This window comes from Camellia sinensis, chromosome 3 (genome assembly GCF_055761805.1).
Source record: "Camellia sinensis isolate YWXY chromosome 3, ASM5576180v1, whole genome shotgun sequence".
Taxonomy (NCBI): domain Eukaryota; kingdom Viridiplantae; phylum Streptophyta; class Magnoliopsida; order Ericales; family Theaceae; genus Camellia; species Camellia sinensis.
The window spans coordinates 170,286,837-170,358,925 of NC_138963.1; the positions used below are offsets into that span (position 1 = coordinate 170,286,837).

General features: G+C 34.9%; 3 protein-coding genes, 1 long non-coding RNA gene and 1 pseudogene across 12 annotated transcripts; 4 read left to right on the plus strand and 1 right to left on the minus strand.

The window, feature by feature from the left end:
- The first annotated feature begins 21,714 nt into the window (after positions 1-21,714).
- Positions 21,715-25,785, plus strand: LOC114259169 (uncharacterized). 7 transcript variants are annotated; one of them, XM_082921386.1, is made up of 5 exons: positions 21,715-22,035; positions 22,081-22,224; positions 24,234-24,279; positions 24,363-24,402; positions 24,904-25,785. In XM_082921386.1, the coding sequence occupies exons 1-5, from the start codon at positions 21,861-21,863 to the stop codon at positions 25,375-25,377; spliced, it is 879 nt and encodes a 292-aa protein (XP_082777512.1). In that variant the 5' UTR covers positions 21,715-21,860; the 3' UTR covers positions 25,378-25,785. The 7 variants fall into 7 exon arrangements, 2 of the variants coding, with proteins under 2 accessions (XP_082777512.1, XP_028054969.2); XR_014364755.1 differs by lacking the exon at positions 24,363-24,402 and adding an exon at positions 22,325-22,419 and having other exon boundaries at positions 21,715-22,224; positions 24,080-24,279; positions 24,904-25,066; XR_014364756.1 differs by lacking the exons at positions 24,234-24,279; positions 24,363-24,402 and adding exons at positions 22,325-22,419; positions 24,080-24,233 and having other exon boundaries at positions 21,715-22,224; positions 24,904-25,066.
- Positions 25,786-26,030: 245 nt separating this feature from the next.
- On the plus strand, positions 26,031-36,886 carry LOC114323592 (putative disease resistance RPP13-like protein 1 pseudogene; annotated as a pseudogene). Of its 2 annotated transcripts, XR_014364753.1 has the most exons (4): positions 26,031-26,273; positions 29,910-33,914; positions 34,782-34,853; positions 36,478-36,886. The product of XR_014364753.1 is annotated as a putative disease resistance RPP13-like protein 1 pseudogene, transcript variant X2 (transcript). The 2 variants fall into 2 exon arrangements; XR_014364752.1 differs by lacking the exon at positions 26,031-26,273 and having other exon boundaries at positions 29,125-33,914.
- A 17,609-nt stretch (positions 36,887-54,495) lies between these two features.
- On the plus strand, positions 54,496-57,213 carry LOC145822016 (protein FAR1-RELATED SEQUENCE 5-like). Its single transcript, XM_082918588.1, has 3 exons — positions 54,496-56,814; positions 56,901-57,032; positions 57,139-57,213. Exons 1-3 carry the CDS (start codon positions 54,496-54,498, stop codon positions 57,211-57,213), a joined length of 2,526 nt encoding a protein of 841 aa, XP_082774714.1.
- A 1,091-nt stretch (positions 57,214-58,304) lies between these two features.
- LOC114309236 (uncharacterized) lies at positions 58,305-59,012 on the minus strand. The gene is made up of 2 exons (XR_014363220.1): positions 58,781-59,012; positions 58,305-58,694 (listed from the first exon to the last, which is right to left on the minus strand). It is a non-coding gene; the product is annotated as an uncharacterized LOC114309236 (long non-coding RNA).
- Positions 59,013-63,141: 4,129 nt separating this feature from the next.
- Positions 63,142-64,444, plus strand: LOC114323579 (uncharacterized). The gene is made up of 2 exons (XM_028271209.2): positions 63,142-63,576; positions 64,010-64,444. Exons 1-2 carry the CDS (start codon positions 63,439-63,441, stop codon positions 64,190-64,192), a joined length of 321 nt encoding a protein of 106 aa, XP_028127010.2. The 5' UTR covers positions 63,142-63,438; the 3' UTR covers positions 64,193-64,444.
- The last annotated feature ends 7,645 nt before the right edge of the window (positions 64,445-72,089 follow it).

Below are 72,089 nucleotides of genomic sequence, written 5' to 3' on the forward strand. Positions count from 1 at the left end.
CCTCAAATTATTAATCCAAACAAATCTTAAATAAATCAACAACTTACAATAAAAATCCACGCCATTTAGAATAAACTTAGTAGTGATGTTTTAGGGGGTCTTAAACATTTTCTTTATTTATTTTGTCTACATTTGTTATAATGATGGTTAGATCTTGAAAGTTATGTTGCATACACTGTTCTAAATTGGTAAAATACTACTTAGGATGGCGTATGAATGTGTCCTTGGACAAGCATACAATAATTAAGGTTTCGTTTGTGTCAACATAAAATATTTTACATCCAAATATATTTTTCTTGTAAATTCATTTTGCACAACTATATATATTTATATTTCTTTTTATTTTCTGTGAAACAAAAAAATGTCCTACGATAATATTAACAAAACAAACACCCCCAGTGCATATCAGCCCAAAATAAACAAGAAATAGCTCCTCTAGACATTCAACAACTACAAAGCTGTTGGAAGAAAATTACTGTTTGTGTGCTACTGTAATGTGTAAAACAGAATTAAAACAAATCAGAACACAACTGTGTTTTTATAAACCATAAACCAAAACACAGAAACTGTTTGAAGCAGAAAACTGAAACCAAAATCTACATTAGAAAGAAAAACACAGACACTATTTTGTGATTCTATGACAATGTTGAAACAGAATAGAAACAAACATCCAAAAAGCAATTCTGTATAAATTAAACAGAAACAGGAAAATCTTACAGTTTGTATGAATGCAGAAAATCAGGTTGATCAAAGCTTAGTGTTTGACAATATGTACAGAATTTCGTCCCCCGCATTGGTTCTTATGAACTTCTTGGACGCATCAACATGGCATGCAATATGTTACTGGCCGTAACTGAAGATTTCTATTGCAAGTAGAAGAAAGGATGTTCTGTTGCAGTATAAGTTTCCTTTTTGTGACATATAGTTTGATTGCAAGCAGACTTTCCTAGTAATAAAAAAGATTGTGAGTGGTTTCTGATCACTATAATAAGCTTGCATGAAAAATTCATGGAGGGTACTGTAAAATTTTCCCTAGTATTATATTTTTTAGATGAGCACAATGGCATATGTAAATTCTAAGTTGTGCAACTTTGTGGATTGTGTTCTTGTTTTATCAAATTGCTATTTAGATTTTCCTCATGACTATATATATCTTGATGTTTCCTACCAGTAATTGTTTCGATTACAGGAAAATTAGATATTATATTATAAGCTTTTCCCTTTTCTCTCTTTTAAATTTGAGCAGTTTATTATTGAAGTTGGTGATAATTGTGTTGTTTGCCTCTAAAAATGTTCATGCAATATTGAAATACTCTCTTTTTTGTTTTTCATTTTTTGGAACTCGTGGCTTGTCTAGATTTTTGCTAATTGAAATTCTATTATAGTTTCCTATTACAAGTTAGATTTTTTCTTCATTGTTGTACCAAAACAAATTTATTTATTTATTTTCACTTAGCAATATTGCTTTCATCAATCTAAAACTTGTTATGCTCAAGAAAATATGATTAAGTATTCAACTTCTAATGGTTTGTATAGTGCTTGTTTATGCCTGTAAGTTGAATTCTTCATCAAAGTCATGTGGTTGAATGCATTTATTTTTTTAAAAAAAAAAAAATTTGTGTGTTTTATGTATTAGTGCATTTCTGAAAGAGTTTAACAAAGAGATAATGTATTGCTCAATTAATCAATATACAACTGTTTTAATTAGCTATGGTTTAGAGTGATACCTCTAGTTATCCTAACTACTTAACCAAATCAGTTACAACAGATGAGGCCACTTATGGCTTGATTGAGTGTGACTGAGGCCATGGTTGTGGCTGCGACTGCAGCTCATGTATCTCATTATACTTTGTGCTGTGATGAGTTACATGGAGTTCTGGGTTTGTTATAGAATTCTCTCAAATTTGGCAGCAACCAACACTGTTTTTGGTTGAGTTTTTAGAATCTATTTATGAAATTTTTTAAAGAATTACAAATTAATTTGACAAAAATAAACACACAAAAAAAATTAATGAGTTTTGATTTTTTAATTTTTTAATTTTTTGATTTTGAAAAGTTTTCAAAAATAGATTCTGAAAATTTATCTAACATAACATAATCTGCTTTCTACAGAAAGAAAAACAAAATTAAAAGGTATTGTCTTGTATAAAGGTGTTGACAGCATTGTAAAAGTTAGTGTTCTAAAACAGCATAATAAAAACATTGCATGTGAAAATTTTGCAAGGCCTTTGGCTTCTTCGATGATCCTGAAGTGAAAAAAAAAAAAACTATTTTTGAAAAAGGTAGGTTTGAAGTTAGAAAATGCAACTGTTGATAAAATCTTTTAATCAAAGTTGATTTAACAAATTGTTTAATGATTAGAAGGTTAGGATTAGGTTGCCTTTAACCTAAACGAACCGAGTTGAATTGAGTTTTGAAAAACTCAAACTTGACTCCTTTGTTTATCAAGCTCAAAAATAGTTCTAACTCGAAACTTGATAATAAATTTTTTTATTTATATAATCTATACACATGGTTACATTATTTAATATATAAATAATTTATTTAATTATTAAAATAAATTATAAACAACAAGCCAAAACTTTTTCGAGCTCAAATTTGACTTATTTATTAAATCAACTTAAAAAAAAAAAAAAAAAAACTAGAACTCATTTATTGAACCGGGCTAAAACTTGGAAACAACTTGATTTATTTGTAATCCTACTCTAACCTAAGAGGTTGAGTTAGGACCTTGTTTGTACGTTGGAGCAGAGAGGTTCATAATCATTCATTGGGTCTCCAAATGTGTCACCCATTCACTTCCTATATAGGGGTGTAAAATCCACCAACCCATGGCCTACTTGAAGCTTTCTCGTGCCCAGAGTGGCTACGCTCGCCCAGGCCCCAAGCCCAACCCCAATCCATGACCTTGAGTCTAGACTTGGGATGTGTGTTTTGAGGTCTAACCCAGCCTAAAGCCTAGCCTATTAACCCACTCATGGCCTGGTGTCAAGGTGCGCCTATCCAAGGGTCAACACCTTGATGTCATACTCATTTGTGCCTTTTGGAGAGCTAAAAACATGTCCAAGAAGTTGTTGGTGCAAGTGAAAGCCAAGGCCCAAGCCATGCCACGAAGCAACCCAGCCACAACAAGCCATAAACTTGCCTGCCATCAACTTTAGGGTAACTTTTGGAGGGTCAAATGTGGTCTTTTTGCCTTGCAAATTTTTATATAAATACCTTAGTATTAAAGGTGTTTTGGGACCAAGTATTGTAGTTTTTCTCTTTTTGTAGAATTTTTAAAAATCCATTATGACTCCTCAGACATAGTGGATGTTTCCTCTTGCCAACTAGGAAATGGCTTAACAAGCTATATTAAGGAAGGGGTACCCTAATGTTGAACTAGACCACTTGTGCCTTTAAAGTACCCCAACCTAACTTATGGTAAGGCAACTTTTGTAGCACTTTTGGTGCGTTGTTTAACTATTGTAATGCCTTCTTTTGATCAATGAAAAGTTCATTTTGCCTTTAAATTATGCAAAGCTTTTCTAGTGTTGCTTGCTTTGATTTTAGCTTGTTGCTTGTTGTCATGTGGCTTGTCTCCAAACTTATTGGTTCATCAACTAATTAGTATTATGTTTGCTTGTCTTTGCAACCCTTTTGAGCATTAGTCTATTTGGCCTTCTTTATCATTGGCTCTCTAAATAGATGCTATTGGCAACCGTCAACCAACACAAATGGTGAGGATTGAGCTCTTGGAGCAGCGTATGGACAATATGGATGCCTTGGCAGCTTCATTAGCCAATCTTGAGCAACAGGTTCATGAGCTTGAGCAAGCTCATGGCCTTACTCAAGGGCCAGATTAGGAGAATGTTGTCATTGAACTCGAGCTAGAAATTGAAAATCTTAGTGGCCGGGTTGGTGTTCTTGCCCGTGCCTTTGGCAACGCACCTAGTGGTGGCATGGAATTCCCTAGGGTGCATGTGCCTGAGCCCCGTGCCTATGGTGGCGCCCGAGATGCCAAGGAGTTAGACAATTTTCTCTTCGATATGGCGCAATATTTCAAAGCTGTGAAAGCCGAAGCTGAGGAGCTGAGGATTTCTATGGCCACAATGTATTTGTTAGGTGATGCCAAGTTGTGATGGCAGACTAAACATGATGAGATGCAACGCGGCTTATGCACAATTGAGATTTGGGAGCAACTTAAGCATGAGCTTAAGCTCCAATTCTTCCCTGAAAAATGTTGAGTATAATACTCGGCGTGCTTTGCGAGATCTCAAGCACACCGGCACTATAATAGATTATGTGAAACAATTCATTGGGCTTATGCTAGATGTCAAAGACATGGAGAAAGACAAGCTTTTTTTCTTTCTTGAGGGATTGAAGCCATGCGCCAGAGTTGAACGTCAAAGGCAAAGAGTGCAAGATTTAGCCCATGCACAAGCTGCAGCTGAGTGCCTCACGAACTACGCCGAATCTAAGCAACGGGACAGTGGTTCCCCGCGCAAGAATAGGGGAGGTGGAAAGTCCCAAGGCTATGGCAAACCTAAGAGTAGGGGAGCTAGCACTTCTACATCCAAAACCCATTCGGGTAGAGGGCAATGGCAACCTAAGAGCTATGATGACAAGGCAAAAGCCCCTCAACAATTCCCTACAAGTATAGCAAAAGGCCATATCTCTTGTTTCTTATGTAGTGGGTCACACAAGTTATATGAATGTCCAAAAAAGCATGCCTTGAATGCTCTAGCAACTATGTCTAACCATGTCTCTTAACCAAGTGATGATGATAGTGAGGAAGAAGATGTACAGTCTAGGTGAAGTGGCAAGGGTTCTAAGACAGCTGGCTTTAGAGTGGGAGCCTTTCATATAATGAATGCCATAGAGAAGAAGGCTTCTACAAGGAGGCCTAAAAAGAATGCCAAGAGTGGCAAAGTGGGCAAGCATTCGGATCCTAAACAACTTGTGGAGTCTAAAGATAAAGGCAAAGGAAAGAAACCCATGTATAGTGGGGAATCATCAAGCAAGTTGAACAATAGCAAGTCATACAACAAAGGTTTGATGTTTGTGGATGTAAAACTCAATGGGAAGCCCCTTCGTGCTTTGATTGACACAGGGGCTACCCACAACTTTGTTGTTAGAACTGAAGTTGAAAGACTTGGGCTATCTTTAGAGAAGGATGACAGCTGCATCAAGGAGGTTAACTCGGCAGTGTAGCCCATCTATGTAGTTGCAAAATCTATTCATTTGAAGGTCAGCACTTGGGAATGAAGAGTAAATTTCACCGCAGTACCCATGGATGACTTCCAAGCCATCCTTGGGTTGGATTTCTTGAGAAGCACAAAGACGGCAATCAGGCTTTATTCTAATAGTATGTGTGTTATGGGGGATAAGCCATGTCTTATTCCTGCTATGGCCACCAACAACAGTGACCAGTTTGTCTCGGCTATACAACTCAAAAAGGGTGTTAGGCATGGTAAACAAACTTGGGTTTCCGTACTGAAGTTGAATAAAGCTCTTGAATCTACTCTTGTCCCAACAGCAGTCAAGAAGGTCTTAAGGCAATTTGCAGATGTCATGCCTGAACAGTTGCCTAAGGAGTTGCCTTCATGTCGAGGTGTGGATCATGCTATTGAGTTGGTGCTAAGGGCAAAGCCACCAGCTCGTGCACCGTATAGAATGGCTATTCTTGAGTTGAATGAATTAAGAAAGCAACTTACAGAGTTATTAGAAGCAGGCTTCATTAGGCCATCCAAGGCCTCATTTGGTGCACCCGTCTTATTCCAAAAGAAGCATGATGGTAGTCTTCGTTTATGTGTGGACTATCGAGCGCTTAACGAGCTAACCATCAAGAACAAATATCCCATTCCCCTAATTGCAGATTCATTTGATCAATTGAGCAAAGCGAGGTACTTCACAAAGCTAGATCTTCGATCGAGATACTATCAAGTAAGAATTGCCAAGGGAGATGAGCCTAAGACCACATGCGTTACTCGCTATGGTTCCTATGAGTTCCTAGTCATGCCATTTGGCTTGACCAATGCCCCAGCAACATTTTGCACCATGATGAATGAATTTTTTCAAAAGTACTTAGACCAATTTGTGGTAGTATACTTGGACGACATTGTCATTTATAGCTCCACTTTAGAAAAGCACGTGGAACATCTCAGAAAAGCATTGTCCAAGTTAAGGGAGCATAAGCTTTATGTCAAGCTAGAGAAGTGTTCTTTTGCCCAAGAGAGGATTAAGTTCCTAGGGAACATTGTTGAGCATGGATCATCAAAATGGACCAAAAGAAGGTCAAGGTTATTCAAGAGTGGCAGCCACCCACTAATGTCTCGAAGTTGCGGTCATTTCTTGGGTTAGCTAATTATTATCGCAAGTTTGTTGAAGGCTACTCAAGACTAGCTTCCCCATTGACAAAGTTGGTAAAGAAGGGCAAGCCATACATTTAGGCAGAAGAGTGCCAACAAGCCTTTCAAGCCTTGAAAAAAGTTATGTTAAAAGACCCTGTTCTTGTTCTACCAGACTTAGGTAAAGCTTTTGAGATACAAACTGATGCAACTAATTTTGCTTTGGGTGGTGTTCTTTTGTATGATGGTCACTCAATTGCATATGAGAGTAGGAAGCTCAATGATGCCGAGCGAAGATATCCAGCTCATGAGAAAGAGTTGCTTACAGTAGTGCATTGTTTGAGGACTTTGAGACATTATATCTTGGGCTCACAGTTTGTTGTAAAGCCTGATAACACGGCAGCTAGCCATTTCTTAACATAGCTCAAGCTAAGCGCACGACAAGCACAGTGGCAAGAGAAGTTGGCAGAGTTTGATTTTGCCTTAGAATACATGGCTGGTGCCATCAACCATGTTGTTGATGCACTAAGTAGGAAGGTGGAGCTTGCCGTGTGCCATCAAATATGTTCACTTACATCCATTTCAACCAGCATCAAGGAGAAAATCAAGGCTCATCTAGACAAGGATGCTATGGCAGAGAATCTTATGAACCTTGTCAAAATGGGCAAGACTCGCCAATTCTAGGTGCAAGATGGACTTCTAATGACAACAGTCAACTGCATCTTTGTACCCAGAGCTGGTGATTTGAGAAAGACACTTCTTAGGGAGTGCCATGATACGCTTTGGACAGGATATCTGGGTTGAGAGCGAACATTGGCCTTAGTGAGGCAAGAATATTATTGGCCCCAGACGCGTGATGATGTGGAAGAATATGTCCGTACTTGTCTCACTTGCCAGTAAGACAAGGTTAAACATAAGAAGAAAACAGGCTTGCTTGAACCTTTGCCCATGCCTAAACGTCCGTGGGAAAGTGTATCACTTGACTTCATCACTGGATTGCCTAAAGTGGGAGACATCGGGATTATCTTGACTATTGTGGACCGGTTCTCCAAATATACCACCTTTGTAGCTGCCCCAAAGTATGTTTCAGCAGAGGAGACCGCCTAACTCTTCTTCAAGCACATTGTTAAATATTGGGGTGTGCCTAAAAGTATTATTAGTGACCGAGATTTGTTTTTCGTTGGCAACTTCTGGACAGAGTTATTCAAACTTCTTGGGTCACAACTTAATACTTCATCAAGCTACCATCCGGAGACAAATAGGCAAACTGAACACTTCAATTGTATGCTCGAGGAGTATCTGCGCCACTTTGTCAATGCTAACCAACGAAATTGGGTACAACTTCTTGATGTAGCATAGTTATGCATCAACTCTAAAAGAGTAACTCTACGGGCAAGAGTGCTTTTGAGATAGTGAATTGACAGTTGCCACTGTTGCTCCACACAGTGGATGGACCTTATGAAGGAAAGTCACCCAGGGCTTACCAATTTGCTAAGGAATGGAAGAGAAACCATGACATTACTTATGCCTATCTTAAAAAAAGCAACAAGTAAAATGAAGAAATGGGCAAATGAAAAAAGGAGGCCACTTGAGTTTAGAGTTAGGGATCAAGTTCTTGTCAAGCTCAACCCTGAGCAACACAAGTTCATGAAGGGAAGAGACAAAAGGCTAGTGCGCAAGTATGAGGGACCGGTAACCATTCTGAAGAGAATTGGCAAGTGTGCGTATAAGATAGATGCTCCATCTTGGCTGAAAGTGCACTCGATTTTTTATGTGAGTTATCTGAAGCCTTACTATCCAGACAAGGAAGATCCAACACGAAATGAGCTGAAGCGCCAAACTATCACAGCCAAAGTAGGAAAAAAAGTCTATTAAATCTATCTTTGCCGATTGGGTGAAAATGGTTTCTAAGAAGAAACAAAGGCAATACTTGGTGAAATGAAGAGGCCTTGGCGATGAAGAAATCAATTGGGAACGGGAGGCAGGCTTGTCGGCTTTTCAAGACGAGATTGATGTTTATTAGGCAAAGTCATCGAGGGCGTCGACCGTTCAAGTGGGAGAGACTGTCAAGGTGCGCCCATCCAAAGGTCAACACCGTGATGCCACACTCATTTGTGCCCTTTAGAGAGCCAAAAACATGTCCAAGAAGTTGTTGGTGCAAGTGCAAGCCAAGGCCCAAGGCATGCTACGAAGCAGCCCAGCCACAGGAGGCCACAAACTTGCCTGCCCAAGCAGCAACTTTAGGCTAACTTTTGGAGGGTCAAATGTAGTCTTTTTGCCTTGTAAATTTTTATGTAAATACTTTAGTATTAAATGTGTTTTGGGTCCAAGTATTGGAATTTTATCTTTTTGTAGAATTTTTAAAAATCCATTATGACTCCTCAAACATAGTGGATGTTTCCTCTTACCAACTAGGAAATGGCTTAACAAGTTATATTAAGGAAGGGGTACCCAAGTGTTGAACAAGACCACTTGTGCCTTTAAAGTACCTCAACCTAGCTTATGGTAAGGCAACTTTTGTAGCACTTTTGGTGCATTGTTCAACTATTGTAATGCCTTATTTTGATCAATGAAAAGTTCATTTTGCCTTTAAATTGTGCAAAACTTTTCTAGTGTTGCTTGCTTTGATTTGAGCTTGTTGCTTGCTGTCTTGTGGCTTGTCTCCAAACTTATTGGCTCATCAACTAATTAGTATTGTGTTTGCATGTCTTTGCAAACCTTTTGAGCATTATTGGTGGGCTAGTGAAACGAGTTAACTAGCGCCACACATACTTGCATATTTATTGGTAAGGCTTCCGCACAGCCGATGTGTGACACCCAGCCTGCCCAAAGCCTAATGTCATTTTGTGGAGGCCGAATAACATTAGCCAAATAAAGTCAATAATTTTAATAAATTCGGCGGTGACACGGGAGCTCATAAAGCCGAATATATGAATGTACGAGATTATGAGTAAACCAATATGGTCGTAACCAGGGACCAACACACAACTGGAAGGCCGAGTAAGCAACCATGTGCGAGATTAAGTGGGCCCGATCCTTGAGCCTAGAGGTAGTATAAAAAGAGGAACGTCAACCAAAAAGAGGTATATGAGAATAGATAACATAACTTGAAATAGAAGTTAACTAGAGAGAATATTGGCTTGTCCGTCGGAGTGCTAATTTCGGCCACCCCGACCAGAGTGTTCATTCCTTTTTCAGGTAATAACAAAAGGATTAGGGATGTTTGACTGAACTCAAGAGTATTTCCAAACCACTATCTCCACAATTGGCACCGTCTGTGAGAATACTCAAGTACGTTCATGGTAGACGTAACAGATGATCATTCGCTCGTTGTTAACGATGTTACACCAAGAGATAATGTTACTCCAAGAAACATGCTTGGACCAGAGAATATCGCTGTGAGAAGGGCCCTGAATTTCGACTCTGTAGCTCAAACCTTACCCTTAACCTCAATGTAAGAGATTATGCAAACGATCATGAATTAAGCGAAACAAAATGAGCAACGCCTAGAAGATATGGCGGCTGATAACAAGTGTTTATGTAAAGAATTGGCCTTTAAGGTAGCCAAATCCTAACAAGCTGCATGCCTTGATCGGGGTTGATCCCCTGGAAAAAAAGACGATCGACGACGTCAACTTCGAAAACATGGTAATGGTAGCGACTTCAACTCACCATCCCAGGAGCCCAGAAAGAAAGGACGAGTCGATGTATCCAGCTCATCCAAAGGGAGCCCGTACGTAAGGCACAGGCAAGGGAAAGAAAGTGATGATTCGGATGAGGAAGACAGGCATAACCCTTTCGTACGACGTATCATAAGAGCCGTGCTGCTTAAAAAGTTAAAAGCACTGCCATTCACCCTGTATGATGGAAAATTGGATCCCACTGACCATATTCGTCATTATGAACAAGCGATGACGTTGCATGCTGATGACGAAGTCCTCATGTGTCGAATGTTTCCAAGTAGCCTGGGACCATTGGCCATCAGATGGTACTACAAACTGGAGTCGGCGTCAATAAAAAGCTTTCACCAACTCCAAAATCCTCCAGGGCAAGATTCATTACCAACGAAGTTCAGCCAAAGCAAGCCGACTCTCTCTGGGCAATGCAAATTAAACTAGAAGAAACCCTCCGTGAGTATTCAACGCAATATTGGGAATGTTTCAACCTGGTGGATGGTGCCTGTAATGACTCCATGGCCATTACCGCCTTTAAGATGGGTTTACATCCTGATAGTCCTCTATGTAGTTCATTAACCAAACGGCCCCCCAAAACAGTTTGGGCGTTAATGAAGAAAGTCAAAGAATATTGTAAGGTGGAAGACGATGCCCTGCGGGTCAAAGCCATACAGAAAGCCATTAAGACCCCTCTATCTGGCCTCGTTCAACCGATAAACGTTGTGCCATCAAGGAGCCCTGAACCGCGGAGTCAGGCTAAACAAGACAAAAGGCGTGATTCGTGCCGATCAAGTGATCAGTGTTCACACTGATCAAATGAATAATATCAAGTGGATAACAAGTGCGCAAGAGACTCGGACAAGAAGTACACGGAATTGGCAGAGCCAATCAGCAAGATTTTGTTAAAAGTCCAACACCTTCCGTTCTTTAAATAGCCGTCCAAAATGATGGGACCTCCCGACACAAGGAGAAGGGATAAGCAGTGCGAATATCACAAAGACCATGGCCATGACAACGACAGTTGTTATACACTAAAGGACCACCTGGAAGAGTTGGTACAAGACGACCGGTTGGCACAATACGTCCAAAAGAACAATCCATCAAACACGGTAGCCCTACGACCGGATTTACCTCCACTTGGTATAATTCATATGATATACAGCCTGCCATCGTCAGCTGAGGTACATACAATTCAGTTACAACCTAGCCTGCATAAGCCAATCACACCAACCAAACGGCCCCATGAAACTAGGAGGATTAGTTTTGATGACACCGACTTAGTAGGAGTAACTTTCTCCTACGCCGATCCCCTCGTCGTCGATCTATGGGTGAACAGATTCCCCATTGAATGTGTTCTCATCGATCAGGGAAGCACTTCGAAAATAATGTATTACAAGGCGTTTGTTAAACTCGGCCTCACTAACTCGGATTTGTTGCCGGTCGATTACCTATTATTTGGTTTCAATGCTAACCCTGAGTATCCTTTGGGTAAGATCACACTAGCAATTCGAGCGGGCACCAAATCAGTAGATGTAGAATTTCTAGTTGTCAAACTTTTGTCACCATACAATCTCATCATGGGAAGAACTTGATTGCATATTATGCAAGCTGTGCCAAGCACCTACCATCAATTACTCCGCTTTCTGATTGAGTATGACATTGAACAAATTCGGGGTTCTCAGAAATCGGCACAGACATGCTATCTTATTGCTACTACAAAGAGGCCAAAGAAACTGGAAGTGAATTCGAGTGAAATACAGGATTGGGAGAGCCTCGAGGACATTGGGAAAATCCCCAGTGAAAAGGCAACTGAAGACCTGGATCGGATCCAAAATCAATGGGAGTCTCGACAAGTTCTTCATGATCTGCACTTCCCTAAACGAAGTTGATAAACACGAGCTTGTATCCTTCTTACTCGAAAACCTCGATGTGTTTGTGTGGACATCATACGAGATGCCGGGGGTGGATCCATTTGTGGCCCAGCACCGCTTAAACATTGATCCAAAATGTGAGCCAATCATTTAGAAAAGTCAGCGGTCAGCCACGGAGCATGCTTCGGCCGTTGTTGAAAAAGTTGACCGATTGCTTGATGCCGGGGCAATTCGCGAAGTAACATATCCTACATGGTTGTCCAATACCGTGGTTGTAAAGAAGAAGAATGGATCTTGGCGCGTTTGTGTAGACTTCACGGACTTGAATAAAGCTTGTCCCAAGGATTATTTTCCCCTCTCCAGAATCAACCAACTCGTAGATGCAACGGCACATCATCAACACATGAGCTTCTTGGACGCCTACAGAGGATATCACCAAATTGCCATGAATCCGGAGGATCAAGAAAAGACCGCATTCCTCACCCTAAGAGGAACCTATTGCTACAAGTTCATGCCTTTCGGGCTGAAGAATGCGGGGGCAACTTAGCAGAGACTGGTTACTGCCATGTTCAAGGAACAGCTCGGCCGCACCATGGAAGTATACATCGACGGCATGGTGGTCAAATCCAAGGAAAAGCACACCCATCTAGCCGATTTGGCAGAGACATTCGGCATTCTACGAAAGTACAATATGAAACTGAACGCCTCGAAGTGTGCATTTGGCATTAGATCCGACAAATTCCTCGGCTACATTGTTAACCACCACGGAATAGAGGCCAACCCAAGGCAAATCACAACAATTCTAGAACTTGGCTCTCCTCAATCGGTCAAAGAAGTTCAGAAGCTGATGGAAATGGCCGCCGCACTCAACAAGTTTATCAACCGTTCCATAGATTGCTGCCGACAATTCTTTTACACACTTCGGCAGGGTAAAGCTTTTGAATGGACCCCCAAGTTCCAGGCCATTCTGGACAGCTTGAAAACTTATCTCCGATTAATACCACTCTTGGCAACCCCCTCGGCAAGGGATCCGCTCATTTTGTATCTGGTGGTATCCAACCGGGCGGTCAGCGCCGTACTTTTAAGGAAAGAACTTGGGGAGCAACGACCAGTTTACTATGTAAGCAAGGCAATGGTTGACGCCAAAACACGTTATCTACCACTGGAAAAGCTCATCATTGTTTTCGTCATGGCTGCAAGAAAACTAATGCATTACTTTCAGGGGCATACCATAGGGGTACTAACAAACTATCTCCTCCGGTCAGTGCTCCGTAGCACGGAAGCATCAGGGTGCGTTTCGAAATAGGCTTTGGAGCTTGGCCAGTATGATATCCAGTTTTTGCCTAGAATTGCTATCAAGGGGCAAGTGCTCGCCGACTTTGTAGCCGAATTCATGGAATGCCATGCCGACTTCAAGTCTAATCAAGTGCAACCTAAACCCAACTGGAGAATATATATTAGAGGCATTTGGAAGATATACTGTGACGGGTCATCCAACCAACATGGCAGTAGGGCAGGCGTAGTAATCATGACCCTCGAAGGGGCAATAATTGAGCAGGCGGCCAAACTGGGCTTTGATGCATCAAATAATGAGGCCGAATACGAAACACTACTAACCGGCCTTCGTAACGCACTTCACCTTGGTGTGAGGCGATTGCTTATTTTCTGTGACTCAAAATTAGTCATCAACCAGTTGAAAGGGAGAATGCAGCTAAAAATGATCGCGTGACAGCCTACATGAAAACTGCGAATTCCTTGCTCACCAAATTTGACCACCACGAATTGAATCAAATAACCCGGGATCAAAACACGCATGAGGATGCCCTTGCTTGCCTAGCCTTTGCCATCAACTCAGAAGTCAAACGAACAATCGAAGTAGGATTCATTCTTGAGTCGAGCATTACCTCTTCTGAACCAGTTCAGATTAGCATCATTGAACCAGGACCAAGTTGGATGGACCCTATCGCTGCATTCCTTTCCTCAGAACAACTCCCAATGGACAAGAAAGAAGCCCATAAACTGTGAAATAAAACCCTGCGATACTACTTAGATCTGTAAGGAAAGCTTTACAAGAAATCTCTTTTTTGGGCCGTACTTGGAATGCGTTCACCCAGATAAAGTTGAGGAACTCTTGGCCGAAATACATGAAGGTAGCTGTGGTGCCCATTCTAAAGGACGCTCATTGGCCCACTGAGTCGTAACACAGGGGTATTATTGGTTGACCATGCGAACAGATGCCGAGAATTACGTCAAGAAATGCGAACAAATACCAAAAGTTTTCCCTTTTAACTCATCTGTCCGTCAAGGAGTTAAACTCTATCACTAGTCCTTGGTTGTTCGCCTAATAGAGACTTGATATCGTCGAACCATTACCATGAGCTCCAAGGAACAAACGATTCTTGATTATCGCAACAGATTATTTTACAAAATGGGTCGAAGCAGAGGCATTAACACATATTCGAGATGTCGATGTTAAACATTTTGTATGGAAAAACATCATAACACGATTCGGCATACCATGAGCACTTGTCTCAGACAATAGCACCCAATTCGATTGTGGCATCTATCAGGAATTATGTAACACGTATGGTATCCGGCCCTACTTTTCCTCGCCGGCATATCCATAAAGCAATGGTTAGGTGTAGGCCTCCAATAAAGTGATCCTGGACGGCATCGAGAAAATGTTGGAAAAAGCTAGAGGCAGATGGGTCGAAGAATTGCCCAGTGTGTTATGGGCTCATCGCACTACTCTAAGGTAATCCATTAGGGAAACGCCATTCGCTTTGTTCTTTGGAACCCAGGCAATTATCTCCCTGGAATCCACACTGAAATCCAAGGTTTTTGACATGGGCCGTAATGACATGATGTTGGCCTTAGACAGGACTCTGATTAAAGAACGTCGAGATCATGCCCTTGCATGCATAGCGCGGTATCAGCAATAGCTTGCTAAATTATATAACCAGCACGTACAGTTGTGTCGTTATACACCTGGAGAATTGGTCCTCAAGAAAATGTTTCCTGCTACTAAGAATTCGGTAGACGGAAAATTAGGCCCCAACTGGGACAACCCTTATCAGATTGATTTAATTGCCGGACCAGAGGCGTATCGACTCAAAGACATGGCTGGGAGAAGTTTGCCACGCCCCTGGAATTCCACACATTTGCACAAATTTTATCACTAAGCCAACTTGTACAGCATGCTAGTTTGTTTCGAATTTTTACTGATATGTTATGTATATATCTTTCAATTCCCCAATGTAATGCCCTTTCTTATTGCAGTTTCGTTAATAATGGTTTAATAACAAATAAAAGAATATGAATTCAGAGCCCCATTCATGGATGTCACGTTTGGGCCGAATAGGCCTCCGAATTTGGAGCCCCATTTTATGGATGTCAAGTTTGGTCCGAATAAGTCTCCGAATTTGGAGTGCCTTTCGTGGATATCATGATTGGCCAACACAAAATGACTCCGAATTCGGAGCCCTATTCGTGGATATCACGTTTGGGCCGAATAAGCCTCCGAATTCGGAGCCCCATCCGTGGATGTCATGTTTTAGCCAAATAAGCCTCCGAATTCGGAGCGCCCTTCGTGGATATCACAATTGGCCAACACAAAAAGACTCCGAATTTGGAGCCCTATCCGTGGATGTCACGTTTGGGCCGAATAAGCCTTCACATTCGGAGTGCCCTTTGTGGATATCACGATTGACCAATACAAAAAGACTCCAAATTCAGAGCGCCCTTCGTGGATATCACGATTGGCCAACACAAAAAGACTTCGAATTCGGAGCCCCATTCGTGGATCTCACGTTTGGACCAAATAAGCTTCTGAATTCACAGCGCCCTTCGTGGATATCACGATTGGCCAACATAAAAAGATTCTGAATTTGGAGCCCCATTCGTGGATCTCATGCTTGGGCCGAATAAGCCTCCGAATTTGGAGCGCCATTCGTGGATCTCATGTTTGGGCCAAATAAGCCTTCGAATTTGGAGCACCCTTTGGATCTCACATTTGGGCCGAATAAGCCTCCGAATTCGGAGCGCCCTTCATGGATATCACAATTGGCTAACACAAAAAGACTCTAAATTCAGAGCCCTATTCGTGGATGTCATGTTTGGGCCGAAAGATACTACAAATTCAAAGCGCCCTTCGTTTATAACCATGAACAGCCGAGTAATCCTCCGAATTCGGAAGGACCATATTTTGCAATAGAATGGCATGGACCAAGATACGATTGTCACAAGTAGATACAAACATTAAATGAAACAATATAACAAATATTTATTTCACTAAAGAAGTACAAATACATGGTTTTTGATGAATTCAAAAGTACAATAATATGTATTGATATCTAAATCTGCCTCGGCTCGGCACCCTTTTTATCGTCGGTTTTCTCGGCGTCGTAAGCTTCGAAGAGAAACTTGTAATTCTGATATAAAGGTAACGTCGAATTGATACCCGCGGCCTGCAAAGCCTTAATCCATTTATGCTTAAATCTATGATTTTCGCACCGACAGACATCTTCAGCTAACCTTTTCTTCGTCTTTTCAATACCAATTTTTTGACCGTCAAAAAACCTTGTTCGTAGGCCTTCGTTCTTATTGCTTCTCTTCCGAACACGCTTGCCGTATCTCGGTTGGCAATCGCATGATCCAGAAGACGTTGGTTTACTATTTCCGCCACAATCAGGTTCGTTTGACTCGCCGACTGCGTTTCGGAAGCCTTAGCTTTTTTCAGTTCGTTCTCGGCTTTCTCTGCGCGTTGTTCCAAACTCTGAATGCGGCCTTCTTTCTTCTCTATCTCTCTTCACGCGGCACAAAGGCGCATGCCGATTTCGTAAGAGGTGCATAGTCCCTTCACCGCTCTATGGACTCCCTTCCGAAAAATTTCGTAATCAAGCCGACTGACCATTGATTGCTGGACTTCGGGCAGAAAAATCTGTCGAGCAAACTCGGCTGCAACGTTTTGATCGCGGATAATTAAATCTGCTTCAATCATTGGTTTATTCCCAATGAAAATTGAAAAACTCAACGGGTATGGTGGCCTGCTGGTTTCATTTCACGAATGGGAGAAGCTCCCTCGTTACTGCCTTTCCTTTATGGGTGACATCTCTACCCCGCTCCCTATTGGAGACCTACTTCGACGATGGGGGGAGCGACGCCTCTCACGCTCCTCCGACGTCCTGTTACCCGTTCACGCAGGTTCGCCACCTCCTTGATTCATTTCTAAGTCCAGTTCAACTATTGCCCTGTCCTCCCCTCTGTTGTTAAAGAATATTCTTCTTAACATACAAATTTCCTCAGTTTGACACAACGCTTTTTTCCCTCTCGACCTTTGTTGAATTTGAGTAACATCTATTTATTGATAGCACAGAACCCGCACGTGCCTAGCCCCCACTCCGCTTATTAATTACGAGTACAGCGTTCCCAAAGCGATCGCTTCAATGCATTTCACCGAATAATTACTGTGTCCCACCCACTCCATGAACTATACATATTCGGCGGTTATGTTCATTGATTAGCTGGGGCAAGGACAGATTTATTAATCTATTCGGCCTACATTTAATGCATTTCGCCGACAAGTTACTGTGCCCCACCGAATCCATGAACTACACATACATATTCGGCGGTTATGTTCATTGATCAGCTGGGGCAATGGCAGATTTATTAATATATTCGACATCTATTTATAAATATAGTTACAAACTACAATTCCCTATCTGATTGGCAAATTTTATTCAACAGAATGTGAAGTTGCAAGCCGTATGTTTTATTCGGCTCATAAATGACATTCAAATTGGCACAAGCCATATGTTTATTCCGCTTTCGAACGACATGTCCAAATAGGGCAAGGGAAAATATACCATTATATTCAGTATATAATGTTATAGCCGAATTACAATACATTACCCCACTTGGCCAATCGAGGTTGGCATTGAGCTGTATATTTAATTCGGCAGATTATGTTATAGTCAAATGTTCCGTGGGTTACCGAATTGTGTTACATTTCCTTACATTGTGTTGGCCATTAATTTTAATTAAGTTATCGCCGAATTCCATTACATCGCCCTACTTAGATATTAATTAGCACATGCAGAAGATAGACAAAAAGGCAATTTTCATTAATAAATTGAGTACAAACAGTCGTCATTTTACACATGAAAATTGCCTATAATTGACTTCTAAACAAAATAAATAAGCAAAAATCTACAAAAACTACGTACAGAAAATACCAAACAAAAAGCAAAATTACATTAACACTACTCATTCTTTAGGGTCAGACTCCAACAGCTCAACCTCTAGCTGCTCGTATGGAATTCATTGCTCCAATGTCACATTAGTGGCAGTCAGGGCTTTAAGCCAGCCGTGTTTGAAGCCCGGATTTTCAAACTTGGATACTTCCTCCACATATTTTTCCAAGGCCACATTTTCTTTGGCTTCGAATGCCTTGGAAATCTCGGAGTCGGCGATTTCTTTTGCCTTTTTCGATTCCTCCAAATCGGCCTCTAGTTTGGTAATCACCCCCTTGCCAACTTGAGCGCATCATCACTCATGTTCGCCCTCTCTTCGACGGCCATCCTGAATAGATCAGAGCATTTGGCCTTCTCTTCCTCAGCACTGACCCTTGCTCGCTCTTCCTCCGCTTTTCTCGTCTCGGAGTCGGCTCTAAGAGAGCCCACTGCCAATTCAGCCAATGCCTCTTTAGCCTTACCCTTTTCAGTTTTGATTTCGGCTTTGAGTAAGCATATTTGCTCGATGGAGTCATAGTGACGGTGGCCGATTTTTGCGATCCTGCTCGTCGCCTGAAACAAAAGATTGGTAAGATTGCCAGCATAAAAAAGAAATGAAATATTTTTCAAGTCAGTTACGTACCAATATTGCCAACTGAGCGGCTAGTGCTATCAACACCACATCCGGCTCTACATGGAACGCTGCCCTATCAATCGACAAGGAAATCGACAAGGCCACGTTTAGTGCCACGGCAGCATCCTTCAGAGCAGACGCATCTGCAGCAACCGGCACGTTCTTTATTCTAGGTTGTATGATAAACGGCGCCGCCAAGTCTTGCGACTCTTCTATGCGTGGCCGTTTATCAGTTAAGTTTTCAAAAGAGTCGGCCTCTATCTCGGCGGGACATTTCTCCCCCCTCTGTTTGGCCACCAGGTCGTCCGATTGTTCAATGACCGATTCGGCCACAACAATTTGCTCCATTTCCTCAACAGGAGCAGGCGGAGAAGACTCAATCCCAACAGGATCAGGTGGGAGGGGTTCATATTTGGCGGCTTCAGCCCTCCTTCGGGCTGCTATTTTCTTGGCATTTTTTCTTCTGGCCATCAGTGCGAGTGACTCCCTAGCCATGTTCTCAGGATCTGTGACGGGAAGGTCTCCTAAGTTGGTGAAAATATCGTCATCTAACAATGTGTCAACTCGGCCTGAAATGGATGGAATGTTGAAGCCGGCTTCCTCAAAGGCCAAATCAAGAGCTGCGTCAACTTCCTCCCCTAGACAACCCTCAGATCCATCCAAGTTAGACTGATTCGGCTGTTCAACGACTTGTTCAGCGACTTGTTTAGTGACCTGCTCTGAATCCAAAACTTCAAGACCAATATCCCTAAGGTTCTTGAAATTTGGGAAAATGAGTGCCCTAAGATGCTGTTTGCCTTTTGAAATCAGAATATGATCTGTAGCCGAAAAAGTAACGTACATTGGTTCATATCGCAATAGCACGTGGGCGGCCCGCCCTTGCTTTTGGAGGTTTGGATGGCCGAAGAATTGGAGCGCGGTTTTGATTTGCTTAAGCACAGTATCGTCGGCCGAGATAAGTACTTTCTTCAAATCATTACCTGCACGAATAAAATGGTAAGTACATGGAATCTAAGCCGAATAAACGTATAACAAATGCACAAAGAAATGGGACTATACAGCCACCTAGTTCGCCATTTGGTCTAGGCATAGGATCTAGGCGATCTTTGCCTTCGTTGAATTTCCAGTTGCCTTGGACAACGATCATGACGTCATCAACACGCTTACCAAAGCTGTTAAGCATAGTTACCAGATGGTGATCAGTGTCCTTGGCTCTGAGAAAGTAGCGTCCCTGCCGACCAGATGATTTCGCCAAGGTATAACAATGTCGAATAGCAAGGATTCCTAGATTAATCCTAAGTTGGCAATTTAATTCTATTATGTCCATAATGATTCGGTAAAAGTTTATGTTTGGCTGTGAAGGGAGTAGACCCCAATAGCGAAGAACGGACCTCAGAAACGGGTGAAGGGAGAAACAGACACCGCCCTCAGTGATTGATAGGAGGGGAAAAATGATTGTACTCGCATCAGTCTTCTCCATGTCAACTACGCTGTCTGCCACGAGTGACAGATGGACGTCATCTGGAATCGAAAAATGGCATCGAAAGGCGGAGACGCAGTTCACAAAAAGAAGAGCTTTCAAATGTTTCGCCATTTGAATCGGAATAGAATGTGCGCTAAATTAAAAATAAACGAGAAAATGGGAGCTGGAATGAGGAAGAAATGCAAAGAAGAGAGGAACTTACAAGTTAGAGAGAGAAAGGCAGTGGGGAGCAGATGGAAATTGTAGAGGTCATGAAGTGAATGAGAAGGGCTGTGAGACAACCAAAAAGCCTTACATATTCAAAAAATATTCGAAGGGGGCAGCGTGGTTTCATATCGCATTAAATGAGCAACGCGTACGAAGGGGCTGGAAGTTATAATGATTTCTAAACCGAGGTCATTCTGACACTTCGGTATTGGAAGGAGTGCGAGCGTTGTATTTCTAACACTTCGGTATTGGAAGGAGTGCGAGCGTTGTATTTTTGAATTTCCACCCATAAGCCAAACATGCCGACTAATTGGAGTTAGTCGGATGTTCGGGGGGCAATTGTGGAGGCCGAATAACGTTAGCCAAAGAAAGTCAATAATTTTGATAAATTCGGCGGTGACACGGGAGTTCATAAAGCTGAATATATGAATGTGCGAGATTAAGAGTAAACCAATATGGCCGTAACCAGGGACCAACATACAATTGGAAGGCCGAGTGAGCAACAATGTACGAGATTAAGAGTTGGTCCGATTCTTGAGCCCAGAAGTAGTATAAAAAGAGGAACGTCAACAAAAAAGAGATATGTGAGAATAGCTAACATAACTTGAAATAAAAGTTAACTAGAGAGAATACTGATTTGTCCGTCGGAATGCTAATTTCGACACCCTCGACCAGAGTGTTCATTCCTTTTTTAGGTAACGATCAAAGGATCAGGGACGTTTGACTGAACTCGGGAGTATTTCCAAACCACTATCTCCACACATTTTTTTGTGAAAAAAAATAAAATTTTGGTAAAAATAAAATAAAAAATGATTAGGTCCAGCCCAAGTTCGCCCCCAACCTCAAGCATGGTTCTAAGCCCGCTCGAGTACCCCCCACGCTTGGGCACTGGCCGCAATTTTATGCAAGTGGACCGACCCGGTCCAACTTGAATTTTGGTGAGAGCTTGCATGGCCAATAGTGGGCCGATCTGAGCCCCTGCTGGGTCAAATTTACATCCCTATATAGAGCCCACTATCCATATCTATATTATTATGTTTTTATTTTTAGGGAAATTCTAACATAAACATGCACCATATGCACTTTTACTTATATCATTTTTTTTACAATTATGATTAATTTTCTTATTTAGTTGTGACTTATTAATTCTTTAATTATGTCTTATATTATATTTAGTTATATCATTTTTTTAAAAAATTATAATTCAGAAAGTATGTCATCTTTTTCATTAATTATAAATAGGAGTATGATAGACACATTTTCAAGGGTGTGTGCATAGTGTTTCTTTTTTCTTTTTTCTTTTTTTATTTTTATTTTTAATGTGAATGGAAGGAGAGCCTTTTTGTTTTCCTCTTTCCAATCATCGGATCCAAACGGGTGGCTTCAATCTGGCATTTCTTCAAAGTTCAGTAATAGGAAGGAAAGTAAAAAAATGGAGATGAGAAGGAGCCAAGACATCAGCATTGGCCAAGACCTAACTCGCTCCCTTCGCTTTCTCTCTGTCCGCCGCTTCGAGCTCCTCAACCTCATTTCCCGCCAAAGCGACCAGTTTGACAGAATCGGCAGTTTGATGAGCAATCGCGATAAATTGATGTCTTCCCTGAACGAAGAAGACGACGGTTACCCAAAAAATTTAAATTACCCAAAAAAAAAAGAAGACGACGGCGTCGTTTTGGCGAGGATTAGGGATGGCGAGAAGGATGCGAGACGGCTTGGCTTTGGAATGGTCTGTAGCAGCAGTAATGGAATTGAAATGATGGAAAATGGTGATTGTCAAAAATGTGATTCAACACAAGGTAAATTCATTGTTAATATTTTGTCCAAAAAAGAGGAATGAATGAACTTGTCTTTCAAATTCAGTATAGTTCAGTTTTTGTGTTAATTATTATGATGCAGTGGTCCCAGAATAATTGTTGCAAGTATCAAGCCCTCCCAGTAACAAGGGTGAGGAGGTATCTGCTGTTGCTTACACTGACTTGTTGCAACCTAAGGTCTTTTGGTCTTCTCCCTATTAAATTCCATAAAAATGTATAACTATTGTTATTATTTTCTTTCAGTGTGGAAGGGGTTGTTTAGAATTATCTAAATAACTGTATTTTTTAATTTTTTATGAAAAGATGTAAAAAATTAGAGCGGTGATGTGACTCAAAAAATATAAAAAGATAAAAATTGTACTTATATAGTTTACCCCAAATAATTCGATAGTCACAAATTTTGGATTCAGGTATTATTCACTTAGATGTAATTTGTAACTTGGGATTTGGAAAAAATTTTAGACTTCTTTTTTGGTAAAGAAGATTTATCATATTTTAACAGTCTAGAGTTATTCAGGAACTTGAAATATGCCGGGCTTAATTCGTAGTTCTCGACAGAACTTGACAAATCAGTCTTGAAGAATAAGATGAAAACAAGGGATTTATTGTTGATTTCTTTTGTATCTGTTACAGAGACATTGATTTATAAATATAGACTTGAAAACCGACTCCTAACAACTCAACTAACCATCTGATCAATTGTTCAGTACCTAACTTGGGGCTAACTACCTGACCTAATAGTTCTTTTCTTCAATAAAAGTATTTGTATAAAATTTGGAGATTCTAAATAATAAATAAATAGAGGTTAGTTTTCTTAGTTTGGTTATGTAATTTAAGATAGAATTTTAAAGAATGAAGAATTTTGGTACTTCAGTCATAGAGGTTACATAATCCAACTCGCATATTATGGCAACACACACATGTATATACATAATAATCCATTACGGATAAACACATAAGCTATTTGATTTTAGATACACACACTGAGGGGGTGTTTGATTGGAAGGGGGGATTGGACACCATGTCCATCATACCAATTAGTCCGTTGTTTGGTTGAAAAATTATAGGCCAGACTAATAGTGTGACTGGACTGTTAGTCCCCCATATATGGGACTATCTTGTCCTGGGGGAGGGTGGGATACACAGTCCGTAGATAAGCCCTCCTCCGGATTAGCTGGTAAAAAGACAATTTTGCCCTCCAAGTATTTAAAATATGTTTAGTTAGGTTTTCCAAAAACAAAATTTTCAAATTGAAAAAAAAAAAAAAAAAAATTTAGGTTTGTGAGGAAAATATTAAATAATTTTAAAAAATTCAAAAATGTATTTTTGATATTTATTTTTGTCAAACTAGTTCTTTTTTTCTTTTTCTTTTTCTTTTTCTTTTTTTCTTTCTAAAATTCAAAAAATATTTTCTTTTGACATGGTCCACTTAAATTTGTGTTGTTTTATAACTAATTCTAATTTGCATTAGGACATTTGATAGTAATAGGATAATAGCATAATGGCATTGCAATATGCATGGGAAGTCAGTCGCACACACCAATGCAGCTAGTTAAGAATGATTATGTTTATCATGATGCCTTATAATGATCCATCTGATAGTCTTATGCATGACTTGGCTACATTCTCCACTGGCTATGTAGACACTACCTTACGCAAGTGCATGCCTGTCCTTCCATGTCATGAAGAATGATGCATTGCCTTGATGAATATGGACAGTGAATCTTGTAATACTAGTATGAGTGGCCAGGAACAAAATCAGCTTTTAGAACTATTTAGATCCTTCTTATTAGACTTAATGATTTCCTAATGCATTTTCAGTTTCATATCTATCTAGGTTCAATCATCCAGAATGTTTTCATATGCCAATTTTGTTTTTCTTTTTTCACCAAGCGATGAGGCAATTAGAGTTATGGTTGAAGTATTGCTTTTTTTGTTCCTGTCGGTGATGTAATGCATGGCCCTCAACTTATGTGGATCATACTTTGCAGGTGAGAATTCTGTGAAACTAAAATTGTTGATGAAGATCCATCTTTTGTGAGTGTGTGACCCATCTCATAATTTATTATTATTATTATTTATTTTATTTTCCTCGTTCAAACTCTTGTTCTTCTTTTCAGACTTTGTGCCTCATCATTTCAAGCTGACAAACGTATTATGGTAGCAAACCTTTCATTTTCTGTTTGCTCCATGACGTATTTCAATCTGAAAATTATCTAAACTGTTGAAATTTTTTAACATTTCAATTCCTTTGCTAGTTTTTCATTTAATTTTTTTTTTAAAATATCTTTTGCCTCCAGTCACTATTTTGTTCCTGCTAGTCATATCCTTAATACAATTGAATTTTCCTCTCAATACTCGGATGGTATTGGAAATTCTTTTCTATATCAATCTAGGAAAAGTCTTTATTTAAATCACAAGTGACTCAGTACTTTTATTTTTGTTCATCTCTACTTTTAGTTTCTGTTTGAGTAACTTTTTCTATTGGGATAAAAACATTTTTGTTGAATTTTCTAGTGCCTAGCATGGTAGTAACCATATTCTTTTGAGTCAATATGTTGAGCTTCACATTTTTCTTTCAAGCGAGAATGTTACTATTCCCAAAACCTTTAACTGAACTTTGTGAATTAGCATTAACACATTGATGGTTTTGTTGGATAGGAAATTTCTGCAGTCAGTTGCAGTTGTGCCAACTTGAGTTCTGAGACGGACTATGTAGATGATGCCATAACTGAATATTTGACATTTGTTAATCCCAATTCTTGCTGTGAGAAGCTTGAGAACTTGCTTATTCATGGTCTCCTTGATGGGCAGTTTGAACCAAAAGAAGAAAAATCAAAGCAACAATTTTGGTTGCATCCCCTCCACCATCTCTCTTTGAGTGCCTACACCACACTGGCATCTGCCTATAAAACCAGTGCAAGTTACTTGTTGGCTCTGAATCCTGAAATGGATGAACGCCAGCTGGAAGCTTTCGATATGAGTAGAACCAGTGCTGCATACTCCTTGATGCTTGCAGGTGCAACCAATCATATATTTCTATCTGAATCTTCTGTAATTGCATCTGTTGCAAATTTCTGCGCAAGCACAGGGAAGTCCTTAATGTTGCTAGAAGCTGTGTGTGGAAATTGTTAGCGAAACGGGGATTAACTATTGCAGAGCTTTCACATTTCCCTGGTTATAAATGCTGTAACTATGCATTGGTAAATAAGTTTGAAACAAACTTTGCTTTTAATCAAGCTTGAAATGTAGTATTTGAGGACACATCAAGGGAGTTTCTTGATTGTATCACTAGTATAATGCCAAAGGTCTGGACCTTTCTGATTCACCAGGGCTGTTACTTAAAACTAATTAAAGATCCCATTGATTTCAGATGGGTTGGGACTATGAGGTCTTTCAGAATGCTAGGTAGTGAATTTGGTGAGGCAGACGCAAAAAGTAGTGTTTCTAGAGGTGAAGCATGTGAATGTTTAAACTCAGAAAATGTATATCTCTTTCAGCTCGGTGTCCATTGCGTACAATATGCGGGTTTTTTTTTTTTTTATCGAGCATCTGTTGTGGAAAAGAATCTCATTTGGCTCGTGACATTCAGAACCTTTTATATGGTTAAATTGAAGTCATGTATTTTGTTCATCTAACAAATTAAGATGGAAATGTATACGTTTTCATGCACTGCCCCCGGTTGTATTCCTATATAGCCTGAGGTGAAAACTTGAATTCTGGTTCAATGTTCTGCTTCTCTATATCTTATATTTTTTTGAAAAAGTGACTCTAGAAATTGATTTTTGAAGCAGCAGTGGGGAATCAATCAAGGTAGCACATGATGTGGAGAATGAATCTTTATTAGCAGATGATTTGGTAAAAAGAGTCTCAACTGACTGTAGACTCACCAATACTACTGTTCCATCTGGACTTGGATCTTGCAATGCAACTTTGTTTCCCAAAATTGAATCATGATTAGCAGAGCGGTAGATTTAGTGAAAGAGTCTCTACTGGTTGCGAACCTATCTGGGTTTGGATTTGCATTCCAGGTAAGTTCATTTTGTCCTATATGCATATTCATTTTGCTGTGGCATTTTACCAAATAGAGATGCATGTATATAAATTTATGCAACCAAATCAGTGCTATTTATAAAGAATAGCGTATACACTTTTTTGTTTTTTGGGGTTACAAGGAAAAGAAAACAAAAAACTAAGCTAGCCATTCAAAGGCGACACACATCCTGTCTGCGATTAACATCTCTTGAAAGCTATCAGAGCTTCTGTACTCACCCAATACTAATAGGATCAAACTGATCATCCCCAATCCACTTATTATTTTGTAACAACAAAACACATGAAAATGTTTTCAAAAAAAATATTTTTCGCCATAATTGCACGTTAAAAAGAGTAATACTGTACAATCAAATTTTCATACCAACTTAATTTATAAATTGCTGTGTCAATTGAGTTTATTCTATTATTAATAAATTTTAACGAGTCCATTTCAAATATCAATATTTTCTTATTGTATGTCATATCATATCAACTTGTAAGAAAAATTTATTGAGTTTATTCTATTATTGATAAATTTTATTGAGTCCATTTCAAATGTCATTATTTTGTTATTGCATGTCATATCAATATCATATCAACTTGTAAGAAAAATTTGTCTGTCAAAATTTTTTTTTTTTTAATGTGCTTCCTGTTTTCTTACGATGTAGATGTAGTGTACAAATTTAGAAAAGTCAATAATGTAATGCTAACTAGAATTACAAATAAAAATTATTTATTAACTTAATTTAATTATGGATAAATTGTGACATAGTCTTTATACTTAGGTCCCTATGTTATTTTAGCCCTTATAATTTGAATTGGCTCGATTTTGATCTTGAATTTATGAATTTATTTCAATTTGATCCAATTGATTACAGCTCTTAACATTTGTTTATGAAAAATATGCATATAAGTAGAATGTGTCATTTTTTTATAGTAAAATTATAAATTTATTAAATTTAGTGAGTTAACCTCAACCAATTTAGTAATTATTTCCCTAAAAAACATTAACGACATTATTAATTGAACTAAATTGACACAAAATTTAAAATTTATAGTTAAAATTGAGTCAATTAAAAGTGAAGAGACCAAAATAATATAAACGACAAAGCGTAGGGACCACGGTGTAATTTGTCCTTTAATTATCTCATAGTTCATTGGGGGTGTTTGATGTGACTTATTTTGCTCAACTTATAGATTTTAGCTTTAGAAAAATTATTTTAGACTGTTTGGTTAAATTTATTTTAAACATTTTTTTATTCTAATAACTTATTTCAATTTAAAAAGCTATTTAATAGTTTATTTACCAAATACTATTCAACAACTTAAATTTATAATCCAGCAGTTATACCAAATAAATTAACAATTTCTTATTAAAGTTATAATTTATAATCTGTTAAATTTTAATGGGCGAATTACACTAACAGTCCCTATCGTTTGGGGCTCGTGTCACTTTGCTTTTTGACTATCGTTTGGAGCTCGTGTCACTTTGCTTTTTGACTTTTCAATTGTGAAACATTTGATCATGAATTTTGAATATTATTTTAAATAAGGACAATTAAAGATATCATTACTTAATTTCAAGGGCAAAATCATCAATTGGATAAAATATAAACTAATTTGGCAAAAATAAATGTCAACAAAATATTTTTAAAATTTTTAAAATTATTTCTACCTACCAAAAATAAAATTATGTAAAATTGATAAATTTTTTAAACATTTATTTATTTAATATTTTTACCAAATTAATTTTTATTATGTGTTTGAGTGATGATCATGTAACGGGGAGGTTCTTAGTATTTTAATGTGTAATCGATATATTTAATATATGAAATGTTTTTAGTTTTAGATTTTTTGATTTAATGAATTGGTTTAACAATGATATCAAAATTGTCACCATATTTGACTTTTGAAAAAATAAAAACTAATTTAATGAAAATAAAAACAACCACCCATTATATGATCATCATCTAAACACATAATAAAAATTAATTTGGTAAAAAAAAAATGTCTAAAAGATTTATCAATTTTACATAATTTTATCTTTAGTAGGTAGAAATAATTTTTTAAAATTCAAAAATATTTTTTTGACGTTTATTTTTGTCAAATTAATTTATATTTTATCAAATTGATGATTTTGCCATTGAAATTAAGCAATGGTGTCTCACATTATCCTTATTTAGAACAAGTTTTAAAATTTATGATCAAATATATCACAATTAAAAAATCACGGACCAAAGTGACACATGCCCCAAGCTATAGAAACTATTAGCCTCCGTTTGAGAAGTGGGTTGGCTTTTTGGTTTTTTGGCTTTTTTGGCTATTTTAGCCTGGGCTAAAAAGCTTGGTTTGGGAAGGGCTTTTTGGCTTTTTGGCTTTTTTGACTTTTTTTGTGAGAGAAGAATGTAATGATTATAGGTTGGATGTGATGTTTTGTTTGTTATGGCTAAAATAGCCTATTTTGTTTTTTGTGGCTAAAATAGCCAAAAAAGCCTGAAAAAGCCCTTGCCAAACACAGGCTAGTGTAATTCGCCCAATTATAATTTATAATCTGTTTTAACAGCCACCCCAAATACTCTCAAGCCCCGTTTGTTTGGCTGCGTGAGCGGCTGGACTGGAGTAGGATGGTTGTGGGTCTCACCCCCAGCATCTTTGATGATGATTTGAAGAGCCACTTGATAGTGTGAGCGGCTTACTAATCCACCTTCGTAAGGGGATTAACTTGGTTGGGAAAAGTGTGGAATTAGGAAAACAGTGAGGGGACGTCCGCCTGAATTCTTTCCGGATGTCCATTCGGTTGACTAGAACAATTTTTTTTTTTTTTTTTTTTTGTTGAGGGGGGGCAATTGCAACTGTATAAAGAAAATTTTATATATTTTTTGAAAATATTTTTAATATAAAAATTATTTTTTTTAATTTAAAAAAAAATAATTTAACAATCCTATCACTAATCATTTTCAACACTATATTTTCAAAATAAAAATACTTCTACCTAATCTCCTTATTAATAATTTATATATTAATAATTTCTTCATTAATTATTTTTTTATTAATAACCCATCTAACTTAAAACGTGACTTGATTGTCCATTAACAAAAATGTGGCATGATAGACATTACTGCTGAAGGGATGGCATACGTGTAAAAACTGAATACTAGTTGCATGTGGGCTGTGGGCATTTTAGACGGGTTATGAATAGATCTGATACAGACCACCAGCTCTACTGAGATACATCTTCAATAAACTCGCCGTCCTCTAACGAAGTGAGTCTATGCCTCTGTTTGAGTGGGTATGAACACACAAAAATAAACAAGGTAAATTATATATTGACAATATTATTATTTTTTTATCCATATAACTAATATATTATTAATAAAAAGATATTTAAGTATTATGTCAATCATAATCTCAAAAAATATATATATATATATATAATTATATTCAAATTGTAACATTTAATGTATTTTTTTTTTTCAAGCCTCTGGATAAGTGGTGTGAGTGTAATTTACCTTAAAGTCAAGAATTATGTGATGGAATTCACATTGCTCTCTCATTCCTCAATCTTGAAAGAAATTGCAGAGGCCTCTGTTTTCCTTCCTCTTCGATCATAACCTCTTTACATACTTTGCAAGGAAAAGAGAAGAAAAACATGGCCGAGGCATTGGTTGGGGGAGCATTTCTCTCTGCTACTCTTCAAGTGTTGCTTGATCGGTTGGCCTCTCCTGTGGTCATCAACTTCTTCCGTGGAAAAAAGCATGGCGATAGAGTCCCCCTCCTCCACAAGAAGCTCAAGCTATCATTGTTGGGACTTAAAGCTGTGCTGAATGATGCAGAGAACAAGCAAATCACTAACCCAGCTGTGAAAGAGTGGGTGGAAGAGCTTAAAGATGTCATCTACCACGCAGATGATATAGTAGATGAAATTGCTACCGAAGCTTTGCGCTCCAAGTCCGAAGCCGACTACCAAAGCAGCAGCAGCACTAGCAGCCACAGCCGCCTAAGCCAGGTACTAAGTTTAATCCCTCTGACCTTGACATCCTCTGTCTCTACTACTGCTAGTTTATTTGATGCGGGGATAGAGTCCAGGTTAGAGAAGATCATTCATGACTTGGAATATTTTGCACAAAAGAAAGATGTCCTTGGTTTGAGAGAAGTTCGTGGACATAATAACTGGTTTCACAAGTCCCAAACCTCTTCTTTGGTCGATGAATCTGGTGTTTATGGAAGGGATTTTGACAAGGAGGATGTAATGAAGGTGCTGCTCTCCGATGATGACTCAGGTGGTGGTAATGAGATAGGTGTGATTGCAATAGTGGGGATGGGCGGGGTGGGCAAGACCACCCTTGCTCAACTTTTATATAATGATGATAGAGTGGTTGATCACTTTAAAATGAAAGCATGGGTTTGTGTCTCTGAAGAATTTGATGTTCTAAGCGTTACTAGATCAATTCTTGAGGCAGTTACTGGACAGGCTTGTGATGCCAAGAACCTAGATGTGATTCAAGTCAAGCTAAAGGAGTTGTTGAGTGGGAAGAAATATTTTATCGTCCTAGACGATGTTTGGAATGAGAACTATGGTCACTGGGAAAGCTTGAGTCAGCCTTTTAGATATGGCACACATGGGAGTAGGATTATTGTTACAACACGCAAAGACAGAGTTGCATCTGTCATGAAAACTGTTCATATTCATCGTTTGCAGGAATTACCATTTGAAGATTGCTGGAAATTGTTTGCCAAATATGCATTTGAGAAGGAAGATTTCAATTCACATCCAAACCTTGAAAATATTGGCAAAGAGATCGTGAAAAAATGTAAAGGTTTGCCTTTAGCTGCCAAAACATTGGCGGGTCTTTTGCGCTCGAAACGGGATGCTGAGGATTGGAATAATGTATTGAAAAGTGCCATATGGGATTTGCCAGAGGATAACATTCTTCCAGCATTAAGATTAAGCTATCGTTATCTCCCTCCACATGTAAAGAGATGTTTTGCTTATTGTTCCATATTTCCCAAAGATTATGAATTTAAAATAGGGGAATTAGTTCTATTATGGATTGCAGAAGGTTTTGTGAAGCCAAGAAGTAACACAACAATGGAAGAAGTAGGCTATGAATGCTTCAATGAATTGCTGTCAGTGTCATTATTTCAGCAAAGTGCTAAAGCATCTTTTTTCGTCATGCATGATCTTGTTAATGATTTAGCTCAATCTGTGTCTGGAGATTTTTGTTTGAGGTTGGAGAATGACAAACCACACATTATTGCTGACAAAGTACGCCATTTCTCATATGCTAGAGGCATGTTTGATGACTTTCAAAGATTCAAGGTAATCAATGAGGCTAAGTTTTTAAGGACGTTCCTACCTTTAGGACGTAGATATGCTTGGAACTGGTTGAGTAAAATGGTTTTGGATGTTATTTTGTCGAGACTAATTTGCTTAAGGGTGTTGTCTTTGCCACATTATCGGATTTTCGAATTGCCTCATTCAATTGGCAATTTGGTGCATCTACGCTATTTGGATCTCTCTTACACAAAAATCCAACAATTGCCAGAATCTGTTTGTGACCTGTGTAATTTACAAACATTGCTACTAATTGATTGCTATAATCTTACTACCTTGCCAACAGAGATTGGAAAATTAATTTTCTTGCGTCATCTTGATATCAGTGGAACTGATAAGTTAAGGGAGATGCCAATGCAAATGAGTCGATTAAAAGATCTCCAAACATTAACTGCTTTTGTAGTGGGAAAGTGTAGTGGGTCAGGTATAAATGAGTTGAAGGAGTTTCATCATCTTAGTGGAAGTCTCTCCATTTCCTGTTTGCAAAATATAACAAGTTCCATGGATGCAATGGAAGCAAAGCTGAAGGAGAAAAAGTTACTAGAAACATTGGTGCTGAGCTGGAATATTGGAATTCCTAATGATTCAGAAAGTGAAAGAGATTTACTTGACAAACTACAACCTCATACAAACTTAAAACACCTAGAGGTAAACGGGTATCGAGGCACAAGATTTCCGGAATGGTTAGGAGATCAATCATTCTGTAACATGGTGTCTTTATGTCTGCAGGATTGTGAGGACTGCTTTTTCTTGCCGTCACTCGGTCAGCTGTCCTCTCTGAAACATCTTACCATTTCAGGGATGCCGAGAATAACAAAGGTGGGCCATGAATTCTACGGAGATTGTTCTTTAAGCAAACCATTTCAATCTCTAGAGACTCTTAGTTTTTTCAAAATGTTGGATTGGGAGGAATGGTATATATTGGGTGATGGAGAGTTCTCTGGGCTTAAAGAGCTTCGGGTAACCAACTGTCCGAAGCTGATTGGAGGCTTACCCAAACACATTCCATCTTGGGTGAGAGTTGAGATTGGGGACTGCCCAGGGCTTATGGCTTCACTTCCTAGGACATGTGCTGCAAATCAATTAGTATTGTGGGGATGCGATAGTGTAGAATTGGGATGGGAAGGTTTGTCTTCTCTTGTAAATTTGGAAATTTCATCTGCAAGTTTGAAGGAACTGACACCCGAACTATATACCTTAATAAATCTGAAGGAGTTGATGATAGTGCAATGTCCAGACCTATTGTTATTTCCAGACACAAGGTTGCCGCCCATGCTTACAGGCCTTACAATCATTGATTGTAGGGCTATATGTTTTTTGCCGGAGAGAGTGATGCGTCTCAACAGTCGCCTTAAACGTTTGTCCGTTCGTGCCTGTCCGAAACTAGTTTTCCCACTATCTGAGGAGATGGAGAACTGCTACACATCCCTGGAATATTTGTCCTTGGAAACCTGTGATTCTCTCCCATCCCTGCCACTAGAATTGTTTCCGAAGCTTCAATCTCTAAGAATCAAAGACTGTAGAAATTTTGAGACTCTTTTGACTCTAAACAGGCTTGGATTCCAAAATTCCGCATCACTCGAATGGCTTTGCTTGGATGGGTGCTCTAATATGGAATCTTTTTCGCAACAAGTGTTAATCGCTCCCAATCTGAAAACGTTTTATCTCTTGAACTGCAAGAAACTCAAGTCGTTGCCCGATCGAATGCATAGCCTCACATCTCTTCAATCATTGCGTATATGGAACTGCCCAGGACTTGAGTCATTTCCGGAAGGGGGTCTGCCCTCCAGCTTACATAGTCTTGAAATCAGGAATTGTGCGAAACTTGTGGCTCAGAGGAGAGGGTGGGGTTTGCAAAGACACCCTTCTCTTGCATACTTTTTAATCTCGGGTGAATATGTAGAAGATGTGCTAGAGTCGTTTCCGGAGGAGGGTCTGTTGCCCTCGACTCTCATATGGCTCGAGATCAAAGACCTACCAAATCTCAAATCGCTGAACAACAGGGGCCTTCAACATCTTGGCTCTCTCAAAAACATGATGATTGCGGGGTGCCCTCAACTCCAATCCTTGCCGGAAGAAGGGCTTCCAACCTCCCTCTTTCTGCTGGAAATCTTGGAGTGTCCATTGTTGAAGCCTCGTTGCCTAAGGGAGGAAGGACAAGACTGGCATAAGATTGCTCGCATCCCCTTACTACATACGGATTCTGAACTCAGCTTTGATCAACGCACTCTCGCTCCAACACAACATTACTCTCTGTTTTATATCATTTGGTAGTCAGAAATCTTCTTACCTTTCTAGTCAGGTATTTGCTAACACGCTATAAAACTTACATACATTAAACAACATTGTGTGCCGTAGAATTTTGTTAAAAAATTTAGTTTATTTGGTTTAATTTTTGTAAAATATGTTTGAGTTTTTTTATCTCATTAATTTTTTTATTTCATTTTTTGGTCTTTAGAAACTTTTTGATATTTTAGTCAAATTTTTTTTTAAAAAAAACACTTTAGATGCACCTAAAAATGAAAATATTTGTGAAAAAATCTAAAAATAAAAAATAATTTTTTTTTTACTAAAAATAAATTTAAAAAATGATTTTTTTTATGTATATATATCTTTAGTGAATTTATCCAATATTTCTACGACAAACAATATTGCCAAACATATGTAAAATTTTAATTGATACTAATTGTGCAATACAATTGTGAAACAATTTAATCATGCAAAAAAAAAAAAAAAAAACAATTATGGATCGTTCAAAAATTGCTAAAATTAAATTATATATTTTTAAACAAACATTTAATTTTAAAAAAATACACAAGTTACCTAAAATAATTAAGTTTTCAAATACGTAGTTAATCTCTTAGTCAATCATAGAGTGACATTTAACTGAGTTGTAAAAATTCCTATATCCTAGATTGGTGACCTCTATTTATTAAGGGTGATGCTATTTTGGCATCAAAATTAAACTTATTTTTTAAACTTAATAATATGACAATTTATTAGAATATTAAGACAACTCTTTCTCCGATATTTTCTTTAATTATCAGTCAATTATTTGACTTATACATCATTGAGTATAGAAAATGAGTTGTATATCATTTTTCATTCCATTCACCTTTATTTATTAATAATTTTCACTCAACCGCTTCTCTCTCTCTTTGCTTGATAGAAAAAAAAGGTCAAATGTTTGAATATTTCGTGTATCAATAACAAGATTGCTGCCTCCTCCTCGCTCAATCAGGTATGCACTTCTGCTTTCATTTTATATGATCTTAATTTATTTATTAATTCTTTTTTATGCCCATAATATCATCCTTAAAAGGTGGTAGGAGGTTAGATCTTAGTTGATTGATTTCTAAGACTATATTTGGATTAAGAATTTGACGAGGAATTTATAAAAGGAAATGAAATAGGAAGGACTAAAAGTAAAATGAAATAGAAACTAATTTTGTTGTCCCATTTTCATTTTCCTTTTCAAATTCCTCATCAAATCATTGATTCAAACACAACCTAAAATAAATCAACGGCTTATAATAACAACCCATGTTGGGAATAAACTATTCTAAACATTTTAGGGGGGTCTTAAACATTTTTTTCATTAATTTTGTCTACATTTGTCATAAGGCTAGTTAGATCTTGAAAGTTGTGTTGCATACACTACTAGAAATTGGTGAAATACTACTTAGGATGGCATATGAACATGTCCGTGGACAACTGGACAATAGTTAAGGTTCCATTCGTTTTGATGTAAAATATTTTATACTCGAAAATATTTTTCTTCTAAATTGAAATAAATAAAAAAAATGGTTGACACTTTAAAACCAAAAATTTCTCGTCACGTGGATAGAAATCAATGAAGAGTCACCATTTTATCTTTGAAAAGATTAATGTGCTTGAAGGGCCTAGTTGGAAGTAAACTTCCTAAAAATCAACTTACAAATTCTTTAATGGCAAATCATTTTGGGAGATTATGACCAAAAATATTTTTCCTAAAAAATGTTTTACTTACTTTTGGTTCAATGAAACAATGGAAAATATGTAAAATATTTATGTCAAAACAAATAGAGCCTAATGAAAATTGTATTTAAAAAAGTATGAAATTTTGTTGCGTGGTAGTAAAATCTTTTTGGGGTTGGGAAATAAAAATTAGATTTGTCCGATACTTAGACTAATATCCACACCCAACAAATGTATCCGAATTCTTGTAACAGAAAGCATTATGTGAACCAATTCTTCTTCAACAATAGTGAGTTCTAAACATTTTTTTTTCCCATGAAACCTCTATGTTTTTTTTTTTTTTAAAAAAAATTGGAAAAAGGTGAAATTTTATTGATGCCGCAAAAGATGACAAACTTATATCAATAAAAAGCTAAGCTCATTAGCATTATTGGAACATACCACCTGCCAATCACAATAACCAAGGCCAAGAGAACAAACAAAAGCAAGTTGGCATGACACCAACTAAAACTCCCTCTATAAAACACAAAATCCCCAAGATAATACTAACTAAACAAACACCCCCAGTACATAGCAACCCAAAATAAACAGGAAACAGCTCCTCTAGATATTCAACAACTATAAAGCTGTTGGAAGAAAAACACTACTGTTTGTGTGTTGTTGTAATGTTTAAAACAAAATTAAAACAAATAAGAAATACAACTGTGTTTTGTATAAACCAGAAACCAAAACACAAAAACTCTTTGAAGCTGAAAACTGAAAACCAAAATCTGGATTAGAAAGAAAAACACAAACATTATTTTGTGATTCTATGACAGTGTTGAAACAGAACAGAAACAAATATCCAAAAAACAACTCTGTATAAATCAAACGGAAACAGGAAAATCTTACAGTTTGTATGAGTGCAGAAAATCAGGTTGATCAAAGCTTAGTGTTTGACACTATGTACAAAATTTCGTCCCTTGCATTGGTTCTTACGAACTTCTTGGATGCATCAACATGGCACGCAATATGTCGCCAGCCGTAACTGAAGATTTCTGTTACAAGTAGAAGAAAAGATGTTCTGGTGCAGTATAAGTTCCTTTTTTGTGACATATAGTTTGATTGCAATCAGCCTCTTCTAGTAATAAAAAAGATTGTAAGTGGTTTCTGATCACTATTACAAGCTTTCTTGTAAAATTCATGGAGGGCACTGTAAATTTTCCCTAGTATTATATTTTTTAGATGAGCACACTGGCATACGTAAATTTTAATTCGTGCAGCTTTATGGATTGTGTTCTTGTTCTATCGAATTGCTATTCAGATTTTCTTCATGACTATTTATGTCTTGATGTTTCCTACCAGCAATTGTTTCGATTACAGAAAAATTAGATATCATAAGCTTTTCCTTGTTCACTCTTTTAAAACTGTGCAGTTTATTACTGAAGTTGGTGCTAGTTGCGCAATTTGCCTCTAAAAATGTTCTTGCAATATTGAAATACTCTACTTTTTATTCTTCATTTTTTGGAACTCTTGGCTTGTTTAGATTTTTGCTAATTGAAATATTATTACTGGCTCCGATTACAAGTTAGATTTTTGCTTCATTGTTGTACATCCATTTGCCTGAACACTTTTTTTCACTTTCTTAAGCAATATTTGCTTTCATCAATCTAAAACTTGTTATGTTCAAGAAAGTATGATTATTGTTGTTTTGGCAATAGACAATAGTCAAGAAGCCACATAGGCAACTCTTCTCTTTACTTTTTTTGTATGTTTTTAATAAAAAGTCAAAAAAAATAACTAAAATAGTCAATTCCCAAAGTCATGTAGTTCCATTCATTTTTCGTTCATTTTTTTTTTATTCAATTTTTGATGGTTTGTGTAGCGCTTGATTATGCCTCCTCTAAGTTGAATTCTTCCTCAAAGTCATGTAGTTTGATTCATTGATTTTTATATTTTTTTATATTTTTTTTCTATGTTTGCTGTATTATTGCATTTCACTTGATGATAAGAGTTCTGGATTTGTTATAGAATTCACTCGAATTTGGCACTAACCAAACACTATTTTGACTTTTAGTCCCAAGTACCTATTTGGTTAAGTTTTCAAAATCTATTTATGAAATTTTTTCAAAAATATTACAAATTAATTTCACAAAAATAAACACAAAAAAAACTTAATGAGTTTTTTTTTTAATATATTTTCACTAAACTAGTTTTTGAAAAGTTTTCAGAAACAGATTATGCAAACTTAACCGCCATGACATAACATTGTACTATCTTGTATAGATTTTCTGTAGCATTGTAAAAGTGAAGTCTTCTATTACAGGTCAATAAAAACATTGTATGTGAAAATTTTGCAAGGTCTTTGGCTTCTATGAGCCTGAAGCGAAAAAACTACTTATTAAAAAAAATAATTAAATAAAGTGAAAAAACTATTTATGAGAAGGCAGGTTTCAAGTTAGAAAGTGCAAAACAATAATCTCTTTTATTCTTCAGAATTGATAGAAATCTTTTCATCCAATTTGATTTAACAGATTGCGCAATGTTAAAAAGGTTATGCTTAGATTGCCTAACCTAAGGCCGTAAATGAACTGAGTCGAGCCTAGTTTTGTGAGGCTCAAGCTTGGCTCGATAATTAATCCAGCTACAGTTTCACTTGAAACTTGATAATGAAAGTTTTTAATATTATTTAACATAATTATCCTATTATTTATACATATTTTCACATTATTTGATATATATATAACATATTTATCATATTATGTAAATAATAAATAAATGAACCGACCGGGCTCGAGTTCGATTTGTTTACTAAATGTGCCTAAAAAGTGTAGGTTAAACTCTTTTGTTAGTCTAGGTTAAACTCATTTATTTATTTACTTAATAAACTGAAACCCTTATTAAATCTAGTCAAATTTATAAACAAGTCGATTCATTTGCAGCATTATTCTAACTTAACAAGTTGAGTTAAGGCCTTATTTGCTACCACCACTCAAAAGTTACAGTTAGGATTACAAACGAGCCGAGTCGAACTTTTGAGTGTTCAAGCCTGTTTGTTAAGAAGTAGTTGAGCTCGATCTCAAGTCAAGCTTAAATAATTGAGCTCGAGTTCAGCTCGTCAAATATTTAATAAACTCGAGCTCGGCTTGAGCTCGCTCGGTTACATAAACAAGCCGAGTGTGAACTCGAACTAGAAAACAATTAAATTTAAATTTATTTATTTATTAACATAAAAAAATTATGAACAAAATATACAAAAATGCTTATATTAATAATAAATTTTATTAATGAAATATGTAAATTTATACAAACACCAAACACAAATAGAAAAATAAAATAAATTATTAAAAATTTACTAGATATATTATTAAAAATAAATATTAATTTATTTTCTTTATATTCACGAACCTTACCAAGCTGAGTTTGAGACTACTCGAGCTCGGCTCGATTGATAAACGAGCTTAAAACTTGAGCTCTAGTTCGTTCATTTAATAAATAGGCCGAGCTCAAATAGCTTTTAAACAAGTCGAGCTCGAATTGTTCATTAACAGATTCGTTCATTTGTAATCCTAATTATAGTAAAGAGGTTCATGATCATTCAGTGGACCTCAACTATATGACCCATTTACATCTTTTAGAGCCCAATATCTATCCATTCTAGTATATATGCCACACTTATAATTCTGATATTTTCCTGTACTAAACTTCATTTCACCACAGGATTGTGTTAAAATGACTCATAGTTTGATAAATAAATTACTTAGAACAAAAAGACAAAAAGATTAGGACAAAGAATTTGACCAATCAATGATGCCCCAAATCTAAGTGGTTATTGGGTGTTCCTAGAATATGATCTCGTGATGTTTCAAGATGTTCATGTTGTGATTGGTGGAGAAGGTATAGCTCATGATTTTATATCAGGTGATTGAAAAATATAAATAGATATAGTGTATATTAATTAATAAATGAGTATAGATACATGACGCTCGAAGAATATTGAATAATTTTTTTTCTAACATTTCCAATACACTAGATTATTGGGGCCTACTGGAAATGGCCCATAATAAAATTTATTCTACTCTTGCATTATTACATTTCAGAAAAACTATTCAAAATTTTAATTAAAATTAAAATATGTGCCTAAAATTTATTTTCTATATGGTTTATCACACATTAACTTTCATTCTATACCCTACATTTTATCTTCGGACCAGGCTTGTCTCCAGTCTACAATATTGCTAGACCCGTGAGGCCCATCACAGGTCCAGAAACGATAATCTGAACAGTTTAATATGTAGAACTCGTCGAGTATTTTATCCTTGTAAAAAATTACATTGATTGAATATTGATAGTCAATTGATCGGATTAGATTTTTGTTAATAATTTATTTTGAAAATTATATTTACCGTTAACAGAAATCTAATCCGATCAAGTAATTATCGATATTCGATCAACTTTCAGAGATAAAGTATTCAACGAGTTCTACATATTAAACGGTTCAGATTATCAAAATAAAACCTGTGATGGCTCCCACAGACCCAACAACACACTACAGTTTGATCTCGAACGGGAGAGAAGCGTATTCCTTTATTTTCATAATAAATTTAAGGAAAAAATTTATAGTGCCTAAAACTATTGTATTACTTTTTACTAGATAAGGCAATAAATGCACAAGCATTTTATTTTTATTTTTATTTTTATTTTTGGCCAATACAACTAAAAAATTTTGGAAAAATTAGTAAAACATTTCTTTTTAATTTTGTGTAATAGGAGAAGTCCAAGATATTTTTTTTATTAATTAAGGTCTCTCAATGAAAATTTCTCTATAAAAATTAAAATTTCTCTGTGTCGGGGCTAAAATTTCTCTGAGTGGAGTGAAATTTTTTTGAGTTAAATTTTATCTATAAAAATGTTAAGGAACCTTAATTACTACAAAAATATTATATATTTTTTATTTTATAAAATCTTAATAATAATAACCTTAAAAAATTTCCTATAAATTCGTCGTTAGCGTAGTCTTTTGGTAAAGTAGTATTAATTTCATATCACTCCTTTCGAAACCTTTCTACCCTACCACTAGCATAGAATCTTGATATTTTATACAGTACTTATGTTTGAGAGCGCTTGATAACATAATTCAACATTTAAAATTGAATTGATTAAGTGATAATTAATTAAGTATATTTGATAATCATAATTAATATCACTTACAAATTTAATCTCTTAAAATGTAGGTTAAAATTTAAAAAACACTACAAAAAAACTTGTTTTTTGCGACGGTACACGGCCGTCGCAAATGCCCAGAAGCCCGTCGCTAATGTCTTTTGCGACGGTAATTTGGCTTTTTGCGACGGTAAGGGGGGGTCGCGACAGACGGGGTTGCAAAAGACCTTTGGCGACGGTATGTACCGTCGCCATTAGTTTCTGCGACGGTATGCCAAGTTTTTTGCGACGCCATTTTTCCCGTCGCAAATAATGGTGGAAAAATCACTTTTCGCGACGGCACGTAATTACCGTCGCTAAAAGTGATTTTTTGAGACGGGAAAATTACCGTCGTTAAAGGCTCTGGCATCATATAAGTATTGGCGACGGCATGGTTTACCGTCGCTAAAGGTGTCCTGTACATTCAATAAGGCAGCTTTTGCGACTGTGTTGGTACCGTCGCAAAAGCCTATTACTGGTTTTTGCGACGGGTTCTTCTCCCGTCTCAAAAAATAAAAAAAAAATAAAAAACCCTGTTGATAAATTAATAAAAAAATTAAAATAACCTGTATTAGATAAAAAATTGAAAAATTACAGAATAATATAAATACGTACATAAACAAAAATTGACAAATAATGAAAATTAATAATATTGTTCAATTCATAGCAATACAGAAATAAAAATTCAGAACAATAACGTCGCATAATACATACATAATGTTGCTCCCAAATTTAAATAACATAAATCAAAATCAAAATCAAAATCAAAAGTTTTCGTCTTCATTCGTTCGTGGGTTACAAAAACAAAAATTAGTCATAATCTTGATACGCCCGCATTCCAGAAAAAAGCCAACTGCTACTCAGGAAATATCTGAAAAAAACAAGATAAAAATAATTAAAAACCATATAATGTGTTAATATTTTAATTATAGAAAAATATAAAAAAAAATTGATTACAATATAATTAGAAAGATAGTTTAGTAAATAATTTTGACAAACCGAAATCCGGCTCTAACTCCCAAACCGGGAACCCGATTCGAGCCCCGTCTTCTCCCACAAGTCTCTCGTGCCTAGGCGGTCGTGTGTGCCAAGTTTCGTGCTAAACCGACGCCATTTGGTGATTTTGGGGCGTTAACGCCTCGAATTCAAGTTTCTTAAGGAAGTTGTTTACCTAAAGTGAAATCCGGCTCTAACTCCCAAACCGGGAAGCCGATTCGAGCCCCGTCTTCTCCCACAAGTCTCTCGTGCCTAGGCGGTCGTGTGTGCCAAGTTTCGTGCTAAACCGACGCCGTTTGGTGATTTTGGGGCGTTAACGCCTCGAATTCAAGTTTCTTAAGGAAGTTGTTTGCCTAAAGTGAAATCTGACTCTAACTCCCAAGCCGGGAACCCGATTCGAGCCCCGTCTTCTCCCACAAGTCTCTCGTGCCTAGGCGGTCGTGTGTGCCAAGTTTCGTGCTAAACCGACGCCGTTTGGTGATTTTGGGGCGTTAACGCCTCGAATTCAAGTTTCTTAAGGAAGTTGTTTGCCTAAAGTGAAATCCGGCTCTAACTCCCAAGCCGGGAACCCGATTCGAGCCCCGTCTTCTCCCACAAGTCTCTCGTGCCTAGGCGGTCGTGTGTGCCAAGTTTCGTGCTAAACCGACGCCGTTTGGTGATTTTGGGGCGTTAACGCCTCGAATTCAAGTTTCTTAAGGAAGTTGTTTACCTAAAGTGAAATCCGGCTCTAACTCCCAAACCGGGAAGCCGATTCGAGCCCCGTCTTCTCCCACAAGTCTCTCGTGCCTAGGCGGTCGTGTGTGCCAAGTTTCGTGCTAAACCGACGCCGTTTGGTGATTTTGGGGCGTTAACGCCTCGAATTCAAGTTTCTTAAGGAAGTTGTTTGCCTAAAGTGAAATCCGACTCTAACTCCCAAGCCGGGAACCCGATTCGAGCCCCGTCTTCTCCCACAAGTCTCTCGTGCCTAGGCGGTCGTGTGTGCCAAGTTTCGTGCTAAACCGACGCCGTTTGGTGATTTTGGGGCGTTAACGCCTCGAATTCAAGTTTCTTAAGGAAGTTGTTTGCCTAAAGTGAAATCCGACTCTAACTCCCAAGCCGGGAACCCGATTCGAGCCCCGTCTTCTCCCACAAGTCTCTCGTGCCTAGGCGGTCGTGTGTGCCAAGTTTCGTGCTAAACCGACGCCGTTTGGTGATTTTGGGGCGTTAACGCCTCGAATTCAAGTTTCTTAAGGAAGTTGTTTGCCTAAAGTGAAATCCGGCTCTAACTCCCAAGCCGGGAACCCGATTCGAGCCCCGTCTTCTCCCACAAGTCTCTCGTGCCTAGGCGGTCGTGTGTGCCAAGTTTCGTGCTAAACCGACGCCGTTTGGTGATTTTGGGGCGTTAACGCCTCGAATTCAAGTTTCTTAAGGAAGTTGTTTACCTAAAGTGAAATCCGGCTCTAACTCCCAAACCGGGAAGCCGATTCGAGCCCCGTCTTCTCCCACAAGTCTCTCGTGCCTAGGCGGTCGTGTGTGCCAAGTTTCGTGCTAAACCGACGCCGTTTGGTGATTTTGGGGCGTTAACGCCTCGAATTCAAGTTTCTTAAGGAAGTTGTTTGCCTAAAGTGAAATCCGACTCTAACTCCCAAGCCGGGAACCCGATTCGAGCCCCGTCTTCTCCCACAAGTCTCTCGTGCCTAGGCGGTCGTGTGTGCCAAGTTTCGTGCTAAACCGACGCCGTTTGGTGATTTTGGGGCGTTAACGCCTCGAATTCAAGTTTCTTAAGGAAGTTGTTTGCCTAAAGTGAAATCCGGCTCTAACTCCCAAGCCGGGAACCCGATTCGAGCCCCGTCTTCTCCCACAAGTCTCTCGTGCCTAGGCGGTCGTGTGTGCCAAGTTTCGTGCTAAACCGACGCCGTTTGGTGATTTTGGGGCGTTAACGCCTCGAATTCAAGTTTCTTAAGGAAGTTGTTTGCCTAATGTGAAATCCGGCTCTAACTCCCAAGCCGGGAACCCGATTCGAGCCCCGTCTTCTCCCACAAGTCTCTCGTGCCTAGGCGGTCGTGTGTGCCAAGTTTCGTGCTAAACCGACGCCGTTTGGTGATTTTGGGGCGTTAACGCCTCGAATTCAAGTAGCATGACCCAAATTATTATCAAGATAAAAGCTTGTGTTTTCACCAGTAGCATGACCCAAATTATCAGCACCACTATAGTTCCTCACGGGTCGACTAGATTTGGTTTCCACATCACTGAGATATTGTGCACAAAAATTCATGCATTCTTCCATAAGATATCCTTTAGCAATTGATCCTTCAGGACGAGCTCTATTACGCACGTATTGCTTCAAAGTAAGAAGATACCTCTCAATTGGATACATCCATCGAAACTGAATCGCTCCACCCAATAACGCTTCATCAACTAGATGTATAGGCAAGTGCTCCATTATATCAAAAAAACTCGGAGGAAATATTTTCTCTAGATGACAAAGTGTTACAGCGATACGATCTTTAATGTATTGCAAATCCGTCGCACGATTCACTTTCGAACACAATTGTCTAAAGAAATTGCTCAATTCAATCAAGGGTTCAATTACATTCTTCGGTAACGATCTGCGAATAGCCAATGGAATAAGTTGTTGCATCAGAATATGACTATCGTGGCTCTTAAGACCCCCAATGCTTCTATCATGTAAGCGCACACGACGTGATATATTGGATGAATACCCGTCGGGAACTCTTACTTCCTTCAACACTTTCAAGAACAAATCTTTCTCATCCTTGGTCATCGTGAATTGTGCTGGTGGTAAATAGGCTTTATTCGACCCTCTTAACTGCAAATGTAGGGGTTTTCTAATATTCATATCTTGTAAATCACGCCGAGCATTAACACCATCTTTCGATTTTCCTGCAACCCCTAATATTGTCCACAACACATTGTCACAAACATTCTTCTCTATATGCATCACATCGAGGTTGTGTCTTATTAGATTGTGCTCCCAATATGGCAATTCATAAAAGATACTCTTTTTCTTCCAACTATGGGTGCGATGTCCAGCTTTCTCCTTCTCTACCTGTCTCCTATGCCTCTCCTTAAGGTCATCCCTATTGTATTGGGTTAAAATACCCTCAGATTCTAATTGTAGCAACATCTCAGTTCCAGACAACAATTTTGGTTTGAGTCTGACTTCCCGACTACCATCAAATGATACTTTATCCTTCCGGAATTTATGGCCAGTAGGTAAAAATCTGCGATGACCCAAGTATGATTGTTTCCTACTATGCTTCAACCAACACGATGTAGTTTCCTTATTGCAACAAGGACATGCATATTCTCCTTTAGTGCTCCATCCTGACAAGTTTGCGTATGCAGGAAAATCACTAATTGTCCACAGTAAAGCTGCATGCATTTGAAACATTTGATTTGTTGATGCATCAAATGTTGACACACCCTCATTCCATAGTTCTTTCAACTCCTCAATCAACGGTTGCATATAAACATCAATCTTGTCACCAGGTCCTTTCGGGCCGTCAATAAGCACAGATAAAATTAGAAATGGTTGCTTCATGCACATCCATGGCGGCAAGTTGTATGGAATGAGCACAACAGGCCAAGTGCTATGAACTATGTTCATCGTCCTGAATGGGTTAAAACCATCAGATGCTAAGCCAAGCCTTACACTTCGGCAATCATTACTAAAGTCAATATTCCGACGGTCAAAATCTTTCCATGCAAGGGAGTCAGCAGGATGCCTGAAGACACCATCATCAGTTCGTTCCTCTGCATGCCATCTCATTAACTTGGCCGTCTTGGATGACATAAACAACCTCTGCAACCTTGACTTTAAAGGAAAATACCTCATCTGTTTTGCAGCTACTTGTTTGCCACCTGTGTTAGGACCATTTGAACCACCATCACCATTTGATTTCCATCTAGAACTGTTGCATATGACACATTTATCAAGATTGGCGTCCTCGTTTCGAAACAACATGCAACTGTTGGGACATGCATCCCACGTCTCATACGTGAAGCCCAAATCTGTTGTGACCTTTTGAGCTTTATAATATGAGTCCGGGAGTTTCACACCCAACGGAAACGCCTCATTCAATAACTCAAGCAACATGTCAACAGACTTGTCCGTCCACTGATTAAGCACCTTCAAATGTAGAAGTCGAACAATGAATGACAAAGATGTGAACTTCTGACAACCCGGATACAATTCACTTTGTGCATCTTGAAGAAGTTTGAAATACTTTGCAGTCTCTGCATTTGGACCGAGCTGGGGTTCAGATGCACGGGGATCAGGCCCCTGTGGTTCATCACCCTCAACACTTGTACCGACATGTGGATTTCCCATAGCCCCTTGTATCATTCCAATCATATCATCTCCAATGTCTAAATTAGCTAATGTTTCATTCTCTCGATTACTATGCAGAGATATGTAAGATTCCCCATGATTAATCCAATGTTTGTATTTTTTAAAAAAACCATTCAAAATCAGATGCTCCCGTACACCATCTCGTACAAAATAGTATCGATTCTCACACTTCCTACACGGACAACTGATCATCGAACCTTCAACCCTATTGGTGTAGGCAAACACAAGGAATTCATCAATCCCATTAATGTATTCACTCGACATCCTATTTGGCAAATCAATCCAACTCTTATCCATCATCTGTACACATCCACAAGAATATCTCACCAAAGTAACTCTAAATATAATACCTACACATAAATATTCACTCGACATCCTATTTGGCAAATTAACAAAATGTCTAAAATTCCTATTTAAGAGCATATGATTTGGAAAAAATAAAAAAATAAAAAACTTGAAGGATTGAATGGTAAAATTGATAATTTATGGATGAAATAGAAAAAAAAAATTGATAATTTAAACTTAAAAGATTAGAGCATATGATTAGAGCATATGATTTTGACAAACTATTTCTAATTAGAGCATATGATTTTGACAAACTATTTCTAATTAGACAAACTATATATATATGCATATAATTTTTACTGATTTTGACAAACTATTTCTAATTAGAGCATATGATTTGGAAAAAATAAAAAAATAAAAAACTTGAAGGATTTAATGGTAAAATTGATAATTTATGGATGAAATAGAAAAAAAAAATGATAATTTAAACTTAAAGGATTAGAGCATATGATTAGAGCATATGATTTTGACAAACTATTTCTAATTAGAGCATATGATTTTGACAAACTATTTCTAATTAGACAAACTATATATATATGCATATAATTTTTACTGATTTTGACAAACTATTTCTAATTAGAGCATATGATTTGGAAAAAATAAAAAAATAAAAAACTTGAAGGATTGAATGGTAAAATTGATAATTTATGGATGAAATAGAAAAAAAAAATGATAATTTAAACTTAAAGGATTAGAGCATATGATTAGAGCATATGATTTTGACAAACTATTTCTAATTAGAGCATATGATTTTGACAAACTATTTCTAATTAGACAAACTATATATATATGCATATAATTTTTACTGATTTTGACAAACTATTTCTAATTAGAGCATATGATTTGGAAAAAATAAAAAAATAAAAAACTTGAACGATTGTCAGATTTATATATTTAGACAGATTTATATATATATATATATATATATAGACAGATTTATATATATATATAGACAGATTTATATATATATATATATAACAGATTTATATATATATAAAAATAACAGATTTATAACAGATTTATATATATATAACAGATTTATATATATATAAAAATAACAGATATATATATATAAAAACTTGAAAAAAAATAAAAATAAAAAACAGATTTATATATATATATAGACAGATTTATATATATATATATATATATAACAGATTTATATATATAGATTTCAGATAAACAGATTTATATATATATATAGACAGATTTCAGATTTATATATATATATATATAGATTTATATACATTTCAGATTTATATATATATATATATATATAGATTTATATACATTTCAGATATATATATATATATATAGATTTATATACATTTCAGATTTATATATATATATAGATTTATATACATTTCAGATATATATATATATAGATTTATATAGATTTATATACATTGCATATATATATATATAGACAGATTCATATATATATATACACAGACCGAGAGAGAGAGAGAGAGAGAGAGAGAGAGAGAGAGAGCATACGCAGAGGGAGAGAGGGTCGTCGCCGGAGCACCACTCTTGTCGCCGGAGCCGTCGCCGCCGCACCACCGCTGTCTTCCTCGTGGGCCGTTTGGGAAATTTGGGGGTGAAGTTAGGGATTTGGTGAGGAGGATCGAGCGGGAGGCAGAAGGAAAAAGGGAGGGTTTTTTTTTTGGACTTTTTGCGACGGTATGATGTACACCGTCGCAAATAGAACGAAAAACGGTGCCGTTTGCATTAATCCTTTTTTGCGACGGAAATTTGCCGTCGCAAATGATATATGCCGTCTCAAAAAAAAGGTTTTTTGCGACGGTTTTATTTACCGTCGCTAATACTTCCCCATTTCCGACGCCTCCGCTTAGTTTCATTACCGACGGGTCAGTACCGTCGCTAAAGGCTATTATTTGCGACAGTAGAAGTTACCGTCGCAAAAAACGGTTTTTTGCGACGGGGGGCGCGGCGTCGCTAAAAACCCGTCGTTTTTGCTATATTTTCCTGTAGTGAAAATTTTAAATCATATAAAACTTACTTAAATTCTAACTGAATTTATAAATACTAAATATAAGTATCAATATACACTATTAAACTCACCACCATCACCATCAACACTATCAACATGCCACCGCCACTGTTACCACTACCACCACCATCACTCATGTCACCGCCACCGCCACCGCCACCACCATTACTACGGCGACTACCACCACCACAACTACCGCTATTACCACCACCACCACCGTGCCACCGCCACTACTACCATCACCTTCATCACCATTATCATTATTGTCATAAACAATACCATCATTTACTATTATTATCATCACTACCACTACTACCACTATGCCACTACCAGTACTGCTACCATGTCGCCGCCAGTACTACCATCACTTTCATCACCATTGTCATTATTGTCATAAATAGTACCATCATTTACTATCATTATCATCGCTACCACCACTACCACTATGCCAGCACTGTTACCACCACCACTATGCCATTGCCACCACTACCATTGCCAACATCACAATATAAAAATTAAAATATATAATTTAAAAATAATAAATTTTAAATTTGATTTTGTACATATCAAATAACCTATTTTTAATTTAGCATTTAAATTTTTATCAAATAATTTTTCAACTTAAAAAATTCAATATTAGTTTTCAATACTTGATTTTCAGTTTTTAATTTTTAGTTTTATCAAACAGCACATTCCTGTATGTCTTAAAAAAATAAATAAATAAATAAATGGCTCAGATCCTTTTTTGATGGGTCACAAACCATATTGATCTTCTCTACCTCTTTTGCTAATTTTTTTTTTTTTTTTAAATTCTGGACTAAGTAGCTAACTCGTGCGATACATGAAAATTTATTTTTAAAATAAAAAATAAATTTTAAATTTTAATACTTTATGTATATAAAATTTTAACAATTGAAAGCTAAATACAAACAAATTTGTTAATGGCTAATAAAAATTGTTGTCACTGTGTATAATCCTATGTAAAATAGGCTTATAAAAAAAAATTTCTTTCAAAATTTAAAAAAAAAAAGTTGTACTCTCAACCTAAAATCAAATTTTTATTTGTGTTAATCAAATCTATCAAAAATCATGAATTTCACCTATATCAAAATATTTTTTTCTAAAAAAAAAATTTAAAATAATAAAAAATTCTATAATATACAAATAATGACTTGGTTGTAACTCATGGTGTATTATTTTGGTCATTATTAAAAAATATCTTTGCTAGTTTCTTATTTTTTGGTTATGCCTAAAGTGGTGCATCAAGTCTTTAATTATACTTTAAGTGGTGTTTGATTATGATCTATTATAATATTTTTATATGAAAATATTTAAGCATTTTATTACACGAAAAAGTGCTTAAGGTAGGTTGACTCAAAATAGTATTTATGTTTATATCAGTAAGATCGTAAAAGTTATTTAAATTGATGCATAAAAAATTATAAATTCAAATCATAAACAGTGTCCTCAAAAGGAATTAGACACAAAATATCTATAATCTTCATAATTTAAGTTCTCAAAGGGGTTCTGATTAATTATGTGACACATCATAATAATCACAAAATTTTTATTCTAGCCAAATTATTTTTATATATCTTTTCTGGCAAAGCTCATGAAGGTGCATTATTAGTAATACTATAAATTCAAATTTTTATTTAAAAATTATTTAAGAAACATCAATAGGTGCTTTAAATATATACAATAATTTTCAATGAATCATTATTCTTTAATAGTACTCCACACTATTTATCATTTGACATTTGCTAATTTATCTGCTAAAAACTTAACCAAAAAAAAATATTGAGTTTCATTATTTTAATCAATTAATATCAAATTGGACACTATACGTATGTAAATCACTTCTTGAAATATAATATCTAACATAAAATCACAATAGAGTTAATTTTAATTAATGTAATGATAGTTTATACTATCATATATGTTACAAAAGAATAATATTAATTTTAATTTAAAATAGAATTTAAATTTAAATTATTTATTTTAATAATCTTAGCTTTATCATTTTATAAAAGTGTTACTTGAATACTTATATATAATAAACTTAGTTAAATTATTTTTTTTATTTTGATAATTTTAATCTTATTGTGATATAAAAGTGTAATTATCATATAATGATTTTATATGATATATATTAAATTATAAGATAGTAAAATAAACACTTATTTTGATATTAAAAATAGTAATTAAATTAGATAGAGAATTAGTAAGTGATTCTAATTATTTAGTTTTATTTTTATTTTTAAATTTATTAAATTTATTTAGAAAATAAAAATATATAAAAATAGAATTACACAAAATTTATTTAAATTATTAAATATAAATATGTTGTGATTGGATTAAGAAGAAAATACATAAATTAAATATGTAGAGTATTATTTTTTTTCTTTGATATTCCTTTTGAATTATTCATACATATTGTATATAGGTATATAAAATTTCAATTAAATATAAATATTTTGTAATAAATAATTTCATATTAAATAAAAAATTAAATATAAATTAATATTAAGATATCAATAAGATATATATATATATATATATATATAAATTAATTTGATCCGTATGATGTACATAATTAAGCATATTTTGTTTTATTAATTTATTTATTTGTCTATCGAGATAATTTTTTTAAATATTATAATAATTAAATTAAAATATCAACTATATAAAAAAAATTGATAACAACAAAACTAAGTTTGATAATGACAAAACTAAATAGAAGATGAAAATATATAAAAAATAAGTATTTATCAAATATAGTCTATATAAAATTGGTTATTATAATTGAAATTGAGTTTGTATAGATATTGATATGTAAATAGAAAATACATATTGATGTGGGTTTTTTTTTTATAAAAAAAATAACCTTTTAAAATGTGCCACCTAAGTAAAGAAAAAATACTACTTTTATATATATATATATATATATATGATTTCTTGATCCTCCTTTTATGGGTCAAACGCTTTCTCTCAGCGTATGGATAATCAGAATCACAGAATATGTTTGGCTGTTATATTTTCATTTTTTAGTTTTAGTTTTTCAAAAAATATAAAAATTTGTTAAACAGAGCTGTCATCGATAACTTTTTTTTTTTTAAACAACTTACTATAAAACACCTAAAAGTTTATTTTAAAATTTTGAAATTGTTTTTGTAACAAAATATAAATAATATAAAAATGATAGATGTTTTTAAAATTTTCATTATTTTTATCTCTGGAAAAAAATAGGTTTAAAATTTGGTTGAGATTGTGTTCGAATTATTTAGATCAAATCTTATAAAACTATTCTCAATCAAGTCTACTTTGTTTTAATAAAATTAATCAATAAAAAAAAGTAAAGTAGTAATATATAGAAGATTGTGATAAGTATGTGGGCCGGGGCTGAACTGTTGGCAGGTAGTATGTGGGGGATATACCCTTCCCCTTGCCGACAATTGGACCCAGACCCAGATCCCAAATTGCTATTCAATTGGCCCCCACCACCGGCCATTTTCTCTTTGCTTAGGGGGAAAGGATTAAACTATCTGCCCCTTGACTTTCCTGCCATTTTTAAGTTTTTCCCGGAAAATCTCAATCCCACCTGTTGACCAGTTGAGGTGTCACTTAACAATTAAATTATGGATTTGGATTGCCTCCAATCTAAAGTTTCAATGGGAGAGTATTGTTTAAGTCCATAGAGTTCACTTCGTGCTATGTTTTGATAATTTGAATAATTTATTTTATAGAATTTATTTGTATATATCATTTATTAGGTCAATCAGTATTTATAATTTTTTCTATTTATTGTCTTTGTTATAAATAATAATAAAAAAAAGATGGTCTATTTTTAAAAATACATTTGTCGTCTATTTTTTTTTCTAAAAAAAAATGTAATAAATTGAATAAGCTATGATTATCAAGTTAATCTAATTTTTTTTATGAATAATATAATCCTACAAAATTAACTATTTTAATTATCGAAACAAGATTCATAATAGATTCCAATTGAATTGCATGGAAGCCCAGCCCTCAATTATATTGGTGGCCAATTCCAATGTTAATTTCTTTCTAGATTTGGAGGGTCGATTTAAAGTACTTTTTCAGTTTAAAAAAATAAAATAAAAGAGAGAATAAGAAAGAAAAATAATGGACTCAGCTTGTTTTGTTTGAATTTTTAGGATTTATTTTTTAGAAAATTGATTTTTTTTTTGTTTTTCGTATTTTTTTTTATTAAATTTTTTAAATATTTTAAGCAATTCTTAAAATTTTTAGATATATCTAACATAAATATACTTGAAAAGTATAAAATTTGTGAAACAATCTTTAAAAAATTCACCAGATATCAACAAAAAAAAAAAAAAAAAGAGAATTCAATTCATTTTTTGTATTTTTGTGTATTTATTAATTTTTTAAAATATTTTTCTTCAAATATTTTACTTTTTAGATGCATCTAAGTCAAATGTATTTAAAAAAGTAAAAAAATTGTTTAAAATTTTAAAAATATTTCCTAAAAACAAAAAAAAATGAAAAATAAAAAATTTAATTTTCAAAAAATTAAAACCAAACACACTAATTTTCAATTTTAAAAAAAATAAAATAAAATCAAGAAATGAATCTAAAGAAGTAAACAATGTGGTGTGGGTGATATCTAATGGGAAGTGAGGCATCATTGGGTATGGATTATTGAACTCCTCAATTACTAGGGGGACCGCGTCCGGATCCTCTAGAGTTATTCTCTAGAGTGATCTCCTGAAGTGGATGATCGGACGGCTGTGCTTAGGCCTCACCAAAACGACGTCGTTTTGGTGAGGATTTTCCAAAAAAAAAAAAAAAATGCATTTTCGATTTCAAAATTCCCCCCCCAGGCTGAAGAACGCGAACACAGATGGCGGGAAGAAGCAGAGCCGTGAAAGAAGGAGAGAGGGAAGAAGACTGAGAGAGGCTGCTACTTCGTGCATCCCGTCGCCCCACCGTCGCAGTCGCCCCGCTGTCGCCGCCGTCGTGCCGTTGCCACTGTCCTGCCACCGCCGTGGCCGTCGCCCCTGTTCCAACCGAGTGAAGAAAATATAGGTATTTAGAATGTTTAAATATATGTTTTAAGTTCAATTTTTTTTTTTTGGTCTCCTCGAAATCAATCCCAGATGATAGGCCTATGGTTGAGAACATAAATTTTTTTTGCAATATCTGTGTTGTGCTGAATATTGTTTAATCCCTGGATTAAATCCATTAAATCCATTCATTTCAAATCCATGTATCGAAATGGAGCCTCAAGTGGTAGGGGGTTTGAACTATGAAGATATATGCCAATGTTGAGTTCTGGGTTAGGTGGACCAAAACAGGACCTGATCCTATACTTGAAGCTGGATTCTTACTTGTTGACAGACGAAGCAATATCTGTGTTGATTATTTAGAACAATAGTTTAGATATATATATATATATATATATATATAGATTTAGAACAGTGGAGATTAAAAACTTCCAAATCCAGCTTCTTATAGTATTCTCATGCAACTAATTAAAGTTCCACAATCCAATCAAAGCCCCCTTGTTGCTTAATATCCTTTAAAACTTGGCTTACTAAAACGGCATTCATGAATTAAATTTTAGCAATCCTTAGGGATTTGATATTAATTCCTCAATCATGCAAAACACAAAATTAGACTGATCAATGCTGCAAAGCAAGTAACCCAGGGCTTTGTATTATTGTACAGTCATAAGAACACAAGGTCACAAATTAAAATTGACAACATATTACCTAAGAGTGCAAATGCTGGATGGTCATGTATATTAAGCAACATATAGTGCATGAATGCTTCAGAGGACTCATTTATATTTTTATCTTCTGAATACCTGCTGTAGTGCACATCTTAAAACCACACTGTGGTACATAACAAAGACCATAATTTAGTTTGTATTATTCAGTTTGTTTTTCGTTGATTATCTTATTCAGTTTGTATTATTTTGCAAACATAATGTACAGTTTTTATGCTAATATTGAGCACTTCTTTATTTTTTAAGTGACTTGCCACATTGATATGGAACCTAACAATCATGAGAATGATGGGGGTGAGTGTGATTGGAAGCCTAGAGTTCGCATGACATTTGATACAGAACAAGAAGTATATGATTTCTATAATAGGTATGGAGGAAGGTTGGGCTTCAGTATTAGAAGGGGTTATGTAAACAAGAGCAAAGAGGGGCAAATCACTTCAAGGCAATTTGTTTGTAATAAGGAGGGATTTCGGGTTGTCGACAAGCGAGATCCATTAACAAAAAATCCTAGGCAGGAAGTGAGGACCGGTTGTCAAGCCCGACTTGTTATTAAGTGGGATAGGAATATACAGAAATTCTTTGTTAGTGATTTTGTTGAACAACATAATCATATCTTTGTACCAACAGAATGTACGCATATGTTACCATCCCAAAGGAAGATATCTGCATCACAGGCAACCGAAATAGATTTAGCTGAAAAATCTGGAATCCGTCTTAATGCTGCATTTGAGCTCATGGGTAATGAAGTTGGTGGAAGGGAGTCACTTGGGTTCACAAAACTGGACCAAAAAAATTATTTGAGAACGAAGAGGCAAAACAGTTTAGCATATGGGGAGGCAGGTAGCATTTTGCAATATTTTCGTGACAAATCATTAGAGAATCCATCTTTTTTTTACTCGGTCCAATTAGATAACGAGGAGCAGATTACAAACATATTTTGGGCCGATGCTCAGATGATCATGGATTATGGGCAATTTGGTGATGTTGTGACTTTCGACACTACTTACAAGTTAAATAGTGCACATAGACCATTTACGTCTTTTGTTGGATTTAACCATCATAGGGAAACTGTGATATTTGGTGCAGCTTTGATGTATGATGAGACCGCCGATTCTTTTGTATGGCTTTTTAGAAGATTCTTGGAGGCAATGTCAAGTAAGGCTCCGAAAACAATTTTTACGGATCAGGATGCTGCAATGGCTAAGGCCATACATATTGTCATGCCTAACACAACCCACCGCCTTTGCACTTGGCATTTGATGCAAAATGCATTAAGGCATGCAAATTCTATCTTCAAGGATAAGGCGGCGGTGAAGGATAAGGGGATCAAGAGTGTTTTATCCACGTTTATGTACGACATTGAGGATGAGGAAGAGTTTACGTTAAAATGGGAGGAAATGCTTGACAAGTATGAAGTAAGAGATAATCATTGGTTGAAGTTAACATTTGGGGTGAAGGAAAAGTGGGGTTGGCCATATGTTAGAAATGCATGGGGTGCGGGCATGAGTAGCACCCAACTTAGTGAATCCTTTAATGCTTTCTTGAAGGATTTCATTCAGTCTGATCATAACTTAATGCAATTTTTCATGCATTTTGATCGAGTTCTGTCTGAGAAGAGGTACAAAGAGTTACAAGCCGAATATGCTCTATGCCAAAAGTTGCCAAGGGTGAATATTAAAGTGAAGATTATGGAGCAAGCTGCAGATGTTTACACAAATAAAATTTTTGAAGAATTTCAGGATGAGTATGTCAAGTCCCTTGAAGTAAACATTGAAGAAATTGAAAATGATGGTGACAGTACCGTTTATACGGTTCTTGATAGTGATGGTATAAAGGTGAGGAAGGTGAGACAGGAGTGTGATGATTTAGTCACTTGCAGTTGTAGAAAGTTTGAAATGAAGGGCATTTTGTGTAGTCATTGTTTGAAGATCCTTAGAGAAAGACTCAAATTCAAAGAGATTCCTTCACAATATATTCTGAAGAGATGGACTAAAAAAGCAAGATCTGAAAATGTGAAAGATAGGTGTGGACATGATATTCAAGTTGATGTAAGATTGCATCAAACTTCACGTTATAGGTCATTGATGGCAATATTCAGATCAGTAGCGTGTAGAGCTTCTGAAAGTGAGGAAACATATAATTTGACGGTCGAGAAAGCGGATGAATTAATTGCAGACATTGAAACCATGTTAAGCGCAAAATTCAATATGCATTGTTCAGATAATATTCAAGAAAGCCCCCCCGAAAGCTTTGAAGTGGATGGTGTAGCGGATAACAATGTAGTTCAAGCAAAAGGACTCAAGAGAAGAGAGTGCACTAGCAAGGGACGAAGGCGGATAAAAGGTGGTTTGGAGCTTGCGTTGGCAAAGAAAAATAAAACAAGTTCATATAATGCTTCTCAAACTTCCATGTCTGTTACTCCTCAAACTCCTCCCTTATTTTCGGCAAGTGCTCCTGAAGCACCTCCCTTATTTCATCAGTCGGCTCCTTTATTTTCAAGTGCTCCTCAACTTCCTCCATCCTCGCCGAGTGTTCCTGAAGTTAGAGCTTCTTCGTCTCAATTTATGTATCCCGCCTATGATGTAAGTTAGTTTAATAAGAAGTTTTAGTAAAGATTTGTAGGTGACTATTATCATTTGAAATTGATATGTGTTTGTTATTGTTGCAGCCAAGTTTTCCTCATCACAATATGCATTTTTCCATGCCATCGATGTATTCCGTCCATGGAACCTATCAAGCATTGCTTAACAATGCAAGTAGTTATCACTCGCAAGCCTCAAATAGTCCCGCATGTAGTGAAGTAATTTATTTTTCACCTTTCCTCTTTTATTTTGTCTTTCATTCATTTAAAGTTACAATTTATTTTATGGTTCCTTTGATGTAATATTATTATTTTTTTTTTGTAGGTACTATATGCTCGTGGTCGTGGGCGTGGGCGTGGGCATGGGCATGGGCATATGGATCACACGTCAACATCTTAGCGTTCTTTTGTTTTGGGAATCTTTGTGAATTTTTTGTTGGATATGTCATATTGAAAACCTTTCATGAAACTGTTGCTGAAATGTTGCTGTAGTGGAGTTTAAATGTTCCTGAATTTGTTGCTGAAAAATTGCTGAAATAGAGTTCAAATATTGCTGAAATGTTCCTGTAATGGAGTTTAAATGTTCCTGAATTAAATGTTCCTGAATATTGCTGAAATGTTTCTGTAATGGAGTTTAAATGTTCCTGAATTCAGCAACATTTCAGTTAAACTGTTGCAATTTTTTTGCTTGAATAATGCTCAAATGTTGCTGAAATAGAGTTGATGAAATGTTGGTGAAATTGTTGCTGAAATGTTGCTGTTATGGAGTTAAAATGTTGCTGAATTTTTGCTGAAATGTTGCTGTAATGGAGTTAAAATGTTGCTGAATTTGTTGCTGAAAAATTGCTGAAATAGAGTTCAAATGTTGCAGATTTTTTGCTTCAATAATGCTCAAATGTTGCTGAAATAGAGTTGATGAAATGTTGCTGAAATGTTGATGAAACTATTGCAGATTTTTTTGGTGAAATAGAGTTAGAGTTGTAGTTTCTCTGTTTGCAGCTTTGATGGATTAAAATTCTGCTTTTGTAATGCTTAAATTCTGTCTGGATGATGCAAGGCAATACAAATTTTTGCTTAAATACTTGACGGAATTTTTGCATCAATTCTGTTTGCAGATTTCATTCTGTGTGGATGATGCTAGGCAAGACTTAGAATAAGGTTTTATAATTCGAAAGATTTAAAATTCTGCTTTGGGAAACCTGTTATACAACATTGAACATTTCATATAACATTGAACATTTTATTGTTGCAGATTTTTAAACTGTTGCAGATTTTAGAAACATGTTATACAACATTCAACATTTCATATAATACAGCAACCTGTTATACAATATTCAATATTTCAACATTTCAACATTTTCAATAGATTTCAGAAACCTGTTATACAACATTCAACATTTTCATCAGTTCAACATTCAACATTATTCAACATTTCAGAAACCTGTTATATAACATTCAACATTTCCAAACCATCACATATAATACACATTGTTAAGCAACCAACATAATTCAATAGATTTAAGAAACTGTTCATTCAACATTTCATCTCAAATAAACCTGTTACACACTTGTTTTTGCAAACCTTCAGAATTTGGAGCACCAAAAAAAATTACAAAACAAGTACAAAAGTAGATTACATTCATAGGATGTTCGAAAACCTAAGAACTGAGTCATTTACATGAAAAAGTAAAAAAATACACAAAATACAATGACATAAGTCACTGCCTTCAAGATGTTCTCAATCCTTTGAAGCCTTCTATCATGCTCACCAAGCCTTGAAGTAATGTCGTCGTCGTCAGCATTGCCACGGATTGATGAGGTAATGTCGTCCTCGTCATCATCTGCGAACCACCTGAAGTAATTGCAGTGGTCGTTCGAATCCTACAATGGACAAGAATCAATTAATCAATAAAGGACAAATGAAATTTGTAAAAAGTAACAGATTCATTTATATAACAGGTACTTACATATTTTCTTGGGCAAACAAAATAGACACGTCCTTTATTTCCATTCGCATTGGTTCGTACAATACGCATGGAAGCTATTCTTCCACAATTACAAAACCTTTGCTTTAATCTTAAGTTCGTATTATCAATAGAAGATGAAGCCATTTTTTTTTTTTGCATAAAATACAAGTTATTAACAAGTGTGTTAGGAAAGTCAAGTTATCACAGTATAATTCTACAGATTTTCTTGAAACTGTTCCAGACCATTCCATCCCATTCCATCCCATAGCATTAATGCACCTCAACAATATAGCATAGGGGTTGTCTCAATGATATTTGCAACAACCACATCCAACATTTTCATAACTATTTAATAATATGTCCACATTTAAACAGACACCCCTGACATGCAAACCAAGGAAGAGGTAAAGTACCCTTAAATAAGAAGATAAAAATGTTGCTTGTCTGACCTTGGACTCTTTCTACAGACCACCACCTGATCAAAAAAGAAGATAAAAATCAAACTCCAATTGCATCTCAGACAAGATTTGAGAAAGCAAATCCCCTACTTCAAAAACCTGAATCAGAAGATTCAGAATATCAATTAAATGAAAGCTGTGAGTGCACCTTTTCAGCAACCAAAAATGCTGAATAGAACCCAACACCAAATTGACCAATTAAACCATTGTCAGCTCCAAGATCCTTATTTTCCTACACAAACAGTCACACAATTAGTTTCAACAGCAATGAAAATATTGAGGTTCAGTCAGCAACTGATAATTCGAAATAGACAACGTGAAGAGAAACAAGTACCTTAAGAGCCTTCAAGAATTTCGAAGTACCACTCTGACCAATAGTTCCAAGGTAGTCTAATTGAAACTCTTTTTATATCTTTATGATCTGTTACTGGATGGATATGTTAGTATCTTCAGCTTCTGGATGTCTAGAACCAATATTTCTTACATGCGGTCTGTATAATCATAATGTTTATTTCCAGTATTGCATAAACATGTCATTAACATAAAAGCAAATCACATTTGTTACACTTATTTGCTTATTCTTCAAACAAATTATGGATGAAAGTTGAATACTTTTTTAGCTTGCAGATTGCTTAATCAACTTCGTATTAGGTTATTCTTCAAAATATTGGTGGCAGGAGTATATTGTTCTCCTTTCTCTTAATTACAGTTTTACAAACCATTATGATTCCTGTATGTTCTGCCCATGAAATCTGGTTACAATAATACAAAAGAAAGAGCATTGAGGAATTTTCTTGCTCATCCTTGAGCAATAGATGGCTTAAAGGATTAATGTGTTTTTAATAACTACTGTATTATAAACGGAACACCAAAAATGGGGCGAAACATGTGCACACCCAAAATCCTGAATCCTATAAGCTATACAACCACTGGCATATACATATCTCTAATAAACAGAATTGAACTCAATCAGCGTTTGTCTCATCCAATTACGTAGGGTTGGGTACGTAGATCTATTTCCTCCATTTGGTTGTTTCACAATCATATCCTCAATTTACTTCAACATAGTAATGTTTGTTCTTATCACCTCAATTAATAGGATTGGAAAGTGGTCAAAAATTGATCTAGGAAATCCCCATTGTTTGAAAGAAAACTCCTCGACCCAGCTACTATCCAATAGGAATCTGTCTATTGTGCATTACACTAGGTAAAGCTTCTACCCCTCATTGGAAAATCAACTAGGCTCAGTTGATCAATCATATCATTGAAGTCATTCATGCCTCTCTCCCTTCTTCAGCATCCCTTCATTTCACTTAGAAATCTAATTTTCTTGAAATCTCCACCCATGCACCATGGATTAGGAAAGGAAAGTTCAATCTCCTTAATACTTCCCAAAGCTGCCTTCTCTTGCTAACATCAGTTGGAGCATAGACATTCACCACAGAACACTCAAAGATACACCAGCATACCATGTCATTATCTTCATAAACAGATCTGTATAACACCCATACTCCTCCATTGGTAGTTCAGACTTCAGCTACCCGCGCGCCTGCAGCAATCCTCTCCAAATTACTATATTCTAGCTGGATTATCTTCTCTACCACGTTAGCCTCATTTCCACCAAAATCTATTCTAAGCGATTTCCCCATCTGGACAGTTGCTTTAGCCTCCTTAATCATCCTTCCCCTTCTTCTATTCGATTCACTATTAAATGATAATGAATTTGAGATTGTAGCAGTAGTTGCTCTAAAGATGGGAACATTCTATGAAGTAGTAGAACAAATGAGATGGGAACAGAAGAGTTCATTTAACAGCTAATGGACTAGAACAAATAGTGAAAGTAAGGTACGATTGGGCGTGATGTGTGCACAGTTCAAAGGAGCAAATTATCAAACAGTTGGTGTGTGAACATTCCAACTTAGTGAGTAAGACAACAATGTTGGTGTTTCCCTTCTTTTTCTTCGTTTTCCAGGTAACCAAACAGAGGGTAATGAAACAAAGAACAAACTCATATACCAATTTTCGAGAGATTATTCAGTGTAAAATCTACAAGCAAAACTGAAATAAGATTGAAATACATATATATCTACACATATATATGTATATAAAGGGTGCAAATCAATGATTTAAGCAATACATGAAATAGAAAACCCTAACTTCTTAGCAAGATGGGGCGACGGGATAGGGAATGAAATGAGAGACCGAAGCTTACGGCAGAGAGAGAGAGGAATAGGGAATGAGATGAGAGACCGAACCTTACGGCAGGACAGTGGCGACTGCGACGGTGGGGCGACGGGACGACTGCGGGACGGCGGCGACAGCGGGGCGACTGCGACGGTGAGGCGACGGGATGCACAACAGAGCAGCCTCTCTCAGTCTTCTTCCCTCTCTCCTTTCACGGCTCTGCTTCTTCCCGCTCGTCTGATATACCTCTTCAGCCTGGGGGGAATTTTGAAATCGAAAATGCATTTTTTTTTTTTTTTGGAAAATCCTCACCAAAACGACGTCGTTTTGGTGAGGCCTAAGCACAGCCGTCCGATCATCCACTTCAGGAGATCACTCTAGAGAATAACTCTAGAGGATCCGGACGCGGGGGGACCTCTACCTGGCCAGCATTCATTTGTTTACTTGATTAAAAAATTATTTTTTAGTACACCAATTAAAGGCTATCTTATTTGAAAGAGAGATTTTTTTAGCACTAATTTTGAAATTTTAGGTTATATTATTTATATAATATTTTAAATTAATGAAAAATTGAAATTTTTTACAAATAGAATACTTTGACTCACCTTTATTGAGTAATTGAGAAACAAAAGATGACTCAAGTAATATCTATCGTAATTTCTTATTTGCTAATAAAATCACATAATTATATCACATAATATTATTTTGAAATGCAGAGATCCATTAAATCTTGAGGAGTAGTTTTGTTATTTCACACTATTTTTTCCTAAGGTTCTAACAATACAGTGTTTTTGAAATTTTATTTTAATTTGAAACAATTAAAATGGTGATATTATACTATAATAGAGTAAAAGGAGGTAAATTCATACAAAAATAAAGTCATGATCATCAACTTGCGGGTGTAACAAATTGATATAAAATTTCAGGGAGTAGATTTAAAAGGCCAAAAATCAGAATCAAGTATTCAAGTGTTCCAAATGTCTTGACAATTACTTTGGCCGCATTTCAAATCGGACAATTGCAAGCACTTTGGAAACTAGTTGATTGTTCCGAGACCTTCAAACACCTCTATTGTTTTTAATGCTACGTATCATAAAAAAATATTATAAAAATAATCATGAAAGATTTTTCACCATTAGATTATACATACAAGAAAACACCATACACTAATCAATTGATGAAAAACACTAATCAAGGGATGAAAAATCTTCATAAATCATTTCACGATATTTTTTTCATGATCTCTAAGTATTATTCGTCTCTTTAACTTCATTCTAATAGTTGAAAGGTTCAAATCCTTGATTAAAATTATATTTGCATTATAAGCCCTCATACTGAATTGTACAGTCTAGATCCATAAGCTGTGTAAATTATTTAACTGAATTGAATTTATCTACCACTTGCTACTTTCAGTATTTTTTCTTAGGAAAATATATAAATAATTTTTTCCAGAGGTAAGAAAAACAATATAATGTTATAAGAATACTAACTAATATATCTAAAACATATCAATTAGAAATATTGTTAAGTGTATTTCACAGTCACATGATGAAATATATGTATATGTTGTGTCTTAATTAATATGTTTGAATCTTAAAAGATAAATTAATGATTAAAAATATTTTTCAAAAAGCAATTACTCGATGGAGATTAATTCTACAGAGAGAGAACTCAATTACTCAAAATTTATTAAAAATAGATTAACAAAGATCCGTGAACACCGTCCATCTAAATATTAATAACTCTCAAGATACCCAGCAACAAATTACATTACTAGAATCATGACCGTCCATCTAAATATTAATGACTCAAAATACACCTAGCAACAAATTGGACTCTGTGGATTGAGAAGTTATTGGTTGGTTTCCTGTGGCTTACCCATCATCATCATCACTTTATAAATAGCACCCTCCATTGGTTTTCTTTCCATAAATCATCTATCTCTACATTCTATCCATTTCCATTCTCACCCTTACTCTACTTTTATTTTTTGCAACCACCACCACCACCACCATCATGGAAGAAGAGAAGAAGCACCACCACCCCTTCCACCACGAGAAGAAGGAACAGACACCTGAGGAGGAGTACAAGCAACATAAGAGTCACGAGCACCTCGGTGAACTTGGTGCTGTTGCTGCCGGTGCTTATGCTTTGGTAATGTTCCAGACACTTGTTATACACTACTTTTACTCGTACATAAATTAATTCTAGAATCGAATACAATTTTCTCACATAAGTGTGAAATCCACAAAAGGTTGGACTTATTTCATGTGAGATAGTTCAGTAATCAGTAGTTGTGTTTTTATTTTTTCTTTTTATATAGTATTATGTATACCAGCAATACTAAGCAATCAAAAATTTTATTTTAAAAAATGCCTAGAAAAGTAAATTGTGTGATTCAAATTTATTTCAAGCTTGCAATTTATTTATCAAACTTTATGATCAGATTATGGGTCGAGATCAAGTATTGTAGGTGGTCAAGACTTCTAAGAAATTATGATTTGCTTATTGTCTTTTTAGTGTTTAGGTGGAAACAAACCATCCAAATATATTGTTTTTTCCCTAATTTCATGAAAATATTTGGCAGCATGAGAAGCATAAGTCTAAGAAAGACCCGGAGAACGCCCACAAGCACAAGATAGAGGAAGAAATTGCAGCAGCAGTGGCAGTCGGGGCCGGTGGGTACGCATTCCATGAGCACCATGAGAAGAAAGACGCCAAGAAAGAAGGCGAGGAGGAACATGGAAAGAAGCACCACCACCTCTTTTAATTTTTCTAATTTTAATTAACCGTGTTTTTTTGTAGTTTTATTTATGATTTGCTGATCTGTGAGTAACTATCAACTATATATCCTAAATAATGTATGTGAATTTGTGTTGTGTGAGTTGAGTTTGTGTTTGTGTTTGTTTAATTACTGTGTCTCTTTTACACTATGTCATGATGACCGAGTAAAAGAGGTGTTATCTGGATCTGTATTCATATGATGTGGTTAATAATATTGTTTGAGATGTTTCCATGTTAATGTCAATCTCTTATTTGTTCGTTTTGTCAAGGAGTTGAAAACTGCCTAACTTAACCAAAACCATGTGTCAGGCTTCTAATAATTTCCTAAGAAATTGGGATTGATCATAAACTAATGAAATCGCTATATATATATATATATATATGAAACCAACATTTTTTTCTTTCTATTTGTCCCATTATTAATGTTTCAACTTAGACACACCACCCTATAACATCATATGGGTTCTTTCAAATTTAAATATGAATATGAGAGAATTTAAGATACATTTTTATCAAAATAATTAAATTTTAACTAAAAAATTACTTTTTTACTTTAACTAATCATTTTTTAAATACATCCTCATTTCTTTCTTTCTTTCTTTCTTTTTTTTTTTTTTTTTTTTCAAACACTCATATTTTTTTTAAATTAACATTTTTCATATGTTCAACTTTCGATCTGATATTTTTAAACCGATACTTTTCTAATGTGTTTTTTTTTTTAAATGATCATATCTTTCTAATATAAATAATACCACTTCATCTCTATTTTTTTATCCACTTCAATCTAATTTTCTTTTCAATTCATTCTTGGTTTTTCAGTATGCTTACAATTTTGTACAAAAAAAATTATTTTGTTCATACACATGACCACTTAAAATACCCCATTAATTTAAGTAATAAAAAAGTTGGTTGGTTTATACACTTATCAAATATGTTAACAAAATTAAATTTCAAAAAATAGTTGTGTAATCCTTGTCTAATATTTTGTTATTTACATATATTTGTAGAGGCTTGATGGCTAGCTACTTAGGGAGAGGATTTGAGGCTCAACAAATTTGGCAATTGGAAAGGTTAGCTTGATGGAGTATTTGTTTAGTGAATTTTCTTGGTAAAATAGCTAAGGCTCTGTTGATTAGAAAGAAAAGAATTTGAAAAGAAATATATGTTTTCTGGTAAACATTTGATTATGATGAAAATTTTGTAAGCAAAAGATAGAAAAATTTAAAAGTTTAGTTATGGATAACTCATACATTTAATTTTTCTTGTGTTTTCTTGTATTTTTTTGCAAGAAATAAAAAAAAATAGTTATAATGCTAATATGAGTTGTACAAGAAAATTAGTTTTCTTATACTTTCCACCATTTTCAAACTAAACAAACTCATAGAAGTTAAATTTTTTTCATTTTCTTTCATTTTCTAAACAAACTGAGTCTAAGAGAGAAATTTGATGTGTTTGATGGAGATGCTCTTATAAAGCTTACCACTGGTTTTGTTTCGATGATTCAAACAGTTCATTTTATAAGAGATTCAATATATATTATTCATAAAAATAAAAAAAAATAAAAAAATCAACCTAATAATTGTAATTTTTTTTATTTATTGGCGTTTGTTTTCGGAAAAAAATAGACGTTAAGTATGTTTTTAAAAATATATCATTTATTTTTTTTAAGACACAATAAAATGAAAAGGCTTCAATATTTACTCAATCGGCTCAGCAAGAAGTAGGAAAAAAAAGGGAGGAGCAGATTTTTTTTTTAATATCCCTGATATTAAGATTTTATAAGATAAAAGACATATAATATTTTCATAGTAGTTAAGATCCCTTAACATTTTCATTGAAAAAATTCGACTTAGAGAAATTTTGTCCAACTCAGAGAATTTCAATTTTCACAGAAAATTTTCAAAATTTCTTAGGTATGATCACAGAGAAATTTCCAAATTTCTCTGAGACAGCAAAATTTCTTTAAGTCAAATTTTCTTTATGAAAATGTTGAGGGACCTTAACTAATAAAAAAAAATAATATTGGACTTTTCCTACTATATAAAGTTAGAGAGAGTTGTTTCACTAATTTTTTTTAAAAAAAAATTAGTGATGGAAAATGAATCATTAATTAATCTAATTATTGAGAAATTTATTGAAATTGAAATGCAATTGCATGCTTTAGACATGCAATCGTCCAACTTCTCATTATTTATTTGCTTAATAATACGAAATCAATTTCATGAAGAAACAGCTTCACCAAATTTAATGAAGAAAAACAAGTTGGAGCAAAATTTATTAATAGAGTAATGGTAGAACCTCCAAAAGTTCTACTAAAATTTTAACGTTAGAAAGTGTGTAAAAAGTATCTTAAAAATATGTAAAAATATTATAAAGTATATTGATTTCAATAAAATGCAATGAATTTAGTAAAAATTGATTTATGTTTTAATTTTTTATTTTATTTTATATTTTACTTGTGTCCTAGGAGCACTTGTTAGTAAGACGCATTTAATATAATCACCTTAAATACATACTATCTTACCAAAAATTAATAGTCTGTGATCTGTGGTTATCTTGAAATTTTGCTTCTTTTTTTTTCTTTTTTCAAAATTTGTTAAGTATACAACAATGACATTTGTGGTATATATGGCCCTGTTTGGTAGAGCTGTGGGAAAGTGCTTATAGCTTATGTCTTAACAGCTTCTGACTTATAAATTAAGCATCTTCTGCCCCACTCAAAGAATAAGCTGATTTCTGACTTACAAAAAGCTATAAACTGCATTGTTAAGCTAAACCAAACACATCAAAATAACTTAAATTAAGCTGAAAGTTGAAATAAACAGCTTTTAAGTTACACCAAACAGCACCATGATACTACAAAAGCTATCTACAAAATACAAAAGGAAAATATTAGGGTCATTTTATAAGGCAGATTGACATCACTATGAACTTGTTGAATGAAATTATGTATGTTATGAAATTATTTCCATTAGAGTGGATAAAAGATGAGATAGATTTAAATAAATTATTTTTTACATGAATGGTAGAGAGAAGATATTTCGGTAAGAGAATTGTTTATCTTAAGAAAAGGTGAGATTCAAGAGTATTTCAAATGGACAATTAACCGCCTATATACCGGATTACAAATCCGAGTAAACAGACATGACTTAGGAAAACCTCAAGTAACAATCATACAACTAAAAGTGTATTAAAAATAAAAGTCATCAATTTTAAAGACAAAAGATCCCATGTCAAACCCTAAGTATGAGAATAATATTAGATAAGCTTAAATTCATTTTACCCTCATATCATTCAAATATAGTCAGAAAGCTCTCATATAGTCAAAAAACTCTCGTGTCAAACCCTAAGTGCAACCATTAGTACCGTTAATGATAGATATAAAATGACTATCATAATCTCAAATCTTATATTTTTTTGTTATTTTCTTTTTCTCTCATGTCTAATACACATAATTTAATGTCTAACATTAATTTAATTAAATCACAATTAATTATAAATTCTTAATTATTTATTGTAACTCTTAACTTTTTATTCTAATTTTAATTTAATTATATTTTATATCACAATTAATCCTAAATTCTTAATTATTTATTATAATTCCTAACATGTTAATCTAATTTTAATTTAATAATATTTTAGTTCAATTCTTAATTATTATTTATTTTACATTTTATTTAATTATATTTTAAACCAATTCTTAATTATACTTTATATTTTAGATCAATTCTTAATAATATTGTAATTTAATTTATTTTAATTAACATATTAATCTAATTTTAAGTTTGGAGGAAATAGGGGTAAATTTGTATTTTTGTTGTATTAATTTCACTTTAATTTTTTTTAAAAAAAATTTAATACTTTAATTTAAATAGAAAAATTAATGATAATACTTTAATTCAGAATCACAAAAAAAAAAAACTTTTTAATTATATTTAAACAAATAATATTATATACAACAATTAATGTACTAATTAATGTATCAATTGATTATATGACATAATTTAAGAAATTTTTAGTATTTGTAATGTAATTAATAAGTATGATCAATAATAATGTCATAACCAGTGTTAATACACTAAGTAATAAATTAATTAATGCATGTGACACCACAATATTTGAACTTTCTGACTCCAATTAGCAGTAAAATGAATTTAACCCTATTGGGCAGGTGGTTGACTAAAATAATAAGTTGGAATCGCAGATAATGGAAAGTTTGGTGAATCTGCCGAGAGATATTTAGCTTTGCCTTATTTTCATCCATTCAATTATTGCCAAGGATCGTGGTTGTTACTATTATTATTATCATTATTATTATGTCTAATAAAGCTGAAAACTGTGTGTCCAAAAGGTTTGGCTTCCCTGCTACTGTGATCGGATTGAAAAGTGTTGTTAGATTTATAAGAGTTCATTATGAGTCTTGTTTTGATAATTTAAATTGTTGAATATGTAAAACTCGTCGATTATTATATGTTTTTACAAAATTACGTTGATCGGATATCGATAGCTACATAATCAAATTAGTTTTGTATAAAAAATTAGACAGTGGAAAAATAAACGGTTGACTGAAATTTGATCCGATAAAATAGTTATCGATATCCGATCAATGTGATTTTTTACCAACATATAGTAGTTAATAAGTTGTACACATTGAATGATTCGAATTATCAAAACAGGACCCTTGATAGCTTTCCACAAGCTTAACAACACGCTCTAATCTATGATTACACTGAGGGAAGTCAATCCCTGTCCAAAATATCCTTCCCAAAGGTGTCTTCATCCATTTGGGTGGATCTTCTATTTGTTTCCATTATTACATGACCCCACTAGTCTATATATATTATCATCACACCTAACAATTCATGACATAGCACAAATCACTTCACTTGGGGTCCTTGAATATGTTTCACGTTTGATTCTATTGTTTCCATTAGAAAAATATTAGAGGTACTAAAATTTTATTAAATTTTTTACTAAATATTTCATATAAATATGGAATTCACACCATATAAGTTTCATATAGATTTTATATTTATGTAAAATATTTAATTAAATATTTAATAAAATTTTTAAAATCTTTAACATTACCCAACTATATGATATTGAAAAAATAGTACTGATTAGGAAGGGTCATTTTGATTCACCTCAGGGCACCCACCCCACCCCACCCCACCCCACCCCGGAATTTGGTAAGTTTTTCCAATGGACTAAGCTTTGGACTGAACGCCTGAGCAAGGGCGAGTTTAATTTATATTTTATTATTATTATTTTTTTAAATTTTACTAAAATTTATGATTCAATTACAAATGTTAGAACCATATAAAGCCAAACGTCCCACATAAAAGTGGGAAGACTAGCAGTTGCTGTCATTGGACGTGGAGCTGACCCACCACCACCACCATACCACCCGCCACATTATCATTTATTTATATATATATATATATATATATATATATATATATATATATATACTAGCCTATTACCTGTGCTATGCACGGAATAATTATACATATTTATATTTGTTTTAATTTTTTTTAATATATAAATTATGTTTTTTAAGATTTTTTATAAAAATAATTTAATAATTTTATCACTAACCATAATGTACAGGAGAAATTAAAAAAGTTACTGTAGCAACTATGCACGGGCTGTATCTATAATTATTTGTATGAGGGGATTTTAAATGCTAATTAGGGATTTTGACCAAATCAATAAATACAGGCATGTAGATTGGAAAAAGTTAATAAATACTGATTAGGGATTTTGACCAAATCAATAAATGCTAAGTTTTTTTTTTAAAATCAAAAGTTTTTAAAATTAAGATTGAGATAGTGGAGCTCCCACAAGGCTTGGGGTTTAGAAACCCCATTTTTCTTAATATATTTACAATTATCTATGTATGTGAATTGCGATTTTTAAATGTCTTTTTTTTTTAAATATCTTCTTTTTTTCCTTTTTTATATTATATTAAAGTTTAATATTTTGATAATAATCATATGTGTTAGACTTTCCAAAGAATTAAATGTCTTCTTTTTTTTATTATATTATATTAAAGTTTAATATTTTGATAATAATCATATGTGTTGGACTTTTCAAGAAATTAAATATCTTTTTTTTATTATATTATATTAAAGTTTAATATTTTGATAATAATCATATATTATATTAAAATTTAATATTTTGAAAATAATCATGTGTTTGACTTTTCAAAAAATTAAATGTCTTCTTTTTTTTATTATATTATATTAAACTTTAATATTTTGATAATAATCATATGTGTTGGACTTTTCAAAAAAAAAAATTATGCTTATTTTTAATGCATTAAAGTGTTATTATGAGGGATAATAATCATATGTGTTGAAACTTTTCAAGGAATTTATATGTGTTGGATTTTAAAGAATTTTTTTTATGCTTGTTCTTAATACATTAAAGTGTTATTATGAGGATAAGACTTGGGGGTTGCGAGAAGTTAATAAATGTTAAGGTTTTTTTTTTTTTAAATCAAAAAATCAGGAAATTTAGATTGAGAGATTGGAGCTCTCACACGGCTTGGGGTTAAAAACCCCCTTTTGCTTAATATATAGTATAGATAGATAGATAGATACTAGTGGTAACCCGTGCTATACACATGACTGTATAAATTAAAAAAATAATCAATATAAACATGTTAAAATAATTTAATATTTTATCTTGTGGTATATATGAAATTTATAAGTTAATTTTTATGTTTATAAATTTTTAAATTATTAGTTTAAAAAATTTAAAAATATATATAAATCTATTTAATGCAATTTTGATAATTTGTAATATAAAAAAAGAAGAAGAAAAAGTTAAACCTAATTAAATGAGGTTACATTAGTTATAATATACCTCTTCTTGTTATGAAAATATATAAGTTTAAAAATTATAATTAAGACAAATATAAAATTTTATTATTAAATGTGAGGCAAAGTGCTATTTAACAATAATTGATATGATGTTTCTGTTATTAATCCAATAATTTAAGTTAGATTTCTTTTGGTTTTAACTTCATAACTAAAAATAAAATATGAATATAATACGCACACACGGATTTCTAATCTTTAAGAATAAGAAAGTTTTAGAATATTTTTAACCTTTCATCATTTTCTTTTAATTTTTTTTTATCTAATTTGATTTTAAACTTGAATAAAAAAAATTGATTTGATATGAATTACTTTAACTTTTTCATTAAATTTTTATCAATTTTTAAAAGAACTTTCATTCTTATCCCTTTTTTTTTCTTTTCATCAATTTCGATGAAAAAAAATAATAATTTCCAATGCTTCATCTTTTAAATTTTTATCAAATTATAATTCGATAAAAAAATATTAAGGGTTGAAAATTCTATTAATTGGAATTATAGTGAAATAACATCTTGAAATAATAAAAATTTGAGTATATAGTTGGTTGAAATGTATAATTTGATTAATTCTCTTCTCATATATATTTGTATAAAAATTGATACTTATGACCACATCATTATGGCCACGTTTGTTTAGCAGATTAGGTTGGATAAGATTATTAGTGAGATGATGGTTAGTAAAGAGATTGTTAATGTGAAGATTATTAGTGAGGGGATTAAGTAAAAATATGTTTGATTTGATGATAATATGGGAGATGATTAGTGATGAGATTGTTAAATTATTTTTATATAAAATAAATTAATAAATTATTTTTATATTAAAAAATATTAAAACAAACAGGTGCACTTGGTAAAAATAAATAAATTTTTTATATAAAATAGACTCATTCCCCTCACTATCTTCGTTATTTCACCCAAAACCAAGCTAAGCTAATCCCCCTACTGAGGGGGATTACTAAACCCTTTCGACTATCAATCTGCCCTCCCATTTCACTACCAA

Excerpts from the sequence above, each read along its gene's own strand:
- LOC114259169 (XM_028199168.2), top strand. The coding sequence starts at position 21,861 with ATGGAGATGAGAAGGAGCCAAGACATCAGCATTGGCCAAGACCTAACT. Across the intron at positions 22,225-24,233 it reads AAAATGTGATTCAACACAAG|GTGAGAATTCTGTGAAACTA; the intron begins GTAAATTCATTG and ends CATACTTTGCAG. Across the intron at positions 24,403-24,903 it reads AAGCTGACAAACGTATTATG|GAAATTTCTGCAGTCAGTTG; the intron begins GTAGCAAACCTT and ends TTTGTTGGATAG.
- LOC145822016 (XM_082918588.1), top strand. The coding sequence starts at position 54,496 with ATGGAACCTAACAATCATGAGAATGATGGGGGTGAGTGTGATTGGAAG. Across the intron at positions 56,815-56,900 it reads TTATGTATCCCGCCTATGAT|CCAAGTTTTCCTCATCACAA; the intron begins GTAAGTTAGTTT and ends TTATTGTTGCAG. Across the intron at positions 57,033-57,138 it reads ATAGTCCCGCATGTAGTGAA|GTACTATATGCTCGTGGTCG; the intron begins GTAATTTATTTT and ends TTTTTTTTGTAG.
- LOC114323579 (XM_028271209.2), top strand. The coding sequence starts at position 63,439 with ATGGAAGAAGAGAAGAAGCACCACCACCCCTTCCACCACGAGAAGAAG. Across the intron at positions 63,577-64,009 it reads CTGCCGGTGCTTATGCTTTG|CATGAGAAGCATAAGTCTAA; the intron begins GTAATGTTCCAG and ends AATATTTGGCAG.